Source organism: Sinohyriopsis cumingii, unplaced genomic scaffold (assembly GCF_028554795.1).
Source record: "Sinohyriopsis cumingii isolate HCF-2022 unplaced genomic scaffold, ASM2855479v2 utg001306l, whole genome shotgun sequence".
In the NCBI taxonomy this organism is placed as follows: Eukaryota; Metazoa; Mollusca; class Bivalvia; order Unionida; family Unionidae; genus Sinohyriopsis; species Sinohyriopsis cumingii.
In genome coordinates, this window is record NW_028315980.1 from 356151 (window position 1) to 428239 (window position 72089).

The 72089-nt window shown below is 34.0% G+C and overlaps 1 protein-coding gene and 2 long non-coding RNA genes across 4 annotated transcripts in view; 2 read left to right on the forward strand and 1 right to left on the reverse strand.

Moving 5' to 3' along the window:
• The first annotated feature begins 40761 nt into the window (after positions 1 to 40761).
• On the forward strand, positions 40762 to 45851 carry LOC149772657 (uncharacterized). The gene is made up of 3 exons (XR_016417628.1): positions 40762 to 40954; positions 42467 to 42539; positions 45262 to 45851. It is a non-coding gene; the product is annotated as an uncharacterized LOC149772657 (long non-coding RNA).
• Positions 45852 to 48909: 3058 nt separating this feature from the next.
• LOC149772658 (uncharacterized) lies at positions 48910 to 54246 on the forward strand. 2 transcript variants are annotated; one of them, XM_089947518.1, is made up of 3 exons: positions 48910 to 49746; positions 51627 to 51713; positions 52352 to 54246. In XM_089947518.1, exons 1-3 carry the CDS (start codon positions 49555 to 49557, stop codon positions 52970 to 52972), a joined length of 900 nt encoding a protein of 299 aa, XP_089803644.1. In that variant the 5' UTR covers positions 48910 to 49554; the 3' UTR covers positions 52973 to 54246. The 2 variants fall into 2 exon arrangements, with proteins under 2 accessions (XP_089803644.1, XP_089803642.1); XM_089947516.1 differs by lacking the exon at positions 48910 to 49746 and adding an exon at positions 49909 to 50685.
• Positions 54247 to 63727: 9481 nt separating this feature from the next.
• The window catches only part of LOC149772659 (uncharacterized), a 10356-nt gene continuing 1994 nt past the window's right edge, over positions 63728 to 72089 (reverse strand). The window contains exons 2-4 of the long non-coding RNA XR_016417625.1: positions 66892 to 66976; positions 65281 to 65358; positions 63728 to 64232 (exon numbers count right to left, since the gene is read on the reverse strand). This is a non-coding gene — a long non-coding RNA (uncharacterized LOC149772659). The remainder of the gene's footprint in view (positions 64233 to 65280; positions 65359 to 66891; positions 66977 to 72089) is intronic.

Consider the following 72089-nt stretch of genomic DNA (forward strand, 5'->3'; position numbering starts at 1 on the left):
CCTAACAATACTAACAGCACTATGGGGGACTGATTTCATGTATGGAAACATTGAAAACGTTCGGCTCAAGATGTATGTTACCTGCTCAGTAAAACACATCCATCGACCAACATTTCAAAGACCCAATCAAACATGTTGAAACTTTGTATGACAATATTAGTATTCCTCATAACTTAACACCCTCACCTGAAACCTAATATCAAATAATTATAAATCTTAAAACAAATCAAATAGGATAAGTATGACCATTAATGCGACAACCTGGAGGAGTAGAAATGGAAGGACTGAACTTCCAAGTTTTATCCATTAATGTTAATGGTATAAATAAGGAATTTTTTTTTAAATTCAGTAAAAAATCTAAAATATGACATCTTGTTCTTTCAAGAAACCCATAACGGTTTCACAGATGAAATTAAAGCCTTTTGTGAAAGCCATTTGAATGGAATTTTAATTAAAAATGACTATGAAGGGGAAGATATAAAAGCGGGCGTAGCCATTTTTATCAAAAATAAACCGGGCTATAACTGGGAAAGGCTAGAAGAAGGAAAAAAATATTAGAGGTAGGATGAGGATGATATATTTAAAATTTGGGAACAAACATTTCATGTTATATATATATATATAGACATATATATACATAGACATATATATATATATATATATATATATATATATATATATATATATATATATATATATATATATATATATATATATATATATATATATATATATATATATCAAAAACGTAATGGCAATTCAATCTTGTTGAACTTAATTGTTTTCTCCGCGCCCTATTATGAATGCGCTTTAGTGAGATTTTTTTGCGCCCTAATGGGATTAGTCCTAATGAGAAAAAAAAATAAATTCAGCACCTCATTGAGCGGCGCTCAAATGGGATGCGCTCTAGTGAGACCAAACCGTTTTTATGTACTAATTACGATGAGAAAATGTACAAAGAAGCAGGGATTTTAGATTTCAAGATTTCAGACCATAAACTTATACGCATTAAACTAACTGTACAAAATAAAAACAAGTGGGGAAAAGGGACTTGGAAATTTAACAATAAACTTTTAGAAGATCTAATTTTATCTTTGAAATTAAAAACGAAATAAATAAAATGGTGGAATATGGGAATCAGGACATAATCAAGGAGTGGGATATTTTGAAAAATAAAATAAAAAGTATAGCTATTAAATTCGCACAAATGAGAAGTATGAAACTTAAATTAGAACAGGAAGCCATTGAATCACAATTAAAAAAAGTAACCCAATAGAATTAGGAAAAAACTCAATGATAGATTAAATAAAATAAACGAAGAAAAAGTCAGGGGTAAAGAAGTAAGAGCTGGGAAATTTACACAGATATATAATAAAGCAGAAGGGCTATATAGGCGAGAAGAAATTAGGGGTGGGGAATTATGGATGGTTTGAAAATTAATGGTATAAAAACATCTGATAAATATGAAATATTAAAATATATTGAAGATTATTATACCCAATTATATACATCACAAAGAATAGAAGATAATAAAATTGATGAATACCTAAAAGATATCCAGTGCTAGATGATATCAACAGAACATTATGTGATGGTTTCATCTCGCAAGAAGAAATAGTGGAAAGTATCCGAAGCCTTACAAAAGGGAAATCCCCAGGTGGAGATGAACTTACCACGGATTTCTATACGAAATTTTGTGGTGAGTTGTCGCCAATCCTCGAATGGTTATACAATAATATATTACTCAGAAATGATGTTATGTCCGAGAGTATGAGGGAAGGGATAATAACATTACCATATAAAGGGAAGGGAGATAGGGAAGATCTTAAAATCTGGAGGCCCATTTCCCTCCTAAATACTGAATATAAAATATTAAGTAAAATTTTAGCGAATATGATAAAAAAGGAAATGGGGGAAAATAATAATTACAAACCAAACATGTGGACCCAAAGGTAGGGCTATACAACATAATATACTAAGCATAAAAACTATTATTGAACATATAAACGAAAGCGGTCAAAAAGCTGCCATGGTACTTTTTGATCAAGAAAAAGCCTTTGATAGATTAGAACATAACTTTGTACAAAAAGTAGTAGAGAAATTTGGCTTTGGAAATAACTTCCAAAAATGGACTAAAATCCAATACAAAAAATAACTTCAAGAGTGCAGGTAAATGGAGCAAAGACAGGTAAATTTGAAATTAAAAGATCAGTGAGGCAAGGGTGCCCGCTATCTATATTATTATATGTAATAGCCATTGAATGTCTAAGCATAAGCATAAGCACCAAACTCAATAAAAATATTGAAGGTATAAAAGTACCGAACATAAAAGAAGAAATCAAAATGTTGCAACACGCCGACGATTGTACAAACTTTATAAAGGACCCGAATTCCTTTAAACACCTGACCAAAGAATTTGAAAAATTTAGTAAAGCGTCAGGATCACAAACTAATCATGAAAAAACTGAAATACTTAAAATAGGGAACTGGAGAGGGAACCATCCAGGTTTACCCAAACCTGATCAAAAAACAGGTTAAAGCATTGGGAATAATTTTTGGAGAAAACGAAGAGAAGGAAAACTGTAGGAAAAAAAAAAGAAGCAATTGGAAAAAATATGGAAATCTGGGCCTTAACGCCACTTTGTCTGATGGAAAGAGTACAAGTAGCGAAAACATATATGTATGTCCACATGAATTATGTTTTAAAATCCATTGATATTAGCAATGAAATTTTAAATACAATAGATAAAACCATAATAGACTATATATGGGACTTCAGATTACATTATATAAATAAGGAAACAATGAGGCTGCAATGAGACGGCGTATAGTCAGAGTACCGCCGAGATGTCCACTGTGCAAAACAGGAGCATTTTCAAAATTTGATGTTATGACGCAATGTTCAAAAACACATAATGACCATTTAAAAGTCATAAATGAAATTAGGAAAACCCATCTCTAAAAAACCAAAATGTACTATTTTTAGATGGGAATCTCACAAATAAAGACTATATGAAATTAGCAGCTATATTGTATTTACAATGAGGGCATGTGACCAAGTGATAGTTATTGGGACTTAATATGGAGGGGCGGGGGCAATGAGAACTACCCACAGGGGATAGTTACCTTAAAAGGACTTGTCCCCCATACCCCCATATACACATCATGAATACTAACAACTATACTGACATTAGACCGTATTAAGGAAAAATGTTCAGGACATTTTTGGAAATAAAATGAATTATCAAAGGCAGCCAGTTCGAGAGAGTGAAGTATATAATAATAAAGGAAATATGGAGCTCCCTCGAATATAGATGACATTATTAAATTAGATTTGCGAAGTGCGACACACATATATAGCACACTAAAACACTAATGGTACTTTTTCTCATAAAAGTAACACACCTCACTTTGCCATTATTCCAAAATGACATAAAATCCATTGAATGTTTCTTAAAACGAATTTATAAGATCCAGTTATAAGGATCGAAAGACAACCGGGTTTGATGTGATGTTGAAGGCTATCCCTACACGAAAACAATTTATAGTACTAACAAACATATAGCATAATCACCTATGGCATACACGGGATATAGGGACCTCTAGGTCACAAAATTAATAGGAGAGGGATTTCGAGATAGGTGATATAAACCTACTCGGAAGAACAAACCTATAGAATACACTAGAAAGTTAAATACCCCGTCAAAAATTCATGAACATTTTTGAACCAAATTCTTTTAAATAAAAAATACCCAGCAACATATCGGGGGGATTCATGAACACATGAAAACACTTTACTCTTTGGCTAGATTTAGAATCAAATGCAATAAAGTCTAGCTGGTCTTTGTTGAGTTATAGAAATTAAAGACTGATGAAAAGAAGATAAAAAGATTTTCGTATCAACGAAACAAGCGATATATATGTGTATGTGTAATTTGGATTTTTAACGTAGCTTTTTAACAATTTTTCAGTCATATCGCTACGATGTCTGCAGTGTGGCAGTTTATAGTGATGTCTAGAGCACTGGGGCATCATGCCGCAGACATGTAGCACGATGTCCCACCCAGTCACATTATTCTGACACCAGGCCGACCAGTCCTAACACTAACCTCTTAATGCTGAGCGCCAAGCTTGGCAGATGTTAGTACCATTTTTATCAGTCTTTGGAATGACTCGGCCGGGGATCGAATCCGCGACCTCCCGCATCTGAGGCGGACGTTATAACCACTAGGCCACCGGAGCGGTCAACGACATACATACATACATACATACATACATACACATATATATATATATATATATATATATATATATATATATATATATATATATATATATATATATATATATATATATATATATATCCTCCTATCCTCCGATATCTTGGTTTTCGAAAGAATTTCATTATTGTTCAATATACGTTTTCATGTGCTTTTCTTGGCTACATATATATCATTATGTTTTTCAGGGGTGTACAATTGTATTCAACATATTTAATCATGTTAAGCACCTGTCCAAATTATATATATTCTGTTTGCTTATTATCACATGAATTTAAAACTTTGTTTTGGTAATAAATAACTGAAGTTACTTGTTTTGTTCACTTTTTGTGACGAGACATTGTCTTGCTTAGATTCGATATATTAACGTTTTCCATTCAATGCTAGTTACTGTTGCATAGATGAGCAGAAATAAAGAAAACGTGGTTGTTATGCACTAGAAGCTATTTCACACGGGTGAGAAATTCATGAAACGCCAACTGGCTTAAAGGAAACATCGGAGAAAGCTATATATATTTCAAGATCATTGTACCAAACTTCTGCAATGCTTTTCTTACACCAGGTGATCAGGAATAAGTGAAAGTTTGGTAGAAGGCAACTTAACTTTCTTAGTAAATTATATCATCTTCCAGAAAGATATTAGAAAAAGAAAGGGTCTTCTTCCCGATATATGAAGCGTTGTGAACAAGTGTGATATTAATTGATTTATTGGAAAAGGTCTACGAGATAAAATGTTTCCTGAATTAAAACAATGGAGATAAATTATAAATTATGTCACTCATAAGCATAAAAACTAGCGTTTTACAAACGTGTGCGATACTGACATGTCCTATACAAGATTCAACACGTTAATACTTCTATAAAACCCTCAATTCTAATGCAAAAATCAGAACGTCGGCAAGAGAGTTACAGTTGTCTACGTCCCTTGAAAACATTCTGATTATGGTACCCAATAATACCACACCTTTTTAAACACATTTTTCTATTACATATGTAATAATCCATGCATTTAGTTGCTGTAAAAGCACTGTGCCACCAATAAAAATGTTTTGGGCAAATATTATAAATAACTTTGACATTCGTCTTGATGTGTAAATTCGATATATATCAGATGAGGAATTTTTATTTAACATTTCCAAGGGAATTTCCCGACCATTGGCTTTGAACAAACCGAAATACTAAGAACTTGTATTACGCCATTCTCAGTGTTCTCTGCATCTGTAATTGATGGAATATTTTCTTAGTAATAAGACTGGTCTTCAAATTACTAAGGTCGGGAAGACTTTTGATGGCAGTAAGCTTCATAGTCATGTACTATTTCTTGCGATTATTTGACATTACATACAATATTATTTTTTGCAAAAATGTATAATGTCGTATACAATATTTAAGTACTGGAGAACGCCTTACTCTTTAATATGATGCTCTCATTAAAGAATCCTTAAACGGAATCTGTGATCCATATTAATTCCTTTTGCGTAAACCTCTGTTAATTGTACATAAGTAATGCGGGTTTTGTTCTTGTGCGTTTCTTGTACCCTTTATTTCTGAAAAGTTGAAATAAAGACTTATGACAATGCTTTGCTTTCAAGGAAAGTAGCGTGAAAGTAATCGTTTTGTACAATATTTGTTCATCTGAGAACTGCGTGTAGAACTTACTTTATAGTTAGTAGCAATTATAGTATACCAACTGGAGGATGCTCTTTAATCTAGTGTCCATCATTCGTCTGCTAAATGATCGATCATTAAAAAATGTAATCCATAAATTTAATTCACTAAAGCAAACTACATCAACCAATTGCTTGACAATATGGTGTAGAATTATTTGTTCTTGAATCCTTTTATAAACAATCTTTATTGGACCCTCTGGTCCAGATACCCATAGCGGAAAATATTTTGGACAAATACACATTTGATTAAACTTCGGCATTAATTTCTATTGCCTTATTTGCTTTTACCTCTTTAAATCCAATGTCGGATGGGAGTAATGCCAAATTGAATCATCCAGTCTTTATGGACTGCATGAATGCTAAAAAGTGATAAAATGTTCAATATTAAATCTATTTTCGGGTTGAGAAAAAAATTGATAGTAGTTATGATATAACTACTTGTCATGAGACGTTTATGAATGACCACATAGGATGTGAATGACTAAGAAGTGTTGTAGTTTCAAGCATTCAGTATTCACAAAGGGTATACATATAGGCAGATTGTGTATCTCACTGTCAAACTATTTTTGATATTAATGGATGGAACCCTTATGAGACGGATGCGTTTATGTAGACAAAGTAATTAATGATTAAAATTAGTGTTTTCCAAACTTGTTTACAAAAAGGGAAAAAATCATTTGTCAAAGACAAGTGCCTTGGTTAGTTTTACTTGTCTGGTATGTCAAATGGATTTTGATTATCGCTTCTGGTTTAGGAATTGTATAGCAGCATTCAAGCTAGATGTATTTTACACGCATTATATTGCACCCAAACTTTGCTGCCAGTGCCTTTTGAATTTGAACTCTTGCTTATCAACCTTGCCATTATTCTGGCGATTAATTCTGTCCATTTTCTATATGTATGTCCGGTCGTGATTTTTGGTTACGCGCATTCTCATTTACACGCGCAGCCATTCCTACCGACAATTAATAATTCCTATTGATAAGACGCCTCCTTATGAATAAATAGTGTCCTCTCTTGGTGAAGTTCAGACTAGACAATAACCTTGTACACACTGGACATTTAGTTACAGCTGGTGGAGGTTGTAGCTGAGTGACCTTTGAGTTCCCTCGACACCTGGAGGAACGAAATTGCTGCAGTAAAATAATACATACAATTACTAATGGTACAATCAGTACCCAATACAACTAACCTTCCTTTAAAGCGATCGCTTAAAATGCTAAGGACAGCCGACCGATGTCTGAGACTTATACATGCTGTCTATAATGTAAATTCATCAATTCAACCAAGTACACGGGGCTGGTCAACCCGAACGTATAAGGACGTTCCACTATCACTATGGAAGAGCAGAGCGTATTTACTCTAGCTGATGAAGAAGTGGGAATCTTTAAGAGTTTCTGCTAGAATCATAGAAGATCGTTCGCTAATGTCTCCATGATGTACGTTCCATATGTATACCGAAAACCTTCGATGGCATAGCCTCTTTGGCAGATTGTGTATCTCACTGTCAAACTATTTTTGATATTAATGGATGGAACCCTTATGAGACGGATGCGTTTCTGACTTCATTCTAACAACTACTCGCCGACTTTCTTAAAGGGGACGAAAACCCGGACCTGCACAATTTTATTGTAAATAGAAGGATATATAGTAGTTTGTGTATATAATCTATCCCGACTATTTATTTCTTTGCATCTATTGTATTTGCACAAACATTCCACACAAAATAGTGTCCTGCATTACGAGATCAAACGGAAAGAACCTGCCCCGAATTTGTTAGCTCCCTTCCATGCAAGCAGGATGTGATGTCATTTGAGACGATTAACGTATAAGAGTTGCATTCAATTTGTGCAGCGAAGTGTCAAGTAGAAACAAGATGGTTTAATGTGCAGCTCTAAATTGCGTGAATAATAGCAGCTCTGGAACAATCCTTAATTATTTTGCTCCTTTTTTCCATCTTTGAAAAGTAAGAAATTATCTACCAAATGAAATAACATTAAAGAAATGTTTACGCTTTTTCATTCAATGTTTCCAACATCAATTTATGATGCGCGTTTGATTTTGTATGTAACTGCATCGGATGAATATGAATTTTGTCTTCCACACTTACGTTCAAGACTGTTTTCCACTCGTTGTATAATAAACCCCTCCTTCCCATTCTGCATTCATCTTGTTTGTGTAATGTCGATAATAGAAAAATAAATCCATTATAATTGAAAAATCTGTGTGTTCATATAAACTCGTTAGATTTCTTATAACTACACACAACGGAACACCACGATACAATTTTTTAAACAAATGTTACTGTTAACTTTCTTGATTGATAAATCTATTATAGTAACATTATTCATTAATGTGGTAATTACTCTCAAACTCGGACCCGGCTGATTCGGTACAAATCACTGATTCGGACCATATATCTGGCTGATTCTCCAAACTTCCAAGCTGATTCGGACCAAGTGAAATGTTATTCAGTTTAGTCCATGATTTAAATGTAACATTTAAATTTGTTTTTAAAGATGATCTTCTCATTATGTCCCAAGTTCGTTGAGCAGTTCAAATATGCATTTAAAGTAACAAAATCTCGTTAGTACGCGTGATCATGGTATTGTTATATATAATAAAATAACGTAATCATGTTTATTGTGCATCGGCAATTTAGTAGTGAAATATTTTTTAAATTTCTCGTTCAATTTTAAATAGTTTGTTTTATTGAGAAATAATAAAAATACGAACACTGACAAAAAAGAAGAAATAAACTAAAAGATGGGCGTAGTACATGATAGCTTTCAGAAACTGTCCGAATTATGTGCATTAGCCATGATGTTGAACTCAATAGCGACCGGATTTCTTGAGAAGGCGTCAATGATGGTTTTTATCGAGTTCAAGTAACATTCGTCAATGTTAGCAAATCTCAATGAAAAATCAGATTAAATTGTTCAGTTAGAGAGATGATACTATAATCCTTTGGATTATTGATGGCAAGAATTCAGTCGATTTCGGGTTATAGAGGTCCATGCCATAAAGTCGTCTCAGGATGACTTTAGTTATTAGGTTGGAGCCCTTTCATGTATAAAACTGCAGTTGTCACATCATGCTTACACACGCTCTTTTTTTCCCATTTGAAATGCATTTAATGATTTCAACAGCAGAGCAAAAGGGATAGATGCCACTTCTTTTTTCGTTAAGTTCAGAAGCGGAGTTGATCAAATGGAAAAGTTGAAAAGCTGTAAATTTTATAAATTTAATAAGTTATTTAGTTGAAGAAAAAAAAACAATAAATAAAGCCTTAAGAAGCAGGGCGAGTTCTCCATAAGTCATGATCAACAAAGCCAGTGTGTAGACAGTGTCTCAAATGACGTCACATCCGATATTTTTACAGGGGGAGGGAAGCGCGTTGTTCTATTCAAGACGGACTGGGAGAGATGATCGGTTTTTCATAAATTTCTTCGTAACGAGTAAGAAAAAAAGGTAAATATTTTCATAAAATGAACCGTATACATATAGCAAATTATATATGAAGTTTGCGCGAATTTCAGTTTTGCATGTTGGGCCCCTTTAAGGGAATGTGAAGTAACCTTTAAGCACTAAAATCAGGGTTTAACAGCATTTTCCAAGCTGACCATACTCGGAACTGTAAGCAGAGATTACCAGAAAACAGGTCTAAGCAAACGATAATTATATTGCATGCATACCAGGTTGCTCCTTACAACATAAAGAGACTTTGGTTAACTCTCTTTGATTATCCTGATAGTATATGAAGAGCTTATGATGCATTTTCTACTAACTTTGCAGAAGTCCTTTTTCGTGAAATTGTTGCAGAAAGTTTTCTGTACGTTGACAATAGAACTTACATCCCTAAGCGGTATGCTCTCGCGATTCTGCCAGCCACTCGCACCCAATTTCGTCTCATTCAAGGTAGAGAAGATCAATTAAATGTATTAAGAAACCAAATAGCCTCTGCGATATTAACAGAATAAAATATAATGGAACGCACATAACAAACTATAAGCATAATAAGCTTGAATACGTGGATCAGGAGATAGGAAACGGTCCATCAGAGACAAAAAGGCAATTCACCTGCTTGTGCTGCGTTAAACATGGGTATATTATCCAACGGAAAGGGATAAGTGGGGTTCTGAGTTACAGAGTGTTAGTCGCATATGACTGGACCGCACTTACCACAAGCACCCCGAGGGCTTCTGTGGCAAAAAAACAGGGTTATTTATTGTTGGAACAATGCCATGAAGCTAGAGCTCGCTATCTTACATGATTAATATTTAATGTGTTTCGTTAAATGGGATTATATCTTATTACACCAATGTGAAATTGTTTTCTAATTTTGTTTTTGTTTCTTTCCGTATGCTAATTTTGACGAATAAGGATATAATATCACACCGAAAACAATATTTGCCGCTAACTTTGTCCTATTTAAAGGACATCAGATAAATGGTCATCTGTGGGTGTTCTTACGTAGGTCAAGGTTTATCCTAGTGATGCCAGGTTTGATATTATTTCAGAATTACTGATGCGCTTAAAGATACCTGGATCTAAAGCTCTTCCTTCCTATTTTTGGACCAGTTTAGTCTGTATCTTGTCAACACATAGAGATTTTATTTTTCATAAGGTTTGCATTTATGCATAATCAATATAACACAAAATTTACATTGGTAGCACAATATAACTCATAATGGCAAGGAGATGCTTACTTATTCAGCACAAAGAGGAAGTCCAGAAACATTTGAATTATATATTTCATTATAATGTAATATCAGCATCCAGAATCCATGTGCTTCTTCTGTTGTATAATTCAAAAGTTAGGATAGCAGTATAAATCGTATCAAGCTAATTGCAAATTAAATTATGTAACATGACTATTTGCTTCCTACATTACAAATGCAAATGATTGAGACAGGAAAAAGTAAACATCCTTTTACATGTTATTTGTGCAATTCAAAGTGATGCTAATTAGTTTCTGTACAAGCCTGTTGATTTGTGAATGCCTAATTCAGGTAGCAGTTACAAGAATATTTGCATGAACTTTTTACATATTTTTGTATTTTGTTCCACTTCCCTTTGGAAAATTTGGCACATTGTAGAGATTTTCGTTCTATTTTGAAACTGAAAGCAGAGAAATGCTATCTTCAACATATGAATGTTCTCTATTTGGGCACATCAATTCTGCAATAGTGTTACCACTCTGCAGGAGAAGACATTAAACCCCTTCCACGAATTAAGTCAGAACGATGTGACATCTATCCTGTCTGATGATTGTGACTTGTGAGGATGATATTTCTCATTTTAAAGACATAAATTACAATGTCCTCTACCTGCAACCACTGCAAGTATCTAACTGACAAATATCCTAAAATATGGTACAAGTATTAATTTGCTAAGACGGCTTTTTGGCACCTGGTCGTACTAATATAAATTTATAATGAGATTTTCCACTATAGCTAAAAAAAGATTCCGGTACATAAATGCTTTCATTGTTTGGAATACACACTGTGAAATGTCTTTCATTGCATTGAAGGATCCCCAAACTCAGCTCAAATTCGATATTCCCCAGATATGACCACACTGATCATTGTTGATACAGACGCAGGCGGTCATAGTCTGGGCGCAGTTCTGTCTCAAGACATTGGTAGCCAAATACTTAGTATTGCCTACTACAGTTGAAAGTATCATATGCCAAGAGAGATGATACTTTACCAAACATTGCTAATCATTAAAAAATTTTGTCGTAGAGATACGTAACCAGTGCTGACAGTAGCAATCCTCCTATATTGTTTCAAGATTTATTTATATTTTCATACTGACAGACTAACAAAACAATCAGTTGAAATGAACACCAACGTTTGCTGTCTTCTGCCGCAGTCCAATTGTTTTCAAACTCCATGTTCCAATTTTCACTATTGAATCTAGATTTTAATTAACACAACGACACACTTCAGACACAACTACACAGTATCGCCTTCAAAACTCACATTAGGCATCCGTTTCCAGTATATGTCATTAATCTATTTACTGTGTAAATTAAATGCACTATGTCTGGTTCAGTACTTTGGTTTGATTAACGCAGTCTGTTACCACAGCAGTACGTCAAACAAACTATTTTTGGTAATCAAGAAATAATTTTCTTCAAATGCAAAAACATTAATCTGGAAAATAATACATATGAGTGTAAATCCGAATTATATGATCGTTTAGGTTACCTTTCACTTAGTTTTTTGTTGTCATCCTAGACTGGTTTGATTATCAGGACTTCTGTTATATAATGCTCAATGTATTTCTGAAATGTTTATATTGACATTGTAATCGTTCAACAAAATATGCTTGAGTCTAACAAATAATAATTCTGGCAGCAAGCTTAAACAATTGCATCGACTATTTATTGGACTTGCGTTAAACAATAAACCGTGTGCTCTAAACCATGGTTAAGATGTCACTTCAACACACTGGATAGACCTATTTGATTTTTGTTAAGATGTCACTTCAACACACTGGATAGACCTATTTGATCTTTATTAAGATGTCACTTCAACACACTGGATAGACCTATTTGATTTTTGTTAAGATGTCACTTCAACACACTGGATAGACCTATTTGATCTTTATTAAGATGTCACTTCAACACACTGGATAGACCTATTTGATCTTTATTAAGATGTCACTTCAACACACTGGATAGACCTATTTGATTTTTGTTAAGATGTCACCTCAACACACTGGATAGACCTATTTGATCTTTCAAGCTTAATCTGCCCATCTATTCCCTTTTATTTGGCCATGACTTCCGTTACATTACCATAAATGAGGTCATTTTAAGCACGAAATAATTATTCCCTGGCACAGCTGTACAACTAATTGAAATTTTATAAAACTAAACAAGGTACCTAGATTTATAAATATTTATCATGAACTTTATTTATGCTGTTACCTCATGCATTTGACAAATATCTTGTCACGAAATGAAATATATAATTCCGACACCAATTGCATTGTTTACAACAAATTATGTTTGATTCATCTCTTTAACTTTATTTTGACAAGCCAACCTTGAAGGCAGAGTAAGTTCAGTTTTACTGGAAGAGGGAAATATAAATTTGTTAAATTAAATCAGCTTAAAATGGTTTTGTTATTGCGAAAGTCATACAATTTAGAATGCTAGGGTAATGACATAACATAATTATTAAATAAAACAAATATCCAGTTCTTATATGAGGAAGGAGCATACAAATAAGATATAAAATTCATCACACAGGTCACCAGAATTAAACAGTGTGCATACATTAGGTCAAGTTTCCTTGCTCAGTTTGAAAGTCCATTCTTTCAAGTTCAGAATGCTGTGAAGTATTTATTTTACCGAAATGGATTAAAGTTAAGTAATATCCAAACTCCGAATCATGGACCTTTATATGTGCCTGAAAGATCTACGTATCATAAATATATCTTAAATTTTAGTCAGATGGTACAGGAATGATTATTAAATTCTGTTTGACTGTATTTGTGGAATCGATATATGAATGTTTTTACCTTTTTCAGACTTTAAAATCATCTCTTTAAAATCATCTCTCATAATCACTTTTGCCATGAAGGACAAACGGTATTAACTTTTATGTCTACTATTAAAAGCTGCTTTCCCGGCTCTGGTAAATTATATATACTGGAGTAGGAACATTTATGTTCGAGTTGAAATAAAATGTAACAAAAACTTTTCAATATTTCCGTATCCCCAGGTTTAATACAGCAATACAGATTTTAACATTTTGTCAAAACGATCAAGATGTACTCTAGAATTTCAACAATTCAGTCTTAAGATTTGTAAATTGAAAAGATACTTTAGGGTTTCTAATAGCACAAGCAAAAGAACAATTTAAGTACGAGCATAAGGTCTTTTTATTTTGCATCCGCCCTACCCACCAACTCAACCCCACCAAATCTTTCATATCTCGCCAACTCCAACCTTCTAATCCTTGCGTTATTTTCCGGATTCGCTAGAGGTATGGAGTAAGGTTCGGAAGTCAAAGATATTGATAACATTAGATTTGTCAATATTTTAGCTTCATCTATTTATATTACAACTCCACATACGAAACTCAACAGATTCGCGGTGTTTTCATGTGTTCATATAAATTAATAAGTTTCAGAGCAATATACATTACACGACATTAATGATCGCCATCACAGCTCAGTTCTAGAAATACGCCGTTGAAAATATTGTTTTATATTTATCTAAACAACATAAGTTTTATGTTGCATAGAAAACTTTGTTTAATATCAATTGGCACCTCGTATTTGTTTTGTCATTTTTATTGCTTCATTTCTCATCTTCTTCTCACTGTACCTGAAAACAGTTGTGTACACAGTTAATATATGTGAAAAATATATGTTTGTATCTGATCTTTTGCTTGTATGTTTGCATATGTGTGTTATTGTATTTTAGAAACTCTAAAAATTATGGGGATGTACTTGTGAACAAGGCGAGCAAGGTCATGGTTTTAGGCCCCACACATTCGGGAAACCGTGCTTCAAATAAAAAAAAATAACTTTTTGCAAACTATTGGTCCTGACCTTACCAGAGGAGCGCTTCTACATGTCGTAAGGGGCAATGTATGAGCCACTGTGACTCAGTAATTAGCGTTCCAGACTCTCGATCGAAAGGGTGCAAGTTCAAAACACATATCAGAAGGGCAGGCTATTGAATCACGAATCGAGTTGAGCTAAAATTCAACTGCATCGGCACTAAATAAGCATTTGCGTTGCAGTGCCTTCAACACCAAGCTGAACTCGTATTATTCTTTGATGATCAATGAATCCATCGCGTTCAAAGCGCCGAGTCTCGGAACTTTACTTTTGAAATAATTTCCTCATATTTCATGTTGTCTTGATTTAATTTCTATTTATGTATCTGTCGATCTATGTATCAATCGGTCGATCGATCTATGTATATAATCTATTTCTATGTTTATCTGCCTTTCCATCCATATATAAAACCATACATCAACCAATGCCTTGCCGACACCAGTGGCGTGCCGATTAAGGAGCGCCAGCTAAAGATAGCATCAATTTCACCATTACTGAATAGGGCCTACAAAAGAGTCCAGTGCATATGGAACCTGATCTTTAATTAGGGGACTCAGATATTGTAAACAGTTCGATTGAGAAGAGAACAACAGCTGTTGAATCTTACATGAAACATTTTACCTACTTATTAGAAATTAACAGATCATGAAATTTATTGGTTAATTAGCGCGTAAAACATCCAATTTTAGACACACGGAGAAGCTCGATTGGCAGAGAGGCAAGACTATATTTTGTTTGTTGACCGACAGTTAGAGATATCGCAAAGACATAAAATGCTGATGAAGGTACATCCTGAAGATGCAGCAAAAAAGACAGCTTTGGTGGAAGATTGACGATGTTGAACGACTCTGTCCTGTCATCGTCCAAACACAATCACGCATCTGCTCCAGCAAAACATATAGCCATAAACGTCTTATCGGCAAAACGAGCAAGAGCAGCAGAAAGAGCAGAAACCCAAAGACGGATAACACAGCAAGTTACATGTGGCATATCGTTGGAAGCTGCCAGTCACATCCAAGCGTACCTCGCATCACAACGCTTAATCGAAGTTCAAAGAACACGTACAAAGCTTCTATATCCAAATCCACAAACCGTCGAGATTTCGAAAATCTTTCCGTCTAAAACCGACGATAAGAGGAGCTGATTGATCCAGGACCACTTGATGACAACATAATTTTGATGTTCGCAACCCAGGAGAATTTAGATCTATTCTCTCGTCATACACACTGGTTTGTCGATCGGATATTCAAAGTGTCGCCTATTATTTTTTATCAAGTATGGTCATACCTCTGATATGCTCTCACATGCTATACAAAGCAGAAAGAACATAGAGACGTGTTTTTGATAAACTCCAAGGGTTTAAACCAACACTGCATCCAGTAAACATTGTGTCTGATTTTGAAAAAGCTGCGCAGAATGCCAAACATAATAATTGTGAAAATAGTTCATTTTTGGACATTAAATTATGAACGAAAATAGCATCATAATAATTATTTTTCTTATCTCATAGTTGCTAAATTGTCCTGAGGTCTTATATTAAATTATATAGCATCTACAACTTATTAATGTTTTCTATAATATTCTATATTCAAAGCTCTTTTGTCGGTGCTCCTATGTATTGTCTATTTGTCGTCTCACTGAGCTCTCTCTCTCTCTCACACACACACATAACAACAACAACAATAATAATAATAATAATAATAATGTTGTTGTTGTGTTTTTTTTTTTAAGGTTTAACGCCATTTCGCACCGTAGGATAGGCTATATATGGCGGCCAGGTATAACTGGTGGAGGAAGAACCAACGAAAATCCCGGGAAGCTACAATGATCTTTCTAAAAATAACCATATTAGTTGCAATAATTGAACCTGAAAGTAGCTTCGTCGGTGATATATAGTTCAGCAGCGTATGAAAGAGTAGCGATCGCATTTTAAAATGGAACAAAAGATTAAACTGTTTTTGTAGTTATCTTCTAATTTTATGATTTAGGTATAATAATAGCACTAAGATACCTTACACTACGCACGTGTTCCTGATACTAAGTTACTTTGAAACAAAGGACTAAAGAGGCACTACACTAGACAAGGTTTACGCATATAAACCATACTAACATAATTAATAAATGCACAACACACTTATTTGAAAATATAGAAAATTACCCGTCCACTCCCATTTGTATTCCTTTGTCATACTTTATCAAATTTAATTGTAACTGTGTTGACATTGATTTATGGCACGTAACCTATTATCATCAATGGTGACTGATCAAGGTAAATAAGTTTGCGAAACATCAAGACTCCTGATTCATTTCAGACTGATGAATGACTTAGATACACGGAAACATAAACGCTGACAGGAAAGATACAAAGATAAATAGTCCGTGAAAGTGTGTAAATAACAAGAATGACGAGGACAAGGTCGAAGTTAACAACTCAATACTCGAGAACTTACTTGTTCACAAGAGGATTTTGACCCTCGGCTATGTGTACAAACCCACTAGATTTCTTGCAGGAAATTAGACTCATAAACATGAAATTACAACTATCAGTTGACACCTAATACCAAACAGAGAGGAAAGCGCCTATCCCTAAATCCCACATTATATTTTAGACACTTGATTACATGTCATGACTTTCTGATGACTAACAGTACTAAAACAGGTTAGAGCGTCAGGTTAATTCGATCAAAGCAGGAGGCGAACCCGGGGCATCGACTAATGTGTGTGTGTGTGTGTTGTGTGTGATACAACGATTAAAACTTTTATTCCTCATTTACGAAATATTCTTATGATCGCCAACGAACTCCAGTTGCAAGGAAATGTAGTGGCAGTTTCAGATTCAAGTGAATCAAGATTGATTCGTTTTTTAGGAAATCTCCTTGGAATGCTGTGTATAAAGGCGTGCCTTTCGTTTTTTATTTTCTGTTAGAAATGGTGTCGTCATGTCCTTTTAAAATAGGAAAAGAATTTGCAGTAAATCATTTCAAAATATCTAAATTATGATTATTTATTCAGGACCACATGTGAAATCAATCCTATGATATTTTTGTACTATACACCTACGTGGTTCTTTTAACTTTCAAACGTGCTTCTTTTCCATAATTACTATTCATCATTGTCAGTATTCAAGTATTAGTTGGGTCATTAACCTGTATCTGTAAATGGGCCAGTTAAGAACAATAACTTACGAAACTTTAAAACTGTAAATGTGCAAAGCACGATGTGCATGATTTAATTATTTAATTGAAATCGATGCAATCGAAATATTGAACCCAGCCCTTCTTGTATCCCGATATATAAAGCAGATTATGAAAGTTGTAGAATGGAACATATTTTTCGGATACATTTTAAAGGTTTTCAAGGTAGGAAAGTTTGGAAAAGTAGGGTTTGCTGCTTTACGGTACAGCAACACAAGTGGGTTATTTAGTGCCGATTGAGTTAGAGAAAAATGCTTTGCCCAAGGATACACCATAGTAGCCTGCCGCAAGCTGGTCCAATGGTAAGATTCGAATCCGAACCATTTCGATCGTGAGTCCGGCACGCTAACAACTTAGCCACTGCGACTTGTCTCAATGTAGATAATGATTCTTTCATATTTTTGATGTGAAACATTTCTCATGATATAGCTGTATTTGCATGTTATGTCTGGTTTTTTTTTTTACACATTTGCTTAAGCTTCAATGAAGGATAATGCATATTGTAATCTGAAACAAAATAAAGTTACAATTAATGGAAAGCAAGACGTTTTTCATGCCGTCTTGATTTCATGCATGGTTTGGTCACGGCAAAAGTTTGTTTGAAGGCTATATTGTACTTTGCAAGTAGAGTGCCATGTCAGAGAAAACAACACGATATTCAGTCTGGGCTGATCCGATAGCAAGAATCGAAACCGCACAGTTCTGATCATAGGCATAATGAACTAAACACTGAGCTAAAATACGGCTTGTTATCATGAGAAATGGAAATGATATCGAAAGTCTTCATGTATTTATTTTTATACTTCACCTTTGATTTCGTTTTGTGTTACATTAATATCAGGCTCAAGGCTGAAATGCGAATACTTGAATATAATTTTACTTTACAGAAAATAATGTTACTACCGTTAAACCTTCCGCTTTTGTTCGATTTTAGCACGGAAAACAGTTTTCTGTCAGGATCTTCAGTTAGTGCTTAAAATGTTTCAATAACACTAATAAAATTATGCAATAATGTTAATGCTCAAAAGTAGGACATGACATCTCCGACAATTCAAGCGTTTTAATTAATTTTGAGCAGAGTCTAAAAGTGTTCGGGCGAATATATTTAAAACCTGATAAAATGACTCTGGAACCCACAGTCGCGAAACTGTCTGGGCGTAAAGATTAAATGGCTGCTCAGTTTGTTTTCATTTGAGTCCGATTTAAAATTATCGATTTCAACTGTGCCGTGACTACAGAGTCAGCAGTCTCAAACCCAAGCCACATTTTAAGATTCAGTCATGTTGACAGAAAAATGATTGTTGTTGTCGTTTAATTTTGTTTGGTTTGTGCTCAATGAAAGGTCAATTTGATGCAAGGTAATTGGAGAAATGAGTCTTGACCAAGGATAATTTTTTTTTCTTCTTTTGGGGCACCAGACAGATGCCCCCTCCCCCTTATGAAACCAAAAAATAAAAGGTGTTTTATGTGTATATTTTGTTTGTATTTTTGAAAAAGGATTCCGATCAAAAATTTATTTAAAATAAATTTTGTCGGGGTATTTATTTCAAGCCCTAGTGTTTTCTATAGGGTAGTTCTTCCGAGTCAGCTTCTATCACCGTATTCGAAATCTCATCCCTGGTGTTCAAGTTGACCTTGGCTAGAGGTCTCCTATATCCCATGTGTGCTATATGTGTGTGATGCTATAGTGTTTGTATGCTATATAGTTTCTTTGTAAGGACAGCCATCTATTTCAAATTTTGCCCAGTTTTCTTATGGTCTATGTTTTATTTTTCGCATTATTTTGATTTTTTTAAATTTTGTCGAAGAACGGTGTGATAACTTTAAAATAAAAAAAAAACTAATGTTTTATGTGCGTGTTAATCTGTTTCGTTCTTCGCTTAAGTGCGTTATATATGTTAGGTCGGCTGGGTTCGAGCTGGGGTCCATACTCTCTTTATTTCCTAGATAATTTTACGGCGGCCGATCTGGACTAGTATCCACTTAGAAAATGATTCAATCATGGAAAGATAACACTATGTAACACAATTTTTTCCTTGGTAGTAAGTGTTATTTCGTAATTGCTTATGCCTAAAAGGTATTTAAAAAATGGTTATTATTCCCCACAAACGTTGTTTTTGTGATCAGGACAGTGATATTTTGAAATTTACATATTTCCATGCGAAAACGGGCGAATTTGTGTCTTTTTATTCAAATAAGGTTAGCAAAAATCAACATATGAATACAAAATGACATGTGTTTTTACTAAAGTAATACAAAAATTACCACAAAAGATTTATAAGTGAGTAGATTTTCGAGACTTACGAATTTACTCTAAATCACTTTCACGTATCAGCCCCCTTATGTAGTTTCCCATCATCTTCACGTTATACTGTCCTTGGTAACAGCGTTCAAGGTCCATTATATCCTGGTGGAAGCGCTCGCCTTGCTCCTCCAAGTACGCTCCCATGTTCTCCTTGAATGTATCAAGATGAGCATCAAGGATATGGACTTTGAGGGACATCTTGCCACCCATTCTGCCGCAGTTCTTAACCATAGTCTCAACCAGCTCCACATAGTTTTGTGCATGTATTTGGAATGTCCTTGAAAATACGTAAATTTCAAAATATCACTGTCGTGGTCACACGAGCAAAGTTTGTGGGAAATAATAGCCATTTTTTTAAAATACTTTTGAGGCATAAGTAATTAGGAAATATCACTTACTACCCAGAACCAAAAAGAATTGTTACACGGTGTAATCAAAGTTCGTCTCAAACTGATAAAACTACACTATGTTTGCAACAAATTTTCAGTTTATTCCAGTATTCACACATGTTCTTAAAGTACAATAATCACTCTCATTCTTATTTGATTGATAGTTGAAAGGCAACAGGAGACATCTTTAACTGATGTAATATTTATCAGAGCCCTAGGCGGCATAGTGGACTAAGTCGTTGGTCTATAACGATCACTCACACATCTCACCTTTGTTCGCGTCTCGGCTCGATATAAATGGGTGTGTCAGAAAGTTAGCTAGTATTGGACGTACATGGTCAAATGGCTGCACACGTCTAAAACTTAAGATCATCAGCAGCATCAGCTTGCAGCTTCCCGTGGGTCGGTGGTTTTTCCCGGCGTTTTAATGCATCAAATATACTGGCATTTGAGGAGGCGCTAGTTGTATTTAAGGTGACGCTACATTTAAGGTGGCGCAGCGTATGTATATTAGATAAATTTTGATTACTTAAGAGTGAATAGCAATCAATAAAGGAGAGAGAGATAGAGAGAGTTAAATTTGTCCCTTTTCGGTTTACACGTGATTAAAGAAAAACATAGCTTTGGAACAACAGTGTTTACATGTTTAATAATGTCAAAAGGAGCCTTTATGACGTAATGCAGATTAAACTATGGCCATTGATGAGAAAAGATTTAATGTTGAATATACATCAATTTCAAATATATAATAATCAACATACATACACAGTGGCAGTTATAAATACAAGAAAGGACAGCCAAATTGAAGTGTAACACATTGAAATGAAGAAAATAAAAATAGATGCATTCAATAAGAAGCAATCAATCTGCTTTAAAAAGAATTAAAATTTCAGTGACATTAATTAGATAACTTACTGAAAGAATAACATATTACAAAACTACAGGGCAAAGAAACAAGTTTGAACAGACTGTTCGTTTTGTAAACGATAGAGCAAAATGAATTGTACATGCACTGTAGTTATCAGAGAAAACTGCAAAGTACTGTTACAAAGCATATTCAAGCCAAATAAAACAAGTACAGTTACAAAGCAAATTCAAACCAAATAAAACTAAATATTTAGATTTCTGACACTTTGTAAATCAAACCAACTATGCCGCTTAGTTTGCGTGTGTACTTTGCAAACGGTTGGGTATTTTAATACTGGAGCAAAGGCCATTCCACTGCAAATGAGTTGTCCAATTAGTATAACTTATCATATCCTCAAATTCATGCAACTGAATTGTGGGAAATAAGAATTACGTCAGTGAGTTGCTAGTACCCAACAATTCCATTTTATTTATAAAACAAAATCGTTCATACAAATAAAAGTATTGACAACTTATTCGAATTATTTTAAATTTATTACAACTGCATACTCATTTTGCAGCTGAATGTTCTTTTCAACAAAATAATTAAAATGTATTGAATCAGAGATGAATGATATAAAAACACAAACTTGTATACTACTTATACAAAATATTATTCAGTATGAATAGCAAGTATTTCGATTATATCTTCTGAAGGAAATGAAACTATATATGTTGCATATTAATGACAAATACAGCAACAACAGTGACTTGCTTACTCCTGCATATGTATCATAGCTGTTAAATAAAGCATATGGGTCATGTGACAAACTAGATCGTGGGTCTCAATGAAGATTACATAAATAATATATCACGAGAGTTGCACATAATTCAAATATATATTTCATCTAAACAATAAATTATCCCATACAAAACATTAATGTTAAATTGTCCAACTTTTAAAAAGACATATCCTGTTACACTTTCATTATATATTAACGCCGTATATATCTTTTGCGATCTCTTTTTAAAATGTACACGGTTTGACTGTTGAAATATTTCAAGGTAAGTTATCATAAGAAAACTTATTTTATTCTGAAATTGTCTTTCGTGTGGTACTCGTAGACATGATTAAATGAATGAGATTTCAATGATGGTGTCCTTTTAAACTTTTAAATTTGATATCTGCCATATCAGATGGTATATGTGCAGATATATTTGTCACTTTTGCTGATTTAGCAGAGTGCTGTATGGAGCATGCTTTTGTCATTATCAAGTGAGAAATCAGCAGTACCGCCACCCGTCTAATACCATTTTCTATTATCGTCATGAAAAAGTGTAACAATTCACAAATTGTTTATTTTTCACTCCTACATTGTGTTTGAATCAATTCCTATATAAAAGATAAGCGTTTACAAGTACTAAAAAATAAAGCGTATTTGGAGATACGTACATTATTATGTGTATGTACCATACTGAATTAAATGCTATAACAATCTTCCATTTTACTAGGTCATATTTGAAACGATCAAAACAGAAAGTAAAACTCCCCCGACATTTATGAATGAGATTTAAGGTTAAATTTTTAGATTTTGTTACAAAAAGATATTATTAGTTTGTTTTTTAAAATAGAATGACCGCAAAGTACGTGATTTAATCAACCGTTATTCAAGCATTGCTTCTATGCATGTCGTTTTGCTTTCAAGCATCAGCTCAGATCTCCATAATGCTTTATGCGACTGGAGCGACTGGAGCTATGGGCTGGAAATCTTTACAAATTTGATTCTGAGTTTCAGTTTGAGATTTTGATTTGACCAATCCTCGATAATATTACTTATAAAAGCTCGTTTCTGATAGGCTGATAGCTGGAATTCAATCTCATACTTAAGTTCTAGGGGTTATGGTTTCCAGGCTAAGTCTAAGTTGTTAGTAGTTGGATGCGTGTCTAGAGCCGGTCGTTTAACACTATGTACCGCATTTTTCCATGCGTTAGTCAGATTTGTTCACATTTTTAAAATCTGGTTCTGATCTGCAGACTAAATGCAGATGAAGTTTATACCTTCAATTAACTACTCCATCTATTTGACTCAAAAGATTATTTACAGATGATGGATATATTTCCGGAAAAGCTATATAAAGTTTTCCTTCATTTTCATATCACTGATAATTGATCGCATCGTAACAGTTTAATTATCTCAAATGTTACAAAAACACGACCATTCATCGTGGCTTCTCTGTTGTGAGAAACCACCTGCATACACATTTTTTATCAAACTATTGACACTTTACACCTTACAGAGTTTTCTTTGAATCGGTTAACTCCTCCCATTTTAATCTTGACTATAAAATACGCAGAAAAGGTAATGTATTTTACTTGCAAGTTAAATGAAGAATAGACCTTTTACCATTTTTCATACGCTGCTCGTCGTAACCTCATATTATAAATATTTAACACATTCGGATGAATGTAATAATTACGCTCTCATTTTTCTTGTATACTTTACAACAATGCAGAATTTAACTGAAATCATTTCAATTTAGATTTTAATGATTTCTTGATTATTTTAGAATATGATTTGCATCTTCATGAATTAAGATATGCATATTTACATAACACTTGAATACAATAAATAACACATATAGTTTATAAATCTGGAGACCGATGACAGGGAAATAAGGAATTACTACGTGATGATCAAGAGGTCCAGCTATACATATCGTCATTGTTCTATGTGGAACAATATGTTCCTGTGTGTCTGTTTTAATCAAATATTTTACAGAAAGAATCCCTAGGATTAAATCATTAAAGGAAAGTGTAAATTCTTATCTAAATTCGTTTACCTTAAACATAGAAATTGTAATCATCTCTCTCTCTCTCTCTCTCTCTCTCTCTCTCTCTCTCTCTTTCTCAAAAATATACACACATCAGCAGCAACTTTCTCAGATATAAAAGGCATTGTACATAATATACACTGGTCGAAGCCACAATAATGTATGCACAAATTATCCAATATAATCACATATTATCTGCATTTTCAAATGCGTACTTGTTATATCTATCTATCTATCTATCTATCTATCTATCTATCTATCTATCTATCTGTCTGTCTGTCTGTATGTATGTCTGTCTGTCTATCTATCTATCTATCTATCTATCTATCTATCTATTTTATATATTTTCCCCTCAATAAAATAAGAAAATTCATTTTCCCCTAGAGTGTTTCATTTCTTCCCTATTTTCTCCTCTTTCTTGCTTCTTTCCTTCCTGTTTTTTTTTTGGGATTGTAGATGATCCAATGTTATCAGAATTATTTATTAAGGTCTTCTCTACATAGTAATATCACGCAAAATGTATTTTATGGTTATGCTGTACCTAATTAATCTTAAAATATGTGATATACAGACCTACACATTAATGAATCCTACATATAGTGGAAAGAAAGGAATATTAATATTAATAACTGTGTTTGTCATATTTTTTTAACGGGATATTGGCATTTAAACCTTTTATAAAATAGGTGATACAGTAATATAGACTTTAAAAGTTTAATGTTAAAAAATCAAAAATATATTATCCTTTTCTCACAATCATGATTTTATATATATATATATATATATATATATATATATATATATATATATATATATATATATATATATATACCGTATTACATGTAATTTTTCGTACACGAAAAAATAATTATTAATATCAGTGTGCGAAAAATTATATGTAAAATGAATAATTATCATTTGGCGGTATTGACCGTAACCGACAGAATAAAGGGATCGTACCTGAAAAAGTTCTACGGAACACACGCTACTGGACAACCTAACAGTACAAACGCACAAGGTAAATGTATATTTTCGGTCTCATTCTGCTCGCAACTCATGTATCTAATTACAACTTAAAAAAGCACTAAAAAATATGAGTCCTCGTTGTCAAGAAATTATGTGCAATTGTATTTGAGAAGCAATAATCATCTCATTATCAAATTGCAAAAAAAATAATAACTTCAAATCACATTTTAGTTAAGCGTGTCTGTGTGTGTGTGTTTGAGAGAGAGAGAGAGAGAGAGAGAGAGAGAGAGAAATGAAATAAAACTTTGTCAGTGTACAAGCCCGTATTTATTCAGGGTGGTTTTTTTTGTAGCTGTTGCAAAGAGAAAAAAGACTATTTTCAGTTACCTGACGAGTGTGATAATCATACCGGCAACAATATCGCATTATATTCAAGCATAATCTGAGGCGTGCTATTTATTGTTTACGTTTATTATCAATGTTCTTCAGAGTCATCTGTTCAAAGTCATGTCTGCATAACTAGTGTCATCACCACTCGTGTCCGTCCTCTCTTCCTTCCAGCCCTTCATTTTGTCCACTAGCATTTTCATAAGTACCTTGTTCTTATCTCCAAGATGACAGTGAAGTGGAAAAATAAAGTTTTGGAAAGCGAAAATAGTTTATTATGTAGTTAAAATAAAATTTCACGCCTTAGGATAAGAGAAAATAATACATTTATTTATAAAGACTTGATAAGAACCAAAACATAAAATTCCCATGATAAACGAACAAATTGGTCCAGGCGTGCATTTGGTAAATTCATTTATTTGGCTAAATTTTGTTTAAAGAACACAAATTGTATTAACTCTAATCTGAGATTTTAATTCATAGAAATATTGCTGCTACCAGTTTTTAAAAAAAGTCGTATAAGTGATAATGACAAATGCATATTTTGTAAGAAATTGTAAGAAAACAAATTTGGAGTATATACTACAAATGTTCAATTACTAAACACTTTTTGAAATTATTTAAAGACTGCATGCAAGCTTATGATCCAAATGTTATAATTACAAGAAAAGGTATCTATAGGAAATGATGACTTTGATGAACTTTTGTTTGCAAAATATGTTATATTCAGATCATGTTGTACATCAAAAATCCAAAATCTTAACTATTATAAAATAGTGTTTAATTATATAAAATATATGCAGTCAAAGTTAATAACAGAACTGATGAGCTTAAGAACGATTGGAACCTATTGTCAACATTCGGTACGTGATACTTTAGCTGTTGTACATTTTCATGACATGTTTTGGTTTTGCTATATCAGTAAACAAAATATTATTGCGTTGGTTGGTTGTGCTGCTCTTCACTGATGGGTCCTCGTGTGGCTAATGAGTCCGATACGAGATGCGCATGTCCTAGAGCAGTGTGTTCACTGGAGGCATGTGTTGATTCTTTACGTTGAGGCTTTCCTGCGTTCCCTGTCGTCGGCAATTTTCGTTCTGCGGGTATCCTCGAAGGTTTTGCACCCATTACTAAGAGCAGCACGCCAGCCAGGTATATCTTTGGCGCAGAACTCGAGGTTTGTCACAGATATCGAGCAGCATGTCAGGCTGTCCTTGACAGAGTCTTTGAATCTTTTCTTCGGATGACCAATTTTTCTGTGTCAGCTAGATAGAGCTCCATACAAAATCTGACGATATGAGTGAAAAATTGTTAAAGCTACGTTAAAAATCCTAATCACACACACACACATACAACTGTTGATGCTTCTGTTTCTTATGCTATTATGCGCAGTCAGTAGGTTTTCAGTGTGAGCTTGATGTTGATCTCTCACCTGCGGATGGTTCAACCTTGCTGTATTGAACTTGATTCGGGTAAGCTTCGTCTTTTAGCGCTGTGGCGGGACAATGATGTTCCGTCCAGCACTCGGCTCCCCTCAAGGCTCTTGTTATCCGTACATCTCTATTACGGACGATGATATAGTCGATCAGATGCCATTGTTTGGATCTAGGATGCAAGAAGATCACTTTATAATTGTTCTTCTGATGGATTAGTCAGATTATCGTCGCTTTATACTTGCTCTTCTGGCGGACTAGTCAGATTATAGTCGCTTTATACTTGCTCTTCTGATCCAGTAGTAAGATTATTCTCTGCACACGTCGGAACGTGATACTTTAGCTGTTGTACATTTTTATGACAAATTTTGTTTATGCTATATTAGTAAAGAAAATATTAGATTTTAGAAACAACAAACAACTAGGTAATTTAATAACGGTTTGGGGTTTATCTGCAAAAGGTGTGTCCTTGTGTAAAATATTTTTGTTTAAGCAGGCGAACACATGCAAAGGTCAAGATGCAAAACAATTTTACATAATGCCCCATAACAGGCGGTGATGTTGGGAACATATAAATTCTTGACAACCTATGTTAAAAAAGAATAAAAGACCACAATTAATATTACAACTGTTGATGCTTCTGTTTCTTATGCTATTATTATTTCTACTATTTCTACAACCAAAATTAACTCAAACATAATCACCACCATGACCACTGCCAATAATATTTCTACTACTGAATTGCTACTACTTCAGTTATTTGACTATAACATGGCTTTACAAATAAATTACCAAATGCCATTGCTACTAATACTGCAAATACCACTAGAACTGATACTACTACTACTAGTAATAATAATAATAATAATAATAATAATAATAGAAATAATGACAATTAATAATAACAATAATAATAATAATAATAATAATAATAATAATAATAATAATAATAATAATAGTATTATTATTATTATTATTATTATTATTATTATTATTCAGCTGCATTCTAAAGTGATAAAAGATGGTAAATATGAGTCACACAAATTCCTTCATAATTTTTCTGGATAATTTATCAAACAGCACTAAGTAAACACGTTTAGCCGTGAGTGAATTTTCGTGTAGCTCTCGCCGCCATGCCACGTCTCAACTGTCTGTTCTTTGGAGCAATCCATACAAAAGGGTAAACTGATGTTGATAAATTGGTGGCATTTATGATGGAGCGCACCACCATTACGAAGCAGATTGTTTAGAGAGCGTTTGAATGTCAGCTGTTACAAATACGTACGAAAGGTTTGCATTATGACAGACTATCATGAGAGGAAAATGGGTGTGGTAAAGATAAAATATAACACTTGTATTTATTATATATATATATATATATATATATATATATATATATATATATATATATATATATATATATATATAGAGAGAGAGAGAGAGAGAGAGAGAGAGAGAGAGATAGATATAGATATAGATAGATAGATAATTTCGAAACTACATTGGATATGTATTCATTATTAATTTATTCAGATATACTGAAGCATGAAACAAGTGATCAGTGTTACTTTTTATTTCTTTTTAAGTTTAGCTGTGATTATAGGAAATTGATTCACCTGTTCTGCAATAATATTAAACAGTGTGTAATAATGAAAGTACAAAAAAAGAAATATGTTGCAGACAAGGAGATAAATTCCTAGCTTGTATCATGTGTGGAAATGTTGGCGCAAGGGATCAGTAGAACTTTTATATATTAGGGGAAATTTATGTAAATGACGGAACACGTCTATATCTACATTTCGTTGGGATATCTTATTAATGAGACGCAGTACGCCGTTAAAGTAAGCAGACGCGATTTAATCGAGGTTGTCTGTTTTTGATATTGATTAATATTGTAAGAAAGTAATTAACATCTAAAGTCAAGTCGCCTAGCAAGAAGAATGTACTCAGTTTCATTAAGTCTGATAACACTGGTCAACAGTGAAATCATTACTGACTTGAAAAGGCCCTAATCTGTAGTATTTTGGTGTGCCGAACACGAATATAACCGTGAAAAATTTGTATTGGCTCTCGTTTTGAAGATATTCATATACCTCATTTTCTATGTTTCACTGTGTAAATTTCTCCAGTAGGACTGCAGCAACATCCGGAATAATGATGTAACATTGCATAATACCATCATGCTCACATCATCCACAGTTGATTGCATCATTTTCTGATGCAATGCAATACTAATGCCATGCGGCTGCTGAAGTAAGTTGACGTCAGCAGTGTACTATACATGTGTAGGCCTATTATACTAATGCCAGGCGGCTGCTGAAGCTGACGTAAGCAGTGTACTATATAAAGCCCAATCAGATAGGTTCAGCATTTAAAATATTTTAGACGTTGTGCGAGACAGTTCAAGCTACTGTTACATAAAACTTATTATTTTATCCATTTACGTACAATAAAGAACAGTAATGCCTCGAAAGTGTGTTAATACCGCGGACAATTTTTGCTATATTTGTGGGGAAGTGACATTTGCCAACCAGAAGAAAAGTATCAATTCTCAAGTGAAGAAGGCATATCATCTTTACTTCGGATGCAAGGTTGGTGACCAAGACAAGCCTTGGGCTCCGCATATATGCTCTGCTACATGTACAACACAGCTTTCACAGTGGTTGAATTGCAAAAGGTCATCAATGCCGTTTGCAGTCCCAATGGTGTGGAGAGAGCCAAGCAACCACCTAAATGACTGTTACTTCTGCTTGGTTCCTCCTCTTTCCGGCGGAATAACGAAGCGAAAGAAGTCGAGAATAGTCTACCCAAACATTCCGTCTGCATTGAGACCAGTTCCACATGGTGAGGGACTTCCTATTCCAGAACCTCCAGCAGAATATTCTCTTGATTCATCTGACGAAGACAAAGGTGAGTCGACCTGTTCTTCTCCTGGTCCATCAGCATGCAGTGATCCAGATTTTCACTGTGGTGCATCATCAACCCACACAGAATAACACAGGAAGAACTAAATGACCTGATTCGTGATTTGGACTTATCAAAGAACAAGGCAGAATTGCTAGGATCAAGACTCCAACAATGGAATCTTCTAGAAGAAGATGTCACAATTACTGCATATCGAAAGCGCCACCAGCAATTGGAGCCTTTCTTCAGAAAGGAAAGTAATCTGATATTCTGTTCCGATATTGAGGGCCTCATGAATGCTTTAAAAATCACTCATGACCCACAAGAATGGAGACTATTTGTGGACTCTTCGAAACTGAGTCTCAAGGCTGTGCTTTTGCACAATGGAAACATTCTTCCATCTATTCCAGTAGCGTATGCTGTCCACATGAAAGAGACATTACGATAACTTAAGGCAGCTACTGAATTCCATTGAGTATAACAAGTACAGCTGGCACCTCTGTGGTGATTTGAAGGTAGTTGCCCTTTTAATGGGACTGCAGCAAGGATATACAAAATACATGTGTTTCTTATGCGAGTGGGATAGCCGAGCAAGGGAAATGCACTACATGAGGAAGGAATGGACTCACAGGCAGAATGTAGCCATTGGAGAGAATAATATCCAACACCCAGCTCTGGTTGAGGCTCAGAAAATCTTGCTACCACCCCTTCACATCAAACTAGGTTTGATGAAGAACTTCGTGAAAGCCATTGACCGGACTTTGCCAGCATTCCGATACCTGCATGAAAAATTCCCTCGACTCAGCGAAGCAAAGATTAAAGAGGGAGTTTTTGTGGGTCCTCAGATTCGAGAGCTTTTCAAAGATGACCGGTTCAACAACTTGCTGGAAGGTGACGCGAAACAAGCATGGAATGCTTTTCGCCTAGTTTCTACAAACTTCCTCGGAAATGTTAGGGCAGAAAACTATAAGGAACTAGTAGAAGACATGTTGATGAAGTATAAGAAACTTGGCTGCAATATGTCTCTAAAGATTCACTTCCTTCATTCCCATTTGGATTTCTTTCCTAGCAACTGTGGTATTGTTAGTGATGAACACGGCGAACGTTTTCATCAAGATATCGCAACAATGGAACAAAGATACCAGGGAAAATGGTCCACTACAATGCTGGCTGACTACTGCTGGACACTCCTCAGAGATGCTCCCGAACAGCTGTACAAGAGACAGGCGAAGAAATCTAAGATGTAGTCAATGACTTGATTTTTTATAGGTAGGCTATTACAGTTGACCTTTTACTATTGGAATGCATTTCGTTATGTAAACATTAATTTCTTGCAGATTACAAAAAAACTAGAGCCAATTTTGCAATTTGACTGTCATATTCGTGTTCAGCACATAAAAATTGATAAGAATTGACTAATTGTATTTCAGTAACATGACTTTTGTAAAAATTTGTTGTCCAGTGTAATTAACTTATCGTCGATTTCATCTAAAGCATTTACTAAAGTGTATTATGAACTCATCTAAAGGTATATACATATTTTCCAAATATATGTGTTCAGAAAAGTTAAATAGCAGTTTGGCATATTTACTAACTGATTTTCCCCAATGTTTTCCTCACAAGAATAGCTACGTCACCCGACCAATACCTCATCATTCTCCACCATATCAATGAATCTATTATAAGAAATCCTAGTAAACAATTTACCTGGACACTCAGAATGGTAATACGTCTATAATTTTCTTCGTCTTATAGAGAACCTTTCTGGTGAATATGTATATCAATGCCCTCCGGTCCGATATCTAAAAAGGTGTATATCTTTATCAACAGCAGTCAAAACAAAATGGATCGGCAGGCACACCGACACAGTTGCTTCCGATTCAGTTATTGGTACAGCCGGCATTTGTTTAGTAATCTATCCCTTCATAAGCTTCTAACATTCACTGTACTACATTCACGAGTATATGTTAACCATGAAAGGAAATGGCATATCATGTTTTATTACCAACAATACTTTTGCGATGAAGGGAAATGCTATCCCATGTTTTATTAGGCACAATATTAACAATGAAAAGAAATGATATCCCATTGATTACATAAACTATTATCCATGAAAGGAAATGCTATCCCATTGATGACATAAAATACTAAACATGAAAGAAAATATTATACTATGGTTTATTAGTTAGATCAAATATTATCCATAAAAGGAAATGCTATCCCATGTTTTATTAGACATCTGACACAAGCCCACTTGTTAGCTTATGTTATCAACCGCAGGAAATTGTTGCTGATCCAAAGGAATTATGATGGCTAGGGCTATTAGTAAGCCGTCGGCAAATGTGATGATCTCGTATTCATTGATTAGCGTTAATTATGAAACCTGTTCAATGTCCTCTCTCAAGCAACAATAAAATAGAACCAGTCAAGGTTGAAAGCTATCTAAAACGTCTATACTTGGAGAAATAGTTTAATCCTGCTAAATAAAATCCGATGTACACTCACTCCTTCTACAGGAAATTGGATATTGTTGGAGGGAGTGAACCCTTCACTTCACTGAGTCCGCTACACAATGTCTATTTGCAGCTGCTACAATTTTTCACAGTCTTCAGAATTTATCAATTTGTCTTTTTTCTTTTTATATGCCTAATTATAGCTTCTATTTTATTTCATGTTGATTTAATCGATAAAAACACACATTATTTAAACATGAAAGTTCGTTTGAATGAAAACAGAAGAGAACAACAAACAATAAATTGTTAGTTTCTTGAATCCTAAACGCGTAGCCAGTCAGTTAACCGACGAACCAGCAAGCGGTCATTCAATATTTAAATATACTTACAATTGATTTAAATCATTATTATGCAATATTAATAATAATCGTTGCTACCGGCTATTAAATAGTTTTTTTTTTGTATCCTCCTTCCTTCATTTTCCCTTTTCGTTGGTTGTTTTTTCTGTAAAGTATACTATCATAGGTCCAGAGACATCGGCGCGTGCCACAGGCGCAAATCTGCTAATCTCGTTTTTCACGGATTTTTGAAAATAAATTGCGGCGATTGTCCAGAGACAGAAAGAGAGAGAGCGATCCACTGAGATCAAGCATACATATCTGAGAAAGTTGCTGCTGATGTGTGCATATTTTGGGGGGGGGGGGAATCAAGAGAAGGCTGGGGTATTGAGGAGACTCACATTAATGCTATTTTTATTGTCCATGCCTCTATTGTTTATTGTCCATGACTGTTTCTCGTTTAATCGATTAGACTGCTAATTGACCATCCAACACACTGAGAGAGAGAGAGAGAGAGAGATAAATAGGGAGAGAGAAATACCATTAATAAGCTCAACTGTAACCAGCATAGTATAAAACTATTTTTTATATATCGTGTGTGTTTGTGTGTGCTTGTCTATGTGTCTGGATATTTGTTTGTGTGTATGTTTAGTGCGACAGTCTGGAAGCAATGTGGAAACCGGATTGATAGCGATACTATTATTGGTCGGAATACATGAAAGACTTTTAAAAAATTCTAAATTTGAAGTGTAGAACCATAATGTATAGTGATATTGGACGCCGAATGGTTGGTCGGCATTAGGAAATTGTATACGTTGAGTAGTTCAATTAATTATTAAAAGTGGTCCTTGTCCAAATCTTAGGGAGCAAGTGTTTGTGCTCCTTTTGTATCAATTTAGTTGACATTGAAATGTACCTGATATTTAATCTTTTGCACTGATCTTTGCAATATTTTACAGCAAAAGCATCATTGTATCTACTGTATTTACTCGCTTATAAGACGAGTTCAACTGTGACCATCAAAAAACCTTATTAAGGGCCGGATCGGTGGAGGAATCAAGGGTTTCCGGCCCCCCCCAAAAAAAAACAAGAACCGTGTGCGCGCGCGCGCGCGCACAAACACACACACAAATGCAGTTACTTGTCCCTTTGAAAGTTGACAATCGTTTTATTCTTACGCACGTTTTTGGGTATTATGCACAATTTGAGTAAACAGACATAGACTTTTGCTTAGGTGCCCATTCGAGGAAAGTAAGGGCCCTTTTGAAATTTTGGAAACACCCACCCCAACAACAAAAAAACACTTGACCTGATCCCGCCCTGCTTATCTGCATTAGGCGTAGGCAAAGCAGGGTCTATGTCGTTTGTTCTGTTGATTACTCCAAAACTACATTGACCAGATCTGTGCAGCTTGCAGTTGGTCTAGATTTATAAGCGAGTATCCACGGTAGTGACTTTTATAATTTGGACCATTTTAGGAAATTCAGATTTGTATTAAACAAAAGAAGATCATAACGTATGCCATAATTTGGTATATTTGTTCAGAAACAGTGAAAATCTCTCTTATATACATAATGTAGCTTTCACCCAAAACCTTTATGGCAAAATGTGCCCACTTTTTAAAATTGCAATATGACTATTTATTTCTAGTTCGAGTAGTCTTCAGTTAATTTTTTTATCATATCGTCTCTTAGTTTCATGAATTTGTATATCTACTATTTTAATTATTTTCCCATCTGATACATTATTTTCGACAAGTCGCCATACTGAGTTCTAATTTTATTGAATTTATGTATATCTCATTTTAATTTCACCTTCTCCAGTACGTCTTAATACGAGTGCGTTTTGTAAGTCGTACGTATGTCATATCAGGGACGTAATTATAATCGGCTTCACTAAAACTAAACAATGCCATCATACAAAATAAACTTTTGGTGTGTTTCATATTGAAGAGATCTTATCATGCATTGGCTTATTAATGAAGGGGATTGCAATAAAGTGGCAAATTTTGTACACCAAAGTTAAAAATGTGTTATTGTGTGGTGTTACTTGTTTAGGCTCAAATAAACAGTAACTTAGAAAGAGTGAAAACAACAAGCTTTTTAAAATTTAACAAATAATTTATTTTCCTGGAAAATTCTGTAAAAATAAAAATAAAGGAAGAACCTACGGTTTCAATGATCAAATCCAAAATTAATCTAAGGATAATCCACAAATTAAATTGCAAAAGTCCTAGTAATAAATTTTATAATAATTTCAAATTCGAATCCTGGTGTAAAATCCAAGATGGATGACGATGACGTATGTTGTAGTCAGTACTGTGCTTATCTACAGTTCCTTGTAGAAATACAAATAATGGCACTCCGGTGTTGGAAATCCAAATTGAATTTGTAAGCAATGTCTTTCCCTGTGTGAGCACTCTTCAAAATATTTCCAGACAAATAACAGAATTAATCCTTTTTGAATCCAAGTGATTTTAAATAACTCCAAACAAGTAATTTGAAATAACTCTAAACAGCACATCAGAACACTTTAACTGCCCAACTTCTACTAAAATTTATTTCTTTAAAAGTCTGAGTTATATGGTCTTTCTAAAACATCAACAAGGGTCATGTGATCATGTTTATATCACATACACATAATATGGCCTTGATTAGACCAATGATTTTATTCCCAGAATAAAAATTAAAAAAAAAAGTGTTTACTTCTTAACCCACGTAGTATCATCATGACATTAATAGCAACCAATCATTTTAAAACAAAATAGAACTTTGTTTACTAATTCTGGACCCAGGTCAGAATTTAGACCTGTTGTTTATAAACTAACAGTAAAGGTCAAACCATTTCCTGAAACAAAGTATCATCTATAGTGAAAAAAATTACATTATAATAGCATACAATAGAATAAAATTTTTGCAACTGACAAATTAAATAAAATATATATATTATATCAGATATACGTAACAGTGGGACATTTTAAATTCTAAACCGTAGTCTTGCCAATAAAATTATTTTAACTGAAGATTGGCATGCAGATCTTTGATTATTTCATTTTTAGAAAAAGGGACACATTCTCTATTTTCACACAATTCTGACAATTCAACTTCAAACTCCTGGACACCATTTTTACTTATATATTCAACAAACATTATATAAAGATTCAAGATGATAATTTTAATTTAGTTTATTAATATGGATGGGAACTATGTGCATCAGGTGAGATTACTGCAGTATTTCCATTGAACTAATTTCTAGTTAGAATCAAAATACATACTTATTGAATGTCCCCTATTTGATTGTATAATTTCTAGCAATGTGTATATGTGTGAGTCCCCAATCTGATAGTAAAGATTCTCATGCAGTGTTTCTTGTAAATCAACCACTAATCAATTAGAAATGACATATATCAAATGCGTATTAAAATAGACCTTTATCGTTCATAATTTGTTAAAATAAAAATGTCCCCGTTTTGATGGTAAAAATCATATGTTCCCGTTTTGTAGGTTTTAGAAATTAATGTGTGTGTGTGTGCGCGCGTGTGTGCGTGCGTGCGCGCGCGCGCGCGTGTGTGTGTGTGTGTGTGTGTGTGTGTGTGTGTGTGTGTGTGTGTACCCATTGCAGATCCAAACATACTGTCCAGGTCCTATTCGTTCAAATTGTAGTATTGAATTACAAGCCAAATGTAAACGTGGGATTCATTGGGATACATCAACAGCGTAAGCGAGCCAATTCAAAATGTCATAGAATTTGCCATGTAATTACACACATTTTGAAAAGTTATTTTATTTCTGATTTACATATAACTCATGAGAAAGCGAGAACTTTCTAATGCATGAAGTTACGTGAAAAAACAATGTAAAAAAACCAACTTTAAACAAACAGTGATGCACCCGTGATCCATAAACTTCTAAAACGTGAAAACTGCTGAAAGATTGCAGCAAGATAGTACCTTTAGAATATAGTGTATTGATCAAACAAACTATTAAATTGACTTCCGCAAAATTTCAAATAAACAGTCTGATAAACTGAAACAGAGGCATGCTTATTCACCACAACTGAAAGACATCGGCATTCATTAATTATAAAAAATTTTTTAAATCTATAACAAACATTATCTCCTTAAATATGCCAGGGAGAAAATGAATTTTATAGACAATTTAATATGCTTTGGTTACAAGGACACAAAAGCTGTGTAAATGACAAGATAAGGCACATGAGAAACAAAGACACTGACGCTTTATTATAAAATACAGTGCATTAATAAAGACAAAGAGGCAGGAATATGCATTTGGGGATTTCTATGGTAAAAAGAATTAGTTCTTTATGTCGCGTGAACTTATTAGAAGGTAAATATACTTAGCCTCAGAGGGATAAATAAAAGTATATTTACATTAACAATACATTAATTAACATCTAGAAGTTATCAATATTGACAGGGTGTTCTTATGTGAAATACACGTACCCGAAAGCATTCCCTTTCAGCACTGGCTTTTGACTGAAACATAAACACAAGAACATGACAAAATCCCATCCCATTTGTCTAACACGTATTTGGACGCATAGGCCTACTAGTCAATAAGGTTCATCTATACTTGTTCTTTGGTTACTTTTCTTTTCTTTTTCTGAGGGACGGATTACATATATTTATCATGTGTCCCTTGTACCTAAATCAACCTAACCACTGCCACAGATTTAAAAGACATATTAATCAAGAGTGGCATCTTTCAGTCAGCTGTGGGCTAATAGATCCGAATGGGCAGCTACCAAATCCGATAGCCAGCATGTAAAATCGTGATATAATCGGATATCTTGCCAGACCAGAAGTATTTAGCTGCTGTGTTAAGTTGGAGATTTTTTTTATTATAAGTTCATGAAGGTTTCCCAGTATACGTACGAATATTGTCTTAATCAATGTGAGACTTTCATAGAAAAATCGCAAGTTTCAAAAATATAGAATGCAACTATTTATACCTACTTGCCTTGGATACAGATAATGTTGAGGTAGAAAGAGCACAACAACTAAAATCAAAAGAATATTCATGTTCGGTTATCATTAAGTTTACAAAATGCAAAGATAGGAGAAAAATGTACATATGTATCATGATGTACGTAAGAAAAAGTCCCATGACTCCGTATATTAAATTGAATGTATGTCATCTTCTTCTTCTCCTTCTTCTTCTTCTTCTTCTTCTTATTATTATTATAACCCTTGACCATTATCTTAACATGTTTCGTTAGTACCTTCATTGATAATTTTACCAGGATATGATTTTATATTGTAAATTTTGTAGATGGCGTTGAATTTTTTTCAGACATGGTATTAGTCCTTAGTTGCCAGCCTGGAATTAAGTCAAAGAATTGTGGTTCTCTGCGTGATAGGCACGATAGCGCCTTCTTTAATTTCTGTTTTACACCTCTAATGGGCTGAGACTCGTTCTCGAGAAGGATGGTTCTTGTCGAGACGAACAACTCTCGTACTATAAAGAATTGGTCTACACACAGCACACTGTGCGTAAGTGGTATAAATGGTATAAGATCCTTGCACCATGTGTAGATTCTAAATTGCAAACACTCTTTTCTTTTATATTTTGCACTTCTTGATTTTTGCTTATTTGACTGGTAAGTTTCTCTCACCACAAGGATACCCGTGTTGGTGAGTGAAAATCAATAATCAACTTTTGCTTTTTAAATTTATGATTTAGCTTATTTTGGTGCATCTTCTGACACATTGTGTATTTGCAATTGATAAAAGGTTTCTAGCTCGTTTTTTTATATTTTGGGTTTCTCAAAAGAGGAGGACTGTTTTTCTTCCTCGTCAAATAGAGTCTTGATTGCACTCGTACCAGACTGGGCGAACGACTTCAAAAGGTCAAGATTCTTACTGCGCTTGAGGCAAAAGGCATTCGGATACAATATATCTAAGCCTAACAAAATGAGGGACAGGGTAGAAACATTATGTGCCCCAGAGAGATGACACCTTATTGAAGGAGGGATGGTTGGAAATTGATGGGAAATAAGTCTTTGTTGAAGGTGCTCTCGCAATTCAAAAGAAAGTAGAATCACAGACGGTAGATATACATGTCTCTGGTTCCCACGTCGAGATGTAGACCCAGGGGATAAAACAAATGGACACAGCCTATAATGACACGGTCACGCAACAGGAACCAGCGACAGTGTTGATGATATCCGACCATTAAGTCAGAAATCAGGATATCAACAGTAACTAGGGAGGACGCGAGAAAGGTCCCCACCTTTTTATAATAAGGTCCCTTCAGAAAATATGGTATAGGGGATATGAAAAAGATCGTATGTGTAGTCAGTGAAAGCAACTGGGCACGAGCCTAAAGACTATCCCAACCCTGGGACACCTAAGGACACGGTGCCAAAAGAAATGGATGGAAAGGAAGAAGTAGATGAAGGAACATAAGGGGCCAAAGTATGGGACAAATAATGCTATAGTTGTCACAGATACAAACGGGGAAATCCCAAATCAGGAAAACCGACCATATGGTGATTCCCCATTCCGAAATGGAATGGGAACATTTTAAGGAGGAGAGGGGCGGAACTTATTTCCAACCAGATCAGCAAAGACGAAGAAAAAGAATAAGGAAAGTGGCTGTAAAACGAAGGGAGAAACAAACTGTTTTGGAAAAAACAAATATTTTCTCCTACAAGGAATGTCAAAATAGGATGGCCCATCCCTAGACGTCGAAGAGAACACTGAAGAGGTTGAGAACTTTGAGGAGGATACCCAGGAATGCGTTGCCAATCCAAAGAAATCAGATGGATGTTTTAACATATCGACCACACCCTCCACCTCCGCCGAACTCAAAAAGAAAAAGAACCCTCACCCCGTCCGAGGAGTGGATGCTATGAAAAGGAGAAACAACCTTTCGGGGGAAAATGATTGCCTGTTATCCTTAGGCAAAAAGTCAAGATCCAATAATATCAGACTAGGAATAAGATAAACGTAGGAACGACGGAATTAAATAGGCTACGAAGTGGATAGACAGACCGATAATTAGAATGAAACTGAGTTTGAAACGACTGACGAAGATTCGGTGACTGAAGGGGGCTACCATGAATACGATATACAAGATGTGTTACTTAGTAAATCAGTAAGTTGAATAATAAAAAATGCTCACAAAAACAATCGTAAATAAGAAAAGAATAACAACACACAGCTGTAAACGGTACCATGGAGGAATAAAACCTTCAGATAAAAATTTAAACATTGACGGAGGAAATAGGGAAACGAATTAAAGAGCACAACATGTTAAATGTACAAGAAACTGATAATATTGAAGAAGATATGGGAAATAATATAAGGACAGAATTAATACAATAGTGATACAAAAATAAAATTGTCAGCGAAATACGATCGGGTGGGACAACTATTATAAAAATAAGACTTCTTCCTTTCCATCCATTTCTATCCAAGTATAGTACAAGAAAAGTAGATTTTATGAAAGAGTTGAATGACTATATTTTAAAATACTACATGGCTAAATTTCTTGGGGGGGGGGGGTAATTCAACTGGGTTATTTTTGATATAGACCGCAGTACAGGACTTTCAGGAAAAGATATCTTACATAGAGAGACAAACCTAAAATTTATAACAAAATTAAATTAATTGATGTGTACAGAAATTAAATCTAATCAGAAGAAGGGAATTTACCCTTTTATTTGGAAATGAATGCTGCCAATTGGGCCGAACCGGCATATCCGATATAGGAATGCGTAGTGTACAAGATTGCATAAAACTTTATATGAAAAAAATATCGGATCATTACGCAGTGGCCATAGAAATGAAAACCAAAATCGATGACAAATGGGGATGGGGAATTTGAAAAATGAATAACAAAGTACTGAGAATGAATACCAAGGAATAATAGAAGGAATATTAAGCGATTTTATGGAGGAAGAACATTTCGATATCCTAGTGCAATGGGAATTAATAAAAATACACATTAATAATGAACTAAAAAATTGCTTTATAATTCGAAGCGAAGGGTAACTTTTGAGGAAAAACGAAATAAATAGAAAGCATTCACAGTAACAACAGCAACGAACAATTAAAAGAAAACTCTACTTAAAATAAATTTTAAAAATAGACAAACGACGATGAGTAAACAAAAGTATGGACATCGAACTTCAGTAGACTATGAACATGCGAAATCGTTGGAACCAATCGCGTAATTTCTTCCAAAAAGTGTGTCACGTGGTCATGACATCACACACAAAACCAAACTCAGCAGCTGTAAATATGGCGTCAAAAGATGAAAATCGACCATCAAGAATGAACACTGGCGTGCCCAGTACTTCTGGAAGTACACATTACCAGAAGTTACGCAGTGAGAGCAGTGAACAGGTTTGTATTTCAATTTCTTGAAAAGATTACACCAATGTGTGTATTATAGACGTACCAAACAGCTGCCAATTATAAATTATCATCTCATCCGTACCCACCCACCCACCCGAAATGGCTGGTCTATTAAAGAAAACAAAATGTGATTTTATTCATTGCCGTTTGAAAGAGGAAATATTTTAGAATTCTAGCAAGTTACTCCTTTCCCATGGATTATGTTGTTCTAGTTTAAAACCTATATTAACAATTTGAATCGTCCTTTAAAACACCTAACAGCTGCCGTTTACCATGTCTTTAAAGACTATAAGCACTGCCGCCGTGTATATAATTTACGTACAGCTATTCGTAGGATGCCGCATACCTCGTAACACGATATACGTAATATACTCATTACCCGTATTTCGATATTTGCAAGTTACTGTTTAAACTTTTACAAATAAGAATGTTTAAATGAATATTGAGTGACTCTCATTGGTGGAAAGTTCAGTATTGTCGCCCAATAATTGCACTTTATTAATAGTTAACTCAGTTGTATGACATATCAAATTAAATAATGAATTAAACAAGACTCCAGCTTCTTAGTTTATTTTATAAGGTTTATTTAGTATAAGCGGTATGTAATACAGCATATGGTATAAAGGTAAATTCTACGTAAATCTAAGAAAAGGAATAATATACTCAGACCAGTATATGAAAATGTTACTTTATGGCCCTGTTTTATGATCTTTTCCAGTGATAGTAATCACTTTAGTTCTCAATAAAAGAAGGTAAACTAATTTTTGCACCAAGATCAATGAGTTGCTCTGATAACATTTCCTTTTTTAAATTGGCAATCCGAGATAAATAGTCATACAGTATTTCATATGATTTGAATACAGAACTCTGCCAACCACTCAACATACTTAGGTAATAATGAGACATCATTTTAAATGTCATATTTATATCTAAGACAAGATTTAATGTTTGTTCCATCTTCTTCATCTTGTTTTAGTTGAATTTAGCATCAGCTTCCAGAGTACAAGTAGGGATATGAAATTGGTTAGTTTTTTCAATATTTTTTGACCAAATTAGGTTGGCTTTTTAAGGCATGTACTGGTGTTATGTTGAATACCCCCTCCTCTCTCTCTACATACATACATCCATAAATATGCTCAATGATTGTATACAGTGTCAATAGCCTAGTGGTTAGAGCATCTGCCTTGGATGCGTGAAGTTGTAGGTTTGAACCCCAGTCGAGTCATACAAAAGACTTAAAAAAATGGTACTAACAGCTGCCTTGCTTGGCGTTCAGCATTAATAGGTTAGTGTTAAGACTGGTTGTCCTGGATTCAGACATAGCGGTATGACTGAAAACTTGTAAAAGCTATTGTTAAAAAAATAATAAACACCCATATACAGTGTTATACACATGTGGCCATACTGTGTTTTTTTATTTATTAATTGGTTAGGTTAAATCACTGCATGTAAACTTCCATCTCCACCCAGCATTTTATGAAGGATATTATTTTCTTGCAGGTGCTTGTCATGGGTGTTCCATCAGACCGTCCAGAACTTGGTATATACACAGCAACAATGCAGCAAAACAAAGGTAGTTCTCTAAGTGTGCATTGATTATCCATTTCCATATGACTAACAGAAAAGTTTTAAATTACTAAGCAACTATATTTGCAGATTGTCCTCCATAACAGTTCTGATACATATAGTGCTTTCATTAAGCTTTGGTTTCTAAAGGCTGAAATAGTTTTGTTTCTGTTGTTTTATCTTCACAAAAGACACTTCAAATATTGTTCAAAGTGGAGAGGTAAATGAGTTGTTACTATGATGAAATGTCCATTAATGCATACAGTGTCCAAGAAAATGTTTCTAAAATTAATATAAATGCTAGATTCTTGTATGGTTGTATAAAGTAACTTAAAATTGGTATGCAAGGATCTATCCCTCAAATCTCCAGGTGTTTCCAACAGTTTTAAAGTTAAGAATGCATAAGAGACATTCAGTGAATGGTGAAACACTGGAAACTCATAGTGAAAACCAAACTTGTGAGGATATGACATCTTATTGTGACAATAAATATAATCATTTAAGGAGCTGTGACTGATTTAAAAAATGATGCAAATGCAGTGTTTTTTAGTCAAAACTTATCAAATCATTGGAATCTTAGCTGTTTAACACCAGTAGTTTAACCCTGTGCAGGCCTGTTATGGATTGATTACTTCACAATAGTACTTTGGTGACATTTTGTTTTCACCCCCAACATAACAAAAGTTGACAAAAGATGTATAAATGGATTCCATCTTGCCATCTGTGTATTAGACTGTCAAGCACATTTTCAGTTTAAGAGCATCATTCCCAAACAATTCAAAATACCTTTTATAAAACTTGTTAGCCTTATTAAGCTGTTGATTCTGATGTGCCTTTTGCTATTTACAATTTATCTTTTTGAATATTTGTAAAATAATGTTTCCATGTCCTTGTCCATCCATCCATTATCCTCACATTTATTTGTCTCACCACAAATCATAATGTGTTTTAATACAGACTGTCAGGGTTGTTAACCTGTATGGCTTGCATTAATTAGATAAGATGTAAGCAACAGAAATAACCTTTATTATCCATAACAGAATACTATTTTTGAGCTAGTTCACCATCAAACTCACTAAATTTGTCTGCTATGTAAGCATTATACATTTTCATGGACTTGAGCCTGTTAACTAATATTAAATTTGATTTTGTTTAATTCACAAGAAACTACTATTTCAGGTTAATATTCCAAACTAAATGTTAATGTAAGAAAATATATTTTTTACAATAAAAAAAGTTGAAAGGGAAATACATTATAAATTGATAATGATAACCATGCAACAGCACATCCAGAAAGGAACCTGCATATATTCTCACACATTAGTTCATGAAATACATATTTTAATATTTTGTATTATTCATGGTCAGTACTATTGTCTTTTTCAGGCTTTTATAATTCCCTTGCCCTGTTAAAACAATCGGGTTCAACAAAAAACATTAGAAGCCTTTATATACAGTGGCCCCCCTCTTGAATGTCTCTTTGACCGGTGTCCACCCACTTTTTATGGCCAGAATTCCATGGCACTGAAGAGTTCCTGTTTAAAAGTATCCCCAAGAAAGTCCACCCCTCAAATGCAAACAGCAGCAATTATAATTGTGCACAAATATAAGATTTTCACTTCGTAAGTGGCAACATTTTATTTTAATATGTGTCCGAAACCAATATTTGATTGGTACAGTAAGTAACATGATTATCTCTTCTGATGTCTATTTCCCAATGTCAGGTTTGAGTGTACCACTAAGGTTAATATATAATTATCTATAAATGCCAGGATTACAAAATGGTCTTCATCTGCTAAAAATAGATTTGTGGAATAGCACACAGGAAGAAATTAACCTTGAACAGCACTGAGTACCAGACAAAGACCAGAAAATCATGAGACAACTCATGCATCACTTCCTTTATAAACTAGGCATTTTGTCCACAAAAGTTTCATCTTCATAATCAATTGCAGTACTGTACCATTAGCAGAAAAGGAAAAAATCATTAGAAAACTTTAACAGTTCGTCACGAAAATGGAGACCTATTACTTTAAAAGAAAAGTTAAAGTCATTCGACTCAACATCCTTAGCGGTGGTGTGTGGGGCCCAAATCGCTTCATGTTGGAAAGGCTCCAATCCAATACATTTTTTGTAACAGATAAGGAGGATATTCATCAGCATTGGAAAATGGAGTAAATGGAAAGAGCATTGTATATGTACCAAGATTTAAATGACATTTTTGAATGTTTCTGCAATTTGCATGATAAATATACCTCACTTGCATTTCATTCTTAAGTCGAGAAAAAGAATTATTCAGTTGTTCAATTGAAATAAGTCTGTTCTTAAGACAAGAACATTTTAATAATTAATGCTGCTTTTAAATGAAGATGTTAAATGCTTTGATGTTGTATGTAACTTTCTTACTACCGTACTATGTACATTCTATACACTTATGCACAAAACATTTAGTCCTCAATTGAAAAGGCCACATAATAAGAACAGGACCAGTGTGTGTATGTGTATATATATGTATATACATACACTTCTTATACATTTGAAAGATCCTTTTATCTTCAGTCAGTTTTGTTAAGGTGGTGGATAAGATGTAGATATGTAGAACTAATAATATATTGGTGGTGTGAATATTTCTATAGATAATGATGAAGTAAACAGTTGTGTGCAGTGTCTGTAAACTGCCACAAACTGGTTTTAATTATATATGATCTTTTTATTTTGTGTGTTTACAGAGTGGACTTCCAATCTCAGACGTAACATGGAATTATGTCATGCAGCAGTGACTCGGTAGTCAGCTTTTTGCCATCTTCTCCAAAGGACAACTTTACCAGAAACATCTTACATGTTCCTTTTGGAGAAGAGTATGATGGACATGGCAATAGCAGGATTGTCAGAAGGCTATGCATATGGTGTTGTATTTCGCCAGGGACGTCTGCACTATTTACGATTTTTTTTAAAGCAGCATTTTCAGTGGATTCTTTGAAAGCAAAGGTAATCACATCATCACAACATTATAGCTACATTAGAGACTCATGAAAGCAAATGCTCATGCTTTTGGGACATTCAAACTGGCTCCAAATTACTGGATGGTTAACTGGTGATCAAAGAACAGAGTACATTGTGCTTATGTTTGTAAGCATTTGTCAAATTCTATTCTACGACATCTCTTTGTAATTGCATTTATTCTATATTTGACCTATGACCACCTTAAATAAACCACAGGGGAGGGATACAAACTATCATACCCTAGTTGCAGCTATAAAAGTATAAAAATGTATGTTGAAATATCAGTTAAGTTAGAACAGTGTAGTTTAAAACCTTGTTTATCCCACTGATAGGAAAGTTTTTAGAAGTTGAATTTGTAGTTTTATTTCATTTAGCATTAAACTGAAATTAAGACTGTCAGAGAACAGTTATTAATCTTCTGATATGTGTGGTTAATGAAAGCACATTAGGCTTACAGTAATGTTATCTTTAACATTGTCATTTTGTCAAAATTTACAGATATAGCTTTTTTATCAGGTTATCAGTTTATACAAATATTTAATGTTCTTTTCTCCTTGTTAAAGACAATCTATTAATTATATATATATATATATATATATATATATATATATATATATATATATATATATATATATATATATATATATATATATAATTGTATTGCATCTGATAAACATTGTTAACTTTTCATTCTGAAGCAGTATAGTGGATGAGTCTTTGTCTGCATGATTTGTTATCTCCAGAATCGAGGCACAACATTTTACCTATAAATCTTTCTCTTTCAAGGTTTAGATATTATCAAACAGGCGCTTGAATGTGATAGAAACGAGGATTTATTTTGGGAAAACATATTTACATTGGATGATATCAAAGCAGCTGAAGGAGAATACTTTAATTTGCTAACCGAGAAACGCAAAAAGCTGCCAGAGCCAGGTTTGTGCATTATTCAAGGCTTTCTTCTTACTAATACATGACCAAATATACCTGTAGCTTGCCAGCTTTCTAGTTAATACTGAAGTGTTTAGAAGCCACAAAATCAACTATCTTAAAACCTAACTTTGAACAAAAATGAAGTGAGAACAAGATAGGCATTGTTGATGTGAAATGTGAACAGAAGATTGTCTTTAATGTTTAATAGTGCATTTAATTTTATACTTTGTAGTGTTGGTACCATAGTAATATACACTTACCAACTCCTGCTTCAAGTTTGAGAATACAGCTGAGATCACTAAACCCGCAAACAAAATTGCACCATTCATCCCAGTAAAACCTTTATACTTTATGTACATTTTACAGAAATTTAACATCTATACCTTGTATATTTTACCATGTATATAACTTGCATCGAAATAGTCATGTTTAGTTCTTTTGACAGGGTATGGATCTTTTTTTGTGCATGCTGGCAAGTAGATGCATGCCATAACCTACATTTGATTGTGTGTGGTGAGCAAGTTAAACACAGTAACATTATGCTTATAGTGGTTTTTTTTTTTTTGTTTCGTTACAGAGTCAAAGAAATTACCATCCACAGGAAGAAGGTATTCCGAAATACTGTTCCAAAATAAATACAGTATTAGGAAGTCGTTAGATCATCTTCTTCATCACATACAAACAAATATTTTCAAAGAAAATAATTTTGAGTGTATGGGGGTGATGGTGTACATAGAGAAGAAAAAGAGCTACAAAGACAAGCAGAATGCAAAGTAAGTATTAAGAAGAAATGCAGGAAATCATTATTACCTTTCCATCAGTCTTTCTATATCCATCTTTCATTTTCCATTTGTTATAACCATGTCCATATACTAATTCATATATGTCTATCCTTCCTTCCATTCAGCACACTGTTAAGACAATTAGTCTCTCATATATTTATATGAGTTGCCATAAAACATGTTATATGTACTGGTCATTACCTAAATATGCACCAACTGTCCAGTCACTTTGCCCCTGCTGTTGTTGTAGGGTTTAACGCCATTTTTCAGCACAAGATAGGCTATACATGGCGGCCAGTATTAATGGTGGAGGAAGAACCCGGAAAACCCCCAGAAAGAACCACCGACCGACGATAAGCTACCAGCAAGCTTTCTCACATAACCACATTATCCGAATCCGAGACTCATTTGCCCCTGCAATTTTTATTATATGTATTGCTCTTTCTGTCATTGAATGTCACAGTCTTGTTAGTACAGTTAGCATGGGTTGATGTGACACAGACTTTTCCATTGGCTGGTGTGACCATCTTGTGTGAAAATCAATTGGCCCTGCAGAAAATCAACTGGCTCTCCCAATCAGAGGAAAATAATGATGGAGGAAAATTTAATCGGGCCGATGGCCATCAATTTTAATTGACCTTCATCAGAACGCACAGGTATTCGCCTGGCAAGCCAGCAACAAAATTGCCCCCTGAACTAGTCCTTTTGTTTTTTATTGGACTAGGAACTTGGTAAATCCTATGGTCATTATCAGAAGATACATATATTAATGAATCAGTGTGCTTCTGCAATTTTTGTTCATTTTTCTTTTGTAGATTAATGCAGTGCATGATACAAACTTGTGAGTGCAAATTGTACAACTTCTTTATGGATTGTAATGAAATTCAGTACAATATTATGTTCATTAACAAATAATGCATATATCAAATCACTGTTCCGCTAATTAAGTTTAGAATTATTGCCCTTTATTAACTTCAATCTAAAGACAGTGCATAATATAATCTAATGAATCATCTAATCTTTCAGATTTCATTGGATTGCCATGACATTTGGAAAAATGTTTTCATCATTATCGGAAGTTGCATACGTTGACAAATCTCTGCTGCTATTTCAGTTAGAGCTAGTTACTTTCTTAGATTAATGTTTGATAGGATTTTGTGAAGTCAGCTTGTCTCACATTTTTCATTGGATTGCCATGTAACTGCATGTTACAGTCATCATTTGAAAATGTTCATATAAACAGTTCACTTTGCTTTTGCAATTTTAGTCTGATGTATTGTCGTGCAGCAGAATGCATTGTTAAAATCTTGTCAGTGCTACCGATTGTGGTGCCTTTTTGAAAGGATCATGAAAATTGGCACTTGTGACAATATTCATCTAAAACTGCATGTACAAATCTTTGTGCTCCCATGATATTTGTAAGGGTTGTGGACATTTTTGGATTACAGTTGGATACAGTGTATGACCAAATTTTGTTAATGCAATTACTCAAAGTATTTAGTGGATTGCCCTGAAACTTGGTACTTGTTCAGCTCATCATGAGAAGACAAGTTTCTTTACAGGCATTTCACTTGCACTTTTTTAAAAACAGTTGTGCACTGTTAAGCTCTACACGTCTTCATCATGGGCTAGGGGTGTGATGTTGAGGAGGCATTGGTATATTTATATGATCTAATCGCTCACATTTCCTCTAGCTGTGAGCATCATTGTTAGTAGCCTTTTCAAAAAAAAAAACAAATACAATTCGTTAGGTTAACTGCATTGTATGTGAACTTGATTCTTTTAATGAGTGTGTCTTTGCAGCTCAATTGCTGACTTAGTTATTGGTCTTTTTTAATAAGAACTGAATCTGTACAATACCCGTTTGATAACCTAATTACTGGAAGAAAAATTCAATATTGTGTTTGTGAGTGATCACTGTTACATGCTGCCATTCAAGTATGTGCATGATATTGTTGAAATGTGACATGAGTAATTGACTTATGATCATTTTTGCAGGGCACAAAATTGATTGAGATCTCATGATGGGTTTGGCTTTACTATTTGCAATCTGTAACAAATACACTAAAGAGAAAAAATTGGTACTTGAGATTTTCAATTGCTTTTGTAGTGTAGTCATTTTGCAGGGTCTTACGTTTTGCATAAAATCTCCATCGAGAAATATTAATCACAGATTTGTTTCAACTAGCATGCAATAAAAGAATAATATGTTTTCTTTTCCTACATTTCAGTTTTTTTTCTGCCAGTAAATGTTTTGATGGGACTGCCTTTCAGGCCGCTTTTGAAACTCACAGAACTGAAGTTTGTATGTGCCAACAAGTTACATCCTCAGATGTCTTTGTTCCACTTGAATATCCAGTTTCATGGGATCAGCAGCTTCAATATATCTCCATGTTTCCAAATTGGCATAAATGGCAGCACAAGACAGTTTCTTATTCCCAGTGGCTATCAATTCCAGATATGAAAGAAAAGTATAAACCTGCTTCACTAAGGAATCAGGTGCTGTACAATTTTAGAGAGGGTAACATGGATAAGTTCTATTCCATTTGCTCCAAATATAAAAACATTGCCTTAGATCCAGCTCAGTCTACTTCCACATTTAAAAGTTTACCCGAGTCATCTGATTATGGTGACATAGTTCCCCCTGCATCCAAACGCAAACGTCATGAACCTACTAGACATTTGACAATTGAAGAATTGATGACAAACATACACACTGTAGACCCTCAGTTTTCTTCAGAAAATATAGCTGAAGAAAGATCTTGTTATGATAAATTCAAATATGCAATGATTGAAAATGGTCATGTAATTTGGCGACGTAGTGCAGCTAATGTGAATATTTTTACAATGAATGAAGTTAGTATGACAACTGGACTGTTTCAGGAAGACTGTTATGTTCATTTGACCAAAACAGATATAGATAACTGAATTGTCTTATAGCTGTGGAATGTATGGCATATTACTGCAGTTAGCCGCAATAAGTATACCTCAGGAAAATCTTGATGAGATAGATCTGAGTGATGTGAAATGCTGCCATATGAGACTTTTTAATGAATTGATCAGTGACCATATACCTTCTCTATTAAATAATTCTTCCAGGTCAGAAAATAAGATAATTGAAAAACTTGAAGCTGCCAAAGATAAATTAATGAGCCTATTTGCCAGATGCCAACCTCATCTGATAAAACTTTGAAGTTCTCAGTGTATTCTGATGATGACAAAACATGTACTTTTGTTCATATCACTGACAATAGTCTATCTTGTCAGTCTGGATTTTGTAATGCACTTTATTCATCTTCAAAATGTAAAGTTCTCCGTCTTGACAACGCTGAGACCCTTTGTCCTCACCTCAATCAATTGAAAGTCCATGCTAACACATGGATGGATCTACTGATGGGATCAGGCCAGATACAATTACAGTGGTGTGTTCTTGGCAAGGTACTTTGCCCCAATAAACTACATTGTGTTGATGTACTGTAAAATGCCAAACCAAACTTAATTTGGGAGAATGTATTTAAAAGAGAATGAAAATAACTAATATTAAATAAGGGTCTATGGTAAAATGCATTCAGGTAGCTCAATATTATGCTTGTGATCACATCAACAACTGACATAAATCATTACAACAATTATACAAACTATATGCATGTAACAGAAGTAAATTACCTGTAATTACCATTTATTATTGGTTACAGTTTTAATTAGATAGTCACCATACATTATTTTTCTAGTGTATCTTTCATCAGCTCTTTTACTTATTATGAGTGGGAGCGTGAACATACTGTTTGAGAAAAATCTATGATGTTTACATGAAAAAACTGAGGTTATCTATCAGTTTTGTATGGAAGAGTTAGTGCATTATCAACTAGTGAGTAATAAAGGAAGGATAAATTGCTTGGAGAAAAAAAAGTTATTGCCTAAAGAAAACATCTGGAATACAGAATAATCATCGTCTTTGTGACTTCCAGTATTTGTGTGGACCAAGGATGGATGTACTTTCATTGATTGACTATCGTACAGAGTTGTCATATGCATATTACTTATTATGGAAAATTATACAATATATGTACTAATTGCTTATCCATAATTTAAATCAAATTTCATTCTAAAACAATTGTATCATTGTCAGATTTTTCTGCACATGTTAATGGGATTCATTACAGGTTCAGATGGACCAGGACTAGACAGTTAATATCACATCCTGTACACAATAAATAAAAGTACATTTACTTTGGTTATGCTGCATCTTCAGGAAATATTTGTCACATTGCAACAAGAAATTTGGTTAAATTTTGGTCCTTGAACATTCACTCTCTGTTCATACTTTTCCTCAGTCATATTTGAATTACTTAAAGTTTTGTTTAATTGATTGATTTCAGGTAGGATATGTCTTTCCTAATGGAGAGACAATTGCAGTATCCCATATTTCCACTGTATATACATGTCATGGACCTGTAAAACACAAGGTATAAATTTTTGCTTTATTTTCTTCTTTCAATGAGCTTCAGTTCATTGATGATGAACTAACTCATCTTTTAAGTAACCACTTTATTAGAAAGCATGGCATTTTTATTTGTTCCTATCTATTCATATCTCTGTCTTTCTGTCAAAGATTGTTAGCATAAATATGCACACAAAAAAACATTTTATACCGACAAATGAAAAATATGTTGTTGCTTATATTGGCATGCATAAGTCCTTTTTATCAAGCTAAGACGTATCGACTAAGTTATGGGGATGTGCGAGAATAATTTTTCTATTGCTTTACAAACCCAAATCTAGTTCTTTGAAAACTCACAAATTTCACAACATGCATTAGCATCTAATTTTATGATATTAAAAGATATTAAAAGATTGACTTCAGTGGTCAAGACAGTGTACTTGCCTTAGTGTTTCCAGCAGTATAAAAGATAATAGTCTTAACTTTTTATCAGTGAGGAATCTGTTTTTACATTTGTGTTGTTTGTATAATGTTTTATTTATTTGGTAAATGATACATTTTGTGTGTGTGTGTGTGTGTGTGTGTGTGATTTTATATTTAGATTTGTTATCACAGTTGTTTAAGTGTTAATCAGGATTCTGATATTTCTTATTTTGTATTTAGATTTGGTATCGCCGTTGTTTAAGTGGCACTCGGGATTGTGACATAGGTCCAGGAGAGAGAGAGGCCATCCACTTTCTTACCAGGGATACTGGAGCTGGCGATGAAATTGGCTGGGACTTTGTGGACCATGTTCTGAACTCATATATTTCTTTTGGCTTCTATTGTACAATCATGAATAGCTTCTACAAACGTGTCAGTCATAATTCTGCTTCTTTTATGTCAAATAGTACTTTTATTGCTTGTTTTTTTTCCTGGATAAGTAAGTTCAATTTAGATTATAGACAGCCTTGTTCCATTTGCAAATTTAGTCCAAAATTGTTAGCTGCTGATGGAACTAAGATAGGCATCAACATTCGACATTCAACAGTTGTACCAATGGAGACTCCAACGAATGACTTTACAATAGATCCTTGTCATCGAAGGAATAAGAGGGCTTTCATTAGCTTTGCCCAGGGTGATCATGATTCAAAGGATAAAGCTCCGAGTAGAAATCACTTACTCTACCTTTCTAAGAAAGTGCTTGGTACCTTGGGCAGTGCTAATGAGCTACCTTTAGAAGAGGAAAAAACCGAAATGATATTCTGTTACAACATGTTGATAGAAACTTTCACTCACTGTTGAATATTTTTATGCAAAATGGTTGTAGCAACCGAGTATTGAGAAAGTTAGCAGTTCTTTTTATGATACTGTCTTCAAATCATTCCATTTCAAGCATTATTCCCTATCGATTTGTTGACGACTTCCAATCTATTTTGAATTTACTTAGGAAAAATTCAGATTTAGACATAAATGTTATAAACAGAGTTGCCAAGTTTTCTCCTGAAATTAAAGATGTATTATTTGCAGTCACGAATACTTGTATATGTTCAGCAACTTTAGAATTTTTGGACCATCTGGTGTCAAGAGTGAAACAGCTTTTTTCAAACTGTAAAGAACCAGACCAAATTAATCCTAAACCAGGTAGTTATAATCCTGCTAAATTTGGGAGAGCATATTACTTCACCCTCCCTGGTAAGCAGTTAAGAGACACTCCAAAATACACAATGGATAAAATATCTCATAATAGTACTTATGATGATGAACCTGCAAGAGCTGAAGAAAAATGCCATAAAAATTACCCTGAAGTGGGAAGGAAGGGTACAACATACTTATTTCTCTGGTGTGACCCACAGCATTATGGGCATTGCTATGGATATCATATGATACCAGGACATGAAGGGAGAAAAGATCCTGCTTGTTCTGCTTATGCATACGTGGAAAATGCCCCAGAAGAAATATTTTATGATTTTAGTTGCCAGCTTGAGGAGTACTGTTTGAATCGAGAACCTGGTTTTTGGAAAAACACGTTTTTTTTCATGATACATTTCATGGCTTTTCCCATAAGTGTCCACCAGTATACAAGTCATCACGTCTCATGTTGTTAAAAAAAATTAACACTGAAATATGTGAGCAAACAAATGCTTTTCTTCAGCACATCAAATATTCAGCAAGAGCTATGGGAATGGGTAAATTCAATCACTACTTGCAGTTTTTTATGCACCAATGGAGCCAGAAGAAAAAGAAGAACTTCTGCAAAAAATGTACATTAGCTTTCAGTTATGTTGGTTGATACACTAACCACACTGTACTTATATCAGTCTAGTACAACAAATTTAATATGCATGATTTACTGTGCAAATGGATGTACCATATTTGAGCAGATTATTGTCCCTGTCTATAATATGCATCTTAAGACTATTTTAAGGCAGTTCTCTTACAAAATGGATATATTTATATTGCAAGTTGTTTGAGAATAAAATATGTTGACAGTAGAATAAAATATGTAGATCCTTCAAGTTTGCTGGTTTTGGATAATCTATAAATATTTTGATATGTTTATTACGAATTTCAGATAGTGTTGTGGCTAGCACATGATATACCAAATCTGTTCTTAAGTTAATTAAACGGACCAGTGGTAAAACTGCAGCGATTAGTATTACATCTATTTTCCAAGACTCTTAAATTGAGTATACATTGAACATGTTGTCCCCATGTATTTGTAACCTGTACAGAAGTGTCTGTACCTAATTATAATGTGACACATTGTCCCCACATATTTGTTACATGTAACAGTCTGTCCTCCTCTATCATGCGACAGATTTTTGTACAGCATTTTTTTTTACAGTTATGTGGAAAAGTGTAAAGTTGTATACATTATCTTTTCTTAAATTTAAAAGAAATTAATTCATATGAAACCTCTTTGTATCATTTTCATTCCCAATTGTTTTATTGTGGTCATTTTCTAAGATGATTTGATGCTTAAGGATTTTGTAGACTTATTTACTTAATGAAAATACCCAAAATGTTTTTTCTGTAACTACCAATGTAATGCTGATTATGTCACTTATCAGGTACCAATGAGTCTTCTGTCATAGATTTAAAGTGGACTTTTTTACACATTTTTTTTGTAAAATATGAATGTTAAGTTCAGAGATTTTTAAACAGGAAGTAATAGGCATATGTTTTTGGTAGAAAAATATTTCCTGTACATGTATCAGTTGCTGTGAGAAGAATGGAATTTTATGAGAGCGTGTGTTCTGCTTAAGGAAAATTTAGACTTTACATGATTGGAAATTATGTCTTATAGTACTTTGCCTAATGCGTGGTATTTCCAGTGTGTGTGTGTGTGTGTGTGCTTAAGATTTATGTACCCCAATTACAATTCTGGGTAAGAAAGGTTCATAACCATTATACAGTTAAAAAGGAATAGAATATACTGGATAACATGTTAGACTGATAACTTGTAAATAGACATTTTTATTTTCGTGAACTGTACTTAAATCATTTTGTTGCATTTATAAGGCTGGTCATCTCTGGAAAATAATGCATTTATGTTTTCCATAACAGTACTTGGATCCATGCATTGTTTAGGATTTGACATGCATTTATATTTGAGATCTGTATTATTTTGTTCAGTGAATGGTTATTGTTTGTATTTAAGAATTGTAATGTATTTGAAAAAGAGCAAAAATAAATGATTTGCTTGTTGTGAATGTGTTGATATTTTACCATGCAAAATATGAATAAATTGATTTCTCATTCATTGGAGTAAATTTGTATTTACATATATGATTCATGCTCTGGTCATAAGGCTGACATATTATGATGTCAGTTGATCTTTGACTGTATTCATTTTGGCAAAGTGGTACTAACTGTTCTTCATCTTAAGTTAAAGAACTATGCAGATTCTTACACTTTGGGTAAGATAAGCCCTATTGAATTTGGGATCAAGATGTGAAAACAGTGTCTTCTGTACATTATGTTTAGTTCAGGGTAGGATACCTTGACCAATGATTAAAGTTATTTATAACCACTATAATGTACCATGCACGGTATTCCTGTTATGTTATTGTTGCCATACTCCTTGAGTCCATCTGGCCATCTTCCCTGTCTATGATTAACACAGATTTCAGGAGTGCAATGAAAACTTGCACTGTAGGTACATCTTTGGATGGTGGTGTGTTGTACATTGAGATCATATTCCTGTGACCTTCTAAAGAGTTTATTTAGCTATACTGGTCACAGCACAGAAGAGTTTATGGGATGATCTGTGTTGTCTGTCATCTATCTGTTTATACTAAGATTGTTAGCACTTCTGCTACTCCTAAACTATCTCAAGTATTGCCATAACTTTACACACACACACACACACACACACACACACACACACATTCATTCTTGGGTCTAATTGATCCTAAATGAAAATGGTGCCACTCAAATATCCAATACAGCCACCACAGCAGACAGCGTTTTGGAAAATATTGTTATTACTGTATTTCAATGAATGGTAAAATAAACATGCGTTTTTCACAAAAAGACTTCTTATTATGTATGGTTGGTCCATTATTAACAATTGTATGGCCAAGCTAGTGTTGTGGATTTGCAGCATTTTTAGTTTATGACCAATCCATCACTATTACCTTTTGGATATTTCTTAGTGAATAGGTGTATCTGGCCATCTTGAAATGTTGCTTACAAAATGAAGGGAAATATTGTCATTTGGTTTTAGCCAGAAGACTAGTTTATGGTGCCATTTTGGTCAGTACTTCAGACAGCTGGTCTTATTGACATTGTGTCTCTCTTCAAAAGACTTATTATGTATAGTTGGTAATAGGTAGAAATGTTGCCAATGTGATATTGGATGTGACCACTATGGCATCCATCTTGGTATCTTACCATTGCTATGACAAATAGAAAATATCAAAACGGGATTTCCACATGATCACTCTTTATGATGCCTTCTTGGTCCTAAATGAAAACTGTGCCAAGCTGACATACAGTATATCCACCACAGGAGGTAATTTGAAAATTGTGTTACCACTGAAGAATATTAAACACTCAGTATTTCAAAGGGAAGAAACTGTCTTGAATTCCAGTAACATCTAGTTTGCGCTAGAGTGGCATTCCATTTTAGGGACTCTTAACTTCCAGACTACTTGGATACGTTACGTATGTTGAGGAAGAAGCCGATTGATTTCAGGGTCAAAAACACAAATATCAAGATCACTGTCTGAACGAAATTACTCTGGTGGCCTAAGTGGTTAGAATGTCCGCCTATAATGCGGTATAAAAATGGTACAAAGACTGTCTAGCTTGGCGCTCAGCATTTAGAGGTTAGTGTTAGAACTGGTACGCTTGGCTTCAGGATAAAGATACCGGGGTAGGGACATGATGCTACATGTTTGCGACATAATCCACACACACACACACACCCACGCACGCACGGTGACTGAAAGACTTAAAAACATGGTTTCCGTGCAAAAACAAAAGTTGAAAACGACATACCTCACCCAAACTCTGCGACTGCTTGCACAAGAGGCGAGGAAGAAGGTTGTGGAATTTTATGTCAAAGGTTGAGATCACTTGCTAAAAGAAGAAAATTGGTTTCCGCACAATAACAATAGTTGTACATAGCAACGTGGCGCAAACTTTGAGTATTACTTGCACTTCGGTTAAGGAAGAAACCAAGCGATTTTGGGGTCAAACGGACAAAGGTCAATGACAATCTGCATAAATCTTGTTACGCTTGATAAAAGAGAGGATGAAGTCCTCAAGTACGAGATAATCCCCAAGATGTGCTTATTTATAAAACAATAACCTTTTAAGGACAATTCTCGCTTTTGTGAATGTATTTTAATCTATGGTGCCTGACGAATGCTCCATGGAACAATCATTGTTACCAAGCAGATATTCAATAACCTCGATTGGAGGATAAAATTTTAGCAGAAATTTTAATTCCAAACAAATTATGTTTAATAGACTTTGTAAAATATTTGCAACGGTCAACAATATATTTGTTTAGTGCTTGTAGTGCACTTAGTTATTATAAACGTTTTCTTGGAAAAATAACAAATGATACTACAAAGCAGGCATGTTCGTGTAGCCTATATACACCTAGCAATGGATGTAGCTGCAATATTTGTCCATGTTTTGTAGAATAAAACTCATAGATTAATGTAGATTCTATCTCAAGTGACATCATGTATGCAATTATTAAAGTATCACTTACCTTACTACATCTTGAAAATGCGGAAAACTATGTATGACATGCAAACCCAACACATAATGGCAAATTTGCAAGGCTCATATTTGGTATCAAGCACAATATAAATGAACCGGCCCGTAACCATTTTAATGTCACAGAGTCATTTGTCAAACAAGTGATTGGTCCTTCCAAAATAATTACTAATAGACCAAGACAATCTAATAGATTTATAGGGCAATGAGATTATAAAATTAAAACCTTTAAAATCTTTGGGCTTTAATTTTCACGAATAAATGGACATCACTACATATGACACGACATTAACACAACTATTTGATTTAGAGAAAATCTATAAAAAAAATTTACTCAAATTTGACCGAAAATATTCCATATAAATTAGCCAGGGCCTACTGCAAAAATAAATATTTAGGTTTCTTTTCTTATTAAAAACATTTTAAAGAACACGATTAATTATCCCTAGGTCAGTGCAAATTAAAATTACCGTACACTTACACCTAACCGTAACTCCAAATCAAACACTAACTACAATGCGAAAAACTTGGCAAAGATTACTGAAACTTTGCATAAAGGTAATAGTATGCAAGCAGAACAAAGAATGCAAAAGTCATTAGCTGGATTGTTCTTCCTGTCTATCATATCATATCAAATACTAATTTCTCGACATATTCAATATGATTCTCGTGTATAAGGAAAGATGTATGTATGTGAAATGTAATGAACTGTGCAACGTTTATGCTTATTCAAGGATGGTCTTGTATAATATCTAATTTATCTCTGTTGACCTCTTACACAATGCTGCAAAGCTAAAAATAATATATTAGATATATTAAATTGCTTTGATATGAAATAAAATATTATCTTAAATAAAATGTTTTTAAAAAATATTCTTCAAAATTTTAATACGTTTTGGCATTCGGAAGGTTTTCGGTATACCAGCAACGATTGCAGATTTGTGAACACTTCAAGCATGCAATAGTTTAAATTTAAAAGCCATTAGAATGGAAAAAGATTTTCCTCTATGCGGGATTATGTTAGAAAAAAAAGGTGACTAAACCGAAAGCAGCTTTCAGTTAAAATTTAGATGAAATAAGTCAATACATTAAAAGGACAACTTAACAGTTTTAGTTCGAATCACACTTAAATTTCGGTATTCATTGTGAATTATATTCATTATGAATTATAAAGCTTTGGGATGGTGTATAATTCGGTATAAATAAAGACAGTCGATGACATTGACATTGGCCGGATGTTGTGGGGAATCAGACCAGTTTTTCCGAACCCGGTATTCAAACAATGAAAACTTTGTGAAAACTATAATATTCGTCCGTACGTCATTTCCAGAGAAGCCTAACCCTCATCGCTAAACCTAACCATAAAAGACAAAAATCCACTTTTCTCCCAGACGGCTTGACAGATTCTCATGAGCGAGGTACCTGTTTGTCGGATTAGATGAGGCCAATATTGCAGAGAAAATTCTGTCAAGACTGTCATTTCGGTTCGTACGTTATCTCCAGAAAACTGTAACCCTAACCCTAACCCTAAAAGTCACCAAAATTTATTTTTCTCGCAAACCGCTAAACCAGTTTGCATCATCCAGGTACCATTTTATCGGTGCTGATGACACACGTATTGCAGTAAAATCCTGTTAAATCTGGCCTGTCCGTTCATACGTTTTCTCCAGAAAAGCTTAACCCTAACCCTAATCGCTAACCCTAAAAGCCACATAAATTCACCTGTCTTCCAAACGGCTGAACCGACTTTAATTTCAAGGTATGACTGGATTCGTCTTAATAATGCACGTCTTCTGGTCTATCACGTATGATAATCAAAGGTTATGAACACAGCAACACGTACGTATACAAGTGAAATTTGAGTATAGTTTTTATTTACTTGCATTCAGTGAACAAACTGATAATACACATTTATTGGTTTTACGGTCAATGGGTTTGTCTCAGGCTTACAGCTGTGTACTCTGGTTTACAAGCATGATAACACAAACAATAATTTTTTGTTTTAATGAATCCCAGTTTGTGCATATGCCTGCTGAATACGTTTGAAAATGATTTGCTTTGAAAACAAGAATCACTCAAATAAACAGATTATGCTGGCTAAAAAGAATTTAAAGAAATTCTAGATAAGACATTTATTCCTTTTAACTGCTAAGTGTTGAAAGTATCTGATATTCTTGAGCAATAAGATTTTCAAATTAACTGCTGTGGAAGTCATATTGATGTCAGATTGGCACCAAGAATTTTGTACTGCACTGACAGGAATCGTGCAAACATGTCAACTTGGACATGTAGGAAAAATACTATTTTAATAAAAATTTGGTTTGGTGGAGTTAAATAATGTATCAATGATGATTTAACAAAATGCTTAAAAAATAACCCGACAGTCAAGCATTTGCCCCTTTGAGGGATTTTTCCTTTTGTTAAATCAGACTATAAGGTCTGATTTAATTATGCACTTCACCAATAGGGAAGATCCTTGTGGGACAGCATATGATTACCGATAGGGAAGATCCTTGTGGGACATCATATGATGATCGATAGGGAAGATCCTTGTGGGACAGCATATGATCACCGATAGGGAAGATCCTTGTGGGACAGCATATGATTACCGATAGGGAAGATCCTTGTGGGACAGCATATGATTACTGAGAGGGAAGATCCTTGTGTGACAACATATGATTACTGAGAGGGAAGATCCTTGTGGGACAGTTGTGGGACAGCATATGATTACCAAATAGGGAAGATCCTTGTGAGACAGCATATGATTACTGATGGGGAAGATCCTTGTGGGACATGATATGATTACCAATAGGGAAGATCCTTGTGGGACAGTTGTGTGACAGCATATGATTACCGATAGGGAAGATCCTTGTGGGACAGCATATGATTACTGAGAGGGAAGATCCTCGTATGATAGCATATGATTACCAATAGGGAATATCCTTGTGGGACAGCATATGATTACCAAATAGGGAAGATCCTTGTGGGACAGCATATGATTACTGATAGGGAAGATCCTTGTGGGACAGGATATGATTACCAATAGGGAAGATCCTTGTGGGACAGCATATGATTACCAATAGGGAATATCCTTGTGGGACAGTTGTGAGACAGCATATGATTACCAAATAGGGAAGATCCTTGTGGGACAGCATATGATTACTGATAGGGAAGATCCCTTGTGGGACAGCATATGATTACCAGTAGGGAAGATCCTTGTGGGACAGGATATGATTACCAATAGGGAAGATCCTTGTGGGACAGCATATGATTACCAATAGGGAAGATCCTTGTGTGACAGTATATGATTACCGAGAGGGAAGATCCATTGTGGGACAGCATATGATTAATTAATCCAAATCCTCATATTCATTTCATGAAGATTCTTCTGATCTGTGATGCAATTTTTTCATATAAAATTATTGTTTGCATCCTATTGCCATTAATCTTAAGACTTACCAGTACGTTATAGATATAGTATTAAATGGCAGATAATAACATGTAGCAGAAAACACTACTCACTGAAATACTTTTTATGGTCTAAGTGACATAGAAGCAATATCATTTTTTTTTTTGAGTTGTTGATATAAAATGAGAAATAGTGGTCAGCTATTTGAAAATGTATAGGCAGCTCCATTGTTACCAGTCCAGCAACTGATGTACACTTATATCTCAATGTATGCTCCAAAGTATGTTTAGGTATTGATCATGGAATCAAAATTTGGTCTATTAATGATTATCCAGCTGAGAAGAATTAAGTTCAAGAAATGTGAGGATTTCAGGAAGACGATCTGGTTGAAAGGCTTGTAAGTTAAAGCGTGTTTCTTAGCACATTACATGACATCATTAATGAAGCATAAGTAGAAATTCTTTAAAAATGGATCACATGTAGTATAGTTCTTTCATGAACAGTTTACTCTTTGAAGGTGTCAATATGTCATGTATAATTCATTTGGACTTAAAAAGTTATGCCAGCTGAACATGTTACATGGAAGTGATTGAATTTATTTTCTCCCCAACTATGCATTTACAAATTTTTTATATATGGATGTACACATTATACTAGCAATCAAAGACAAATAAAAATATTGATCCGATATTTAAAAAATTACTTCATTTTTAAAATTGTAAATGTTTTGGCTAAAACTATCATTAGTTCAATTATTATTTGCCTACTTATTTTTCTCTCATTTCTTACAAAATAGGCACACAATAACACATACCTGGCATAACTGAAGAACATTTAACCTCATGATTCAAACTATGAAGTGTTCGGGTGAACATGTAAGGCAAGGTCAAATCAGATAGCGCTAAGTTAGCCAAAACATCAAATGTTGTCACAAATGTCAGGCAACAGTCACTGTACAGAGCTACATGGAGGACTTTGGGAATTCAGTACAGCCACATGGACTTGTAGCTTCCTAAGAGTTTGCATTTCTGGCTGCGTCTTCAGATGGTTTTGTAAATAAAACTCATTGTGTAAGTCACATGTACATAGATGTCTGGGGATTAAATTTTGTTCACCGCTCTCAGTGCCATAGAAGTACCCAACATTTAAAGAAATTTTAACCTCAAAATTCAATCTAGGAAGTGATTTGTTTATCTACTGAAGGTAAAGTACAGATGTAATCCGATTATTTGACCAGTAGCAGTGGTGGCACCTAGGTAGTAACGATAACTCACTACTTGCTCCCATGAAACCATCAAGATCTTTTACACATTTATAAGTGGGTCGTTGCACTTAAACCATATTTGCAGCATTTGTTGAGTGTATAATCTTTTATGACTTTTGAATGACTACATCTTTACACTTGCTTCTTTCAATCAATGAATCAATCAATATTTATAACTAAAATGTCAATGAGGTACCCATGCAGTGATGGTTACCTTCTTAATGTAAGGAAGCAGAGTACTGTTTGATATTCCTATGATCCTAACATGAACCCTGACTAGTGAGGGGCACTAAAGACACTAAAATGGTAAGATAACCCTAATATGAACCCAGACTAGTGAGCCACACTAAAATGGTAAGATAACCCTAACATGAACCTGATTAGTGAGCGACACTAAAATGGTAGGATAACCCAACCATCAACCATGACTAGTGAGCGACACTAAAATGGTAGGATAACCTAAAATGGTAAGCCAACCCTAACATGAACCCAGACTAGATAGCGACACTAAAATGGTAGAATAACCCTACCATGAACCATGACTAGTGAACGACACTAAAATGGTAAGCCAACCCTAACATGAACCCAGACTAGATAGCGACACTAAAATGGTAGGATAACCCTACCATGAAGCCAGACTAGTGAGCGACACTAAAATGGTGGGATAACCCTAGCATGAACCTTATGACTGTTGCTCTAGTAGTCAGTGACATTTAGGTCACTAAAATTGACTGTTATTACAATAAATGGTTATAATGTTACAAGTTACTATCACAAAAAATACATTATTCTAAAACCTCTGAGAAACACTTTGGGGGAATTATGTATTGAATTAAAACTTTATATTGCTGACAAAAATATAATAAAAATCACCATGCCCTTTAATAGCAGACACTAGGAGAGAGGTAAATTCTGTGTGATTCTCACAGAAACATTTCTTTCTGAATCAGAGAAGCATACAAGCTGAACTTTAATGAATGTCTGGCTTAAGGTGGAACAAAAAAATTTTAAAAAATGGTAACAGAAAGCTGGATGTTGTTCCATTACAGAATTTTTTTCTCATCTTTCAGCTAATGCACAATAACAATTAATCATGTTATTTTCAATAGTATGAGCAAGTGAGACAAAAGCACAATAGAGACTTAACTTTCTCAAAATGAAACATTTATTGAAGAATGATAGCTGATGTCTCAAAACATTTAAAATGGTGTACAATCTGCTGTAATCACGTCCAATATTATCTCATTAGAAGCTTATGAGCTTAAGCTTATAGAATCATTAAATACACAATGGGTAGTTATTACTCCAAATGATCATTTGGCTTCTATCGTCAATTATGCTGCAAATAACCAATAGAATAACCACCGATGCTCCAACGAGACTGTCATGCTGGCAACATTTAAGATGTAACAATGTGATGATGCTTTGTTTTGATCTCATTATATATTAATGCTCAAATGAATTAAATTGTAGTATTTTTTACACATGTCAATCAGCGAGGACTGCAAAGCTTATTTCAGGTGAACATCTGTATGAAATCATGTATGATGTTCTTTTCTGTCTATATTGTTCACAGTTATTTCCTTCTTGGAAACTGGTTACTGCAGCACTGTTCACTTGTCAAAGTATCTAGGATCTTCTCAAGAGAGGTTCTGCAAAAAAGTAAGAAATAATTCATGTGATAATTCTGTAATTTGTTCCATCTCATGTGGATTTTACTACAGAATAAAACAGACACACTAACAGGGAAATGTCATCAACCACTTTTATAAATGGATGACATCATTCTTACAAGCAAACTTTTATTATGCTGAAATCTATTATGGGAAGTCCCTCAAAGCTAGATATTATGCAAAGATCCCTGCCATTTTAAGTCATTTTAAAGATTATCCCTTTGAGTACTGACGGCCAAATCTGATGATTAATCAAATTCATTTGAAAAATTTATAAAGTACTTAATACACTCGTGCTTAATGTGAAATTTTTGTTGCACAGATGTTTGTGAGAGAGTTGCTTACCAATTTTTCTATGTGGAGTAAAAGTCGTGATATAAGGAGAGTGGATCAGCATAATGCCTTGATACTTTCTGATAAATTTATGAAAATATATTCAGTGATTTTTTAAAAGAAGTTGTTCAAAGTTTCATATGTTGAATTTAAGTATCTATACTTTTTGACAGATTTGGTGTTATCCTTAAAAATTTTAAACTCTGCGTGGATGCAGTGCGCCATGTTTTGTTTTCATTTTTCTGGTTGTTTAGCAGATGAATGATGGACAGGATTTTCCATTTTTTACCACATAAACATAGAAATAGATGATTTCCAAACTGTCATAAAAACTAAACTGAGAATAATTTTAACAAGTATAACATTTTAGAGAATTTTGTGAGGGAAAATAAAATGAGGAAAATATTACATGCTAGAAATGCACATACATGATATCAATTATTCACTTACTTTTTCTTGAAAATTAAGTTGATTTTAAAGCAACTGAAAAATTGTGATGATTTTACAATATTATGATTTAGCATAGAATTTCACATTAATATCTAGGTATAAAATATGCTGCTAATCATATATGCAAATGTCAGTGTTTGCAAGTTAAAAGTGGTAATTTCGATCTCTTCTCTTCCATCTTTCTTATGTTTCAAAACTTTATAAAGCACAATCAAATCTGGAGACCCATATGAGAAATACCAACACAATTTGGGTGACTTTAGCACATTCACATGCTTTCACTGGTCAGAGCACAGATCACAAGATCCGCTGGGCAATGGACCTAAAATTGACAAAGGAAACATACTAAATTAGATAGTATACCACTTTAACTGTCAAGTGGCCATCCATTTAATACATACACAAAAATCTGGCAAAGCTTGACACACCCCCCACACACATGCTTTTTTACATCTCACCCCTGTGTACGTATGCTTGATGCACAGACACCCAGAATTCTAAAGAATGGCCCATATTTAATACTCAGAAATGATCAAGGATTAATAATATTAATGTGTTTAATAACACAGATATATCACCGCTGTAGAATGTCTTGCTGCACCAAAGAAATAAGCTGCGTAACTTTAAAAAGTTGATCTAGTGTCCAATAAAATTCAAATGCCGACTGAACCCAGACAAACAGGTTACGTATTAGACAAATTATTATTGAGGTTTCACCCCCACCACCCCCTTTCATATGTGTACATACATCATCAGTAGACACATCCACATCCACCCTCCATGCGCATGTACTAAATGGACGGCCCTCAATAATACATTCTTTACTCACTCAGGCTGCAAAGATAAAACAAGAAGATTGTTTCTTGCATACAGTGAAATACAATCAACACATCTGAAGGATAAAATAAGCGCAACAAAATTGGGACAGCATGTATTTATTATGTTATAAAGAAGCCTACAAAAGGTAAAAATTGCATATTTGCAATCTACTATTGCATACATTATACGAAAAAATATAATGCAAAAGAAAAGCTTAATTACAAAACTTTTAGATATATAATTTTTTTAAAAATATTATATTGTTCATATTAAAGTCTTAGCTAGACAAAGTTTACATTTGCTTATATTTAAATAATCATAAGATGGAATAGAAATAACAAGAACAAAGAGATGTGTTTATAAAACACGATAGCTCCATTGAAAAACAGATACAATGTAATATTTGATGAACATTTTAAACATTTAAAGCACTGCGATACTGGCAGGACAATCCAAAAATGTCATCTATGTATGCAAATCCAATTGTTAACCTTATTTTTACCTGTGGGGGTGGGGTGATTGTGCTAACAGGAATTATGTAACAAGCTGAGCGTAAAAATTGTATAAAACATTTATGAAACTGAAAAATTGCTGTAAGGAAGAAAAGACAAGTAATAAATTACTTTACAAACTGAAATAGAATTACTTTCATCGCTTGCCATATAAAACTCAGTATATTTTTATATACAGTTTGGTCAAGAATCACTATATTGTATATCATTTTCATACAGTTTCAATTTCTACACAGTGGATTAAGATGAAATGTAGTTGCAGATGAACAGATGGATGGCCAGACAAACTGATCCAATACTTGAAGATTATAATCAGACCAGCTGATTAAAAAATTAATATAAATACCAAATATTTTGTTAATGTTTACAGCATCTGCCATATTCAGATCACTGTTCCTTGCTGACTGCTCTTTGTATCTTTGAGTAGGTACATTATATCAACCAGATTCTATTGGCATTTTATTCAGTCTTACATTTATTATCATGCCTATTTTAGTAACATAATTAGATCTATTTGCATTTACCATAATTGGTTAGTTATCTGCATCACTTTATTGACTTCATCTTTTCATTATCATGGGAAGTTTCCAGTTTATTCAGTACAACAATCTGTAATAAGAAAGACAAAACATGATCTTTTGAAACAAGCTTATAGCTTTTATTAGCAGTGAAACCTATAATGAGATTATAATCAGTAAAATGAAATCAAAGCCAATAAAGATAAAAAAAAAAAAGATTTCATACACTACCCTAAGACTTTTGTCAAGCTAAAATTGGAATAATCAGACTATTTTGGTATGAAAAACTTCAACAATATTTATGGATATAAGACACTAGAACATTAAGGCTAATTTAACTGTCATGATTTCACTAAATTACTGTAAATAACAAATAATGCAAATAGGAAGATTTGTTTATAAACTATTCAGTTATAAGTAAAACACTGCAAGACAAATTAATAGGCATTGATGCAAATACATGACATGCCTTGAAGACAGCAAGTTAGTTTTCCATAGAGAATGTTAGCAAACTTGTTTCACTACTCAATAATGGAACCCATATCACTTGCATGTGAACAACTGTACTTTGTCCAATATGTTTTTGCAGAGTTTTGCATTATAAACACTTTGCATCAACATAACCAGAAGGGTGTGTGTGTGTGTGTGTGGGTGTCTGGCATGCACCCACTCCTGCTTGAAAAGAAACATACACACACAAATGTACAATCACTTGTCACTTTAAATTTGACCATCATTTTATTCTTGCACATGTTTATTAGGTAGTATGCACACTTGGAGTGAATAGACACACACAGTTTAGCTTTGGTGCCCTTGCAAAGAAGTCAGGGCCTGAAGGAAATTTTGGAACAACCCCATTCCTCCAACACTGGACCTGATCCAGCCTGGCATAATCATATTGTTTACTGCAATGGGAGATATTTTAGACTGACATTGTTCAGATGAATTTCTTAATAATCTGTTCGGCAAAGTTATCTCCTATTCATTTTGAGAATTGCATTATTGTACAGGTTTAAAAATCAACAAGCTTGCAATAATGTCATGATGAATGCCATCACTGTAGTATCAGATGAATCAAAGTCATTGTTGTTGCTGTTGTGGGGTTTAATGCCATTTTTCAGCACACAATAGGTATTACATAGCATCCAGTATAATTGGTGAGGAAGAACCTGACAAGAACCACTGATCCATGGGAAGCTACTGGCAAGTTTTTTGGTCTTTCCCTTTTTGGGGCTTAAAATTAAACAATCCAACCTTTTATAAATGGGAGTTAAAAATATCTGGTGTCGAGATTGTCAAACCACTCTATGACAAAATCAATTTAGAGTCAGTGCTGACCAAGTGTCGCATACTGGTTGGGCTTTCGGGGGGGGGGTATTTTATGTATCTCTGGCCCCTATAATTATCAATATATGGGGGACATTGGCTGTTTGAGATGGGAGGGTGTCACAGGCCTCCCTCAAAGTGCAACACTGCTGATAATTGTTTCTAATGTCAAGAACATTGCCCACTTTATTCATTAAAAGTTCATACATTCTACACTAAGTTTGTTTTCCATTTGTTTTTATCAAACTCGTACAAGTTTTCACTCTTCGGCACTAATAAATGTTTACAAGACGGTGAGCAGACTGGTCTAAATTTAATTACATGTAACTGTTGTCAGAAGGGTAATAGAATATATTCCATTAACAATCCTTTATTTGACTGATTTCAGGTCATTAATGTTAATTTTTATATTCGTATCATAACGGGTAGAGTAAAACTTTATTCTAGTCAAATAAAAAATTTAGTATTTGCCTCACTGGGTGAATGTTGTATTTCGTTATTAATTGGAGATTTGTCAAACCAGGCTTTAAGTTCACCAATAAAATTATAAATTTCACACTACTACAAGTTAACAAAACATAATGTGTAGGATATTACTGGCAAACAATAACTCTCCCTAGAATGAAATGAAAATTTATGCGTCAAGCCGAAAGGGCTTCAAATGATGTCTTTGATTATCCTACATAAAAATAAGTGAACCATATTTTGTTGTTGTCAAGTTGATGTGCTTAATGGATGAAAATGGCTTTTAAATATTTGAATTTATGCAAGATATGATTGTTTCAAGCCTAGTTTAAGTCACAACGAAGATGAATAAAGGTCAGGTTAGTCAAAATATAGTTACATATTCTGGCATTTTTTTTTGTTTCTTCAGAAATACATAGATTCCCTAGTAGCTAGGGAAATAAGTTCAAGTGATTGTAGCAAGTTATCATTTCAATAGGTGGAAACACAGAAATAGCAAGTCCCAATTTTTGTTCCTTCTGCAGGTATTATGGTTTGCCAGAACAAATATTACATCTTGTATTAGCCCACAGCATGAATGATTCATAACACAAATATCAATGAAAACAAGTAATGTCTGATATTAACTTGAGATGAAGCAAAAGATTCATTTTTCAAAACTGCCATTGAAAAGCCTCTGCTGAAGAAACCAACACTAGACCATAACGATTTAAAGTACTACCGCCAGTTTGTAATCTCAAATTCATGTAAAAAATCTTAGAAGAGGTTGTTCTAACCCAGCTTGTATCTCATCTGAATTCAAATAGTCTTTTCAGTAATGTACAATCTGCTTATTGCCCTTGCCACATAACTGAAATTACTCTTCTAAAAGTAGTTAATGACATTCTATCTGCTTGGGATAGTGGAAAGATTACAGTCCTCACCCTCCTTGATTTGTCTGCCGCAATTGACATAATAGACCATGATATATTACTTCACCGTCTCCAGTATGTATTTGGCATTCATGATAGAGCCTTACTGTGGCTCAAGTCCTATTTGGTCAACAGGACACATATTGTGTCTACAAATTGAATATACTCTAGCCCAGTTGATCTATATTGTGTTCCACAGGGGTCTGTTCTTGGACCTGTTCTCTTCATTCTACATGTATACACTCAGCCGCTCTCAAGTGTCATAGATCATCATCCAGTGTCTCACCAATTGTTTTTTGATGACACCCAAATATACAAATCTAGCCACCCAACTGAAGTTGATGCTATCATCCAAGGTGTAGAGAGGTGCATTTAAGTTGTGAAATCATGGATGACATGTAACAAGCTGCAGATGAATGATGATAAAACTGAGGCCATTCTAATCACAACAAAAAGACTTTCTCATTCACATCCTTTACCTCAAACAAGTATCAGCAACACCAAAATTAAATTCATACAATCAGTACGAAACCTAGGTGTTACTTTGGACAGTACTCTCACATTGCACCAATATGTCATGAACATATGCAAGGCCGCATATCTTGAGCTGAGACGCATCAGCTCCATTCTCAAATATTTTTTCAGTTGATGCCACTAAAACACTTGTGTGTTCATTAGTACTTTCAAGACTGGACTATTGTAAATCAATTCTGCCTGGTTCATCTCAGTATCTACTCCAGAAACTTCAAAACACAGCTGCTTGGATCATACTTACAGTACCACGATCAGAGCACACCTCCCCACTGCTCTGTACCCTACACTGGCTATCCATTCCATCCAGAATCAAACAAAAAATTTGTTCTCTGTGCAATGTTTCACTGTCGGACTATAGTCCAACATACCTATCCGACCTCACCCATATGTGCACACCAGCAAGATACTTACGCTCCTCTTCTGACAATCATATAATCATTATTGCCACTATGAAAACAAAGTCATATGGACATTGTTCTTTTGCATACCAGGACCCAGCAACGTGTTATGAATTGCCCACTGAACTCAGACACAAAGACACAGTGATCCCATTCAAGAGTGCTCTAAAAACTCACTTATTTCGACTGCAAGAACAAACTTAAAGACCTAATGTTTCCTACCTTAAATATTCTCAGCATGTTTGTTATGTTTTCTAATTTCGTAACGTTTGTTTTGTAATTATATCATTATATATGTTTTTTTATCTTATAGGTGTTGTCTAATGTTGTAAAGCGCTTAGAGCTTCTAAAGATTAGGCGCTATACAAAGTCCTCATTATTTCATTATTATTATTATATTTGCTACATGAGACTATAAGGCATTAAAATTTGGTTCTTCTTTGAAGTTAATAAAAACAGTATATCTTAATATACCTTCTTAATTCCAACCTAGTATATGACAAATTTACTGTTATTAACTTCATTTTAATATAGAAAATGTTTATTAAAAATAAGGAAGTCCCAGATTCCTCCTTATCCTCTCTTGCAAAATGGTCCATATAATATGGAATGTGTTAAATGGCTGTTAAAACCCAATCAATATACAATTCAGTCAAAGCATACGAGTGTGGACTTGAAAACAAAATCATAAACCCATTATGAAGAAAAAGAGTCTTAACAATAAAGATAATAATACTCTGATATTCTTAACCCAAAATTATTTTTAAAATCTCATTAAAGATTATGCCTCCTGTAACAATATAAAATTCCATAATCAATAAGTAAAAAAACCTCACGCAATGTTGACAGCTTTTTTAAAATTTAAAGTCACGATGAAATCGCATATTCTTAATTCAAATTTGGGAAAATATTGTTTACTTCATCATAATGTAACTTCTATCTGAACAGGAAGCACAACAAGTTGGTGGGATCTCAAATAAAAATTAAAAGTCTTCATATCAAATCTGATAATGCACAAAAAAATAAAATTATATTCTATATTCTCTACAATAAAACTAATTATTCATTATAGTCCATAGGTAAAAAAAAAATTGAGAATGCCAGTCTTTATACATAACATATATTCAAGCAATGATGACATTTGCATCTGAAAATGTAGTAAAAAAGAAACCTTCACTATATCAATTTTATCACTGTTTGAAACAAAGTAACTGAAGAATGAAAAAGAAATAAGCTGTTTAACTGAAAATGACATGTTGCATACAAACTGTGGCATGTTTAAAGACTAAGTTACTCCACGTATCAAATATCTAATTATTCACAACAAATTTTTTAATGGTACATTGATTATATAATTTTAGGGAACTTCATCTTTTAAAATTATAAATATTTAAAGGAACAAAGATAATTTTTCAAAATAACACATATTCCATTTTTTATGTAGCTCTCAGAATATGTGATTTTCCATTTCTGACAATGATTATGCTTAATATTTAATTACCAATTGATTAACTCCTTATTTTGGCCAGATAACTTGTGTTTTGAAACTCCTCTCTGTGAACCTTCCTTT

Excerpts from the sequence above, each read along its gene's own strand:
- LOC149772658 (XM_089947516.1), top strand. The coding sequence starts at position 50,413 with ATGCCAACCTCATCTGATAAAACTTTGAAGTTCTCAGTGTATTCTGAT. Across the intron at positions 50,686-51,626 it reads AGTGGTGTGTTCTTGGCAAG|GTAGGATATGTCTTTCCTAA; the intron begins GTACTTTGCCCC and ends GATTGATTTCAG. Across the intron at positions 51,714-52,351 it reads ATGGACCTGTAAAACACAAG|ATTTGGTATCGCCGTTGTTT; the intron begins GTATAAATTTTT and ends TTTTGTATTTAG.